This window comes from Giraffa tippelskirchi, chromosome Y (genome assembly GCF_054371585.1).
Source record: "Giraffa tippelskirchi isolate mGirTip1 chromosome Y, T2T-mGirTip1v1.2.pri, whole genome shotgun sequence".
In the NCBI taxonomy this organism is placed as follows: domain Eukaryota; kingdom Metazoa; phylum Chordata; class Mammalia; order Artiodactyla; family Giraffidae; genus Giraffa; species Giraffa tippelskirchi.
The window spans coordinates 8,915,337-8,968,213 of record NC_137290.1 but is presented as its reverse complement, the minus strand read 5'-3'; the positions used below and the strand labels follow the sequence as shown (position 1 = coordinate 8,968,213).

At 46.8% G+C, this 52,877-nt stretch overlaps 1 protein-coding gene, 1 non-coding gene and 1 pseudogene across 23 annotated transcripts; 2 read left to right on the top strand and 1 right to left on the bottom strand.

The window, feature by feature from the left end:
• Positions 1-24,939: 24,939 nt before the first annotated feature.
• LOC145537641 (ubiquitin-like modifier-activating enzyme 1) lies at positions 24,940-42,427 on the top strand. 22 transcript variants are annotated; one of them, XM_081568437.1, is made up of 26 exons: positions 24,940-25,022; positions 25,514-25,698; positions 27,456-27,514; positions 27,616-27,784; positions 27,878-28,012; positions 28,644-28,750; positions 28,961-29,051; positions 29,158-29,290; positions 31,608-31,705; positions 31,808-31,954; positions 32,083-32,259; positions 32,362-32,466; positions 32,557-32,637; positions 33,005-33,160; positions 35,000-35,165; positions 35,285-35,481; positions 37,082-37,146; positions 37,520-37,715; positions 38,639-38,713; positions 38,827-39,013; positions 40,675-40,763; positions 40,991-41,083; positions 41,209-41,400; positions 41,669-41,770; positions 41,877-41,977; positions 42,136-42,427. In XM_081568437.1, the coding sequence occupies exons 3-26, from the start codon at positions 27,459-27,461 to the stop codon at positions 42,269-42,271; spliced, it is 3,054 nt and encodes a 1,017-aa protein (XP_081424563.1). In that variant the 5' UTR covers positions 24,940-25,022; positions 25,514-25,698; positions 27,456-27,458; the 3' UTR covers positions 42,272-42,427. The 22 variants fall into 22 exon arrangements, with proteins under 22 accessions (XP_081424563.1, XP_081424561.1, XP_081424558.1 ...); XM_081568435.1 differs by having other exon boundaries at positions 24,940-25,063; XM_081568432.1 differs by having other exon boundaries at positions 24,940-25,063; positions 37,520-37,718.
• On the top strand, positions 31,174-31,246 carry TRNAW-CCA (transfer RNA tryptophan (anticodon CCA)). Its single transcript has one exon. It is a non-coding gene; the product is annotated as a tRNA-Trp (tRNA).
• Positions 42,428-45,792: 3,365 nt separating the features above from the next.
• Positions 45,793-47,962, bottom strand: LOC145537643 (testis-specific Y-encoded protein 1-like; annotated as a pseudogene).
• Positions 47,963-52,877: the final 4,915 nt, after the last annotated feature.

Sequence of the window (52,877 nt, the reverse complement as noted above, 5' to 3'; positions counted from 1 at the left end):
CCATCTTTCTGTGTGTGTGCTAGGGGCTGGTGTCTGTGTGTCTCCCTCTCTCTAAGTGGTGCTGTTGACCTCTGCCATGCTCTGGACACCAGCGCTCAGAAGAGACGCTTAACCTCAGCGTGAAGCCAAGCCCTTTTCCTCCTGAGTAAGTCGCACCCACGGGAGATCAGACTTGGTCAGTCCACACGGTCGGAGAGTGCTTTCTCAAACTTGAGAGCCAACAGCGGGTGGTCTCTGCTGAACCGCAGAAGGGGACGGCCGACCCTCCCTCCCTCGCTGGGCAGACGTGAACGCTGCACAGGAGTAAGGTGGGTTGGCCCCACTTTGGACAGAGGGAGAATCGGGACATGCTGTTGCTGGCATGAGGGAACTCCCTGAACCTTGTTCGAATGCCAGCCAGGGAGATGCTAAGGACACCTCCCCGTTACGTTCCACGACTCACCGGTGCAGGAGGCATGGACGTCTGCCCATTTACCCTACCGAGCCCCTTTCAAAGTGGTTCTGTTCCCCAGGTGAGGACACATCCCAGCCTACCCTGTCGCCCTATCCTAGGGGCCGGGAGCAGCGAGGAGATCAACCTATGCCATCCTTCCCATAGTCCCGATAGCCGATATACGCGTTCTGCAGAGTACAGAGAGATATTTCAAACTGGCAGGCTCTGCAGGTAGCGGGTGCTTATGCGACAGTGCTGGTCCATCTCTGAAAGCTTCCAAGAAAGGCAAGGGGTGCTCATGCTCCTGGCAAGGTCATGGAAAGAATGCCCCTGTGCCTGAGAAGGATGTAAAGGTCCTCGCAGCTGGGTGTCCAATGGTCTGTGGGGCCACCCACCCCGTCTTCTGTGCCAGGGAATGCAGCCTGTTCTGGGTCTCGGCTCCTTTGCATCCTCACTGATCGCCCCCAGGTGCTTTCCTCCTGCCTCTCTTTTCTGCCGGGGATCCTGGGTGCAGCACCGTGTTTCCACTTAGAGCTTGCTCTCTCAGTGAGATCACGGGGCTTGTTTCCCTGGCCCAGGGTCTATGCACCTTTCACTAGCTCCTTCACGTTTTTGCTGCCAATCCTTCCATCCCCCGGCTAGGCCTGTACTGACAGGTCACACTCAAGTGTCCTGGCAGGAGCTTACACACACATGTGTGCTCACCCCCACACACACACATGCACACAAGCGCACGAGCACGTACACACATCACTGAAACGAAACCTGCAGATATGCAGAAGTACAGGCTTTCTTCTCCAGGAAAATAAATTTTGGTAAGCACCCGTCTTTCTTTGTCCTGGTTATTTTCTTTCACTCGCTCATCAATCACGTCAGGTTGCACTTCTAATTCTGTGCCTTTGCCTCCAAGGTTACAAAATGTTGGCATTTGCTCGTGACGGGGACCGAGCTGCAGAGCAGCAGCCAGGGTTAGAAGTGCTCGCCGTGGACACCTGAGTGACATGCATATGTGTTCTGCATTCTCCCATCGCCTTGGACAGGTTCACACTTCCAGTCACGTTGGCTTGATTCCATTGCCTGTGCTTTGCTTCCAGGAACCAGAAAACCAAGGGCCTTTGGGCTCAGCTGAGTTGCAGCACCCCTTTCTCGGTGTGCACCTGTCTCGGTCATTCCTTGTTCATGTTGCAGCCCTGTTGTAAGCCTACCACCCCTTAGGGCCCACGAGCTACTGAGTGAGGGCCCACTGCTCTTCCTAACTGTAGCTTTCTGTGTGCACCTGTCTACCTCTGCCCCCAAGCGCTATCTCCCTGTAGCAGAAAAAGGCCAAAGAGACACCCGAGCCTCCAAGGGCCCCAGGAGAATGTGACAGGCCTGGATCTGATACAACGTTGTGGAGAAGGCGCACTTGGATCTACAGGACCTCTGCCGATACGAGGCATGGAACCTGAGGCCCAAAAGGAAAGGAGGCATCCTTACCCTTCAGCCCTTCCGTTTACTACTACCCAGACCCACGGAGCCCCCACATGGATGGTGCCCTGGGAAACCGGCCCTCTCTGGTGCCTTAGCTCATGCCTCCCTTGTGCAGAAAGCAGCATTTCTCCCCACATGTACCACGACGGCTTGATTCCACCCCAGGCCTCAATGATTTGCTAAATGCCAAGGCTCTCTTTCAGTTGCACTCAGTAGGCTGAGGTAGGATTCATTATAGTCGGGCATCCCTGCTAGCCTACACAGCCCATGCGCCAAGGAAGCCAGGCCCCGATTGGGCCCAGAGACAGCCAAGATGCTCACTTGGAATCCAGGATCCCTCTGAGTGTCGCCTATTGCCGATTCGCTACGACAACATCAGAGTTTCTGCTCCAGCGAGACTGTCAGAATCTTCCCTCAGGGGAAGACCCACACCTTTGCTCCTGTGGCCTCCACAGCCAGGGACGAGTCCCCAGAGAAAGGAAGGAATTCTCGTCAGGACTTTCAGCATGAGCAATGGGGTATTTTTGGCCGGATCGCTATGGCCTAGCCCCTGGAACCTGAAAACCAGCAGGCTCCGAACCGCCCCCCGGGGCATCCCTGTCTCCCACTGTCCCAAGGTTCCTTGCAACATGCAGCCAACCCACCACTCTTGCTTCCTCCCTTGTCCCTCCCAGTGTCAAAACAGAGCAACTGCAGGCAGGTGCTAATGTCTCTAGAGTATATGCTGTCGGCTTTACAGCAACAAAAAATGTCATGACAAAAGTTCTGAAGCTTTTCAAAGGTAAAGCCTGTATGTTTAGAAGATAGTTGTTGACTTCACCGCTTATGAGGTATTTATGACTGTTCTTTGGTGCTGGCTGATTTTAAGATTATCACCGGTTTCCAGCCCCCTGTTACTTAGGAAAGCACCCACTCACTTCTGAGAAGTCAAATGATCACCCATGAGCTTCAGCACTTCAACAATTTCGAAGACTAATGAGCGAGTTTTCTCTTTAAGATAATACATGCATTTCACAAGAATCCCAAGTTGTGACATGGTCTGTTCATTAAAACAAACAAACAAAAAAGCCTCTCTCTCTACCTTGTACTTTTGAAGTTTTAATTTTGCTGATATTTATAATCTGTTCAGCTTGAGAAATTTCTTTCAAAAATTTTGCTTTCAAAATCCAGATTCCAGGGGTACAAGCATATACATTCAGACTGATTAAAGGAAAAGCAGGAGAGTTGGTGAGGCAGTGAAACCCCTGGAACTCTTGTGCATTGCTACGGAAGTATGAATCAGTGCTGCTCTTTAGAAGAGAAAAGTGGTGGCTGGCATAACTGCACATATGCATGTCCAACCCCAACAACCACGTTCTTGGGTATATTCCCAGTAGAACTGTGTATTAAGCTAACAGAGGGCATGCAAAAAGATGTTTCATGACATCTCTTACACTGTTGGTGGGAATATAAACTGGTGCAGTCACAGTAGAGAATAGTGTGGAGGTTCCTTAGAAACTACAATAAAGCTATCATATGAGCCAGCAATCCCACACCCAGGCATATATCTGAAGAAAACTCTACTTGGAAAAGATCCATGCATCCCTATGTTCAGAGCAGCATTGTTTACAACAGCCAAGACATGGAAGCAACCACAGTGTCCATCAGCAGACGAACGGACAAAGAAGATGTGGTACATACACACAACGGAGTATCACTAAGCCATCAAAAAGAATGAAATGATGCCATTTGCAGCAACATGGATAGACCTAGAGATTATCATACTGAGTGAAGTCAGGCAGAGAAAGACAATTACCTTATGGTATAACTTATACATGGAATCTCATGCAAATGGACTTAGGAAACAGAAACAGACTCGCAGACATAGGAAACACACTTATGCTTACTGAAAGGGAAAGGGGTTGGGGAAGGGATAAATTAGGCCTTTGGGATTAGCAGATACAAACTGCTATATACAAAAATACATAAGGTCCTGCTGCATAGTCCAGGGAGCTCTATCTGATATCCTGTAATGAAAACCAATCTGAACATTCATACATCTTTCTATCCGAATCACTTTGCTGTGCACCAGAAACTAATACAACATCATAAATCCACTATACTTCTATAAAACAAAAACAAAAATGAACTCATATATATATATATATGTGCTGTTGCTTCAGTAGTGTCTGCTCTTTGTGACCCTATGGACTGCATCCTTCCAGTATATACAGGCTTCCCTCATGTCTCAGACAACAAAGAATCTGCCTGCAAAACTATAGGTTAACATATATATATCAGTTCACTCCAGTTGCTCAGTCGTGTCTCACTCTTCGCGACCCCATGGACTGCAGCACACCAGGCCTCCCTGTCCACCACCAACTCCCAGAGTTGACTCCAAGTCACGTCCATCCAGTTGGTGATGCCATCCAACCATCTCATCCTCTGTCATCCCGTTCTCATCCCACCTTTAATCTTTCCCAGCATCAGGGTCTTTTCAAATGCGTCAGTTCTTCACATCAGGTGGCCAAAGTATTGGAGTTTCAGCTTCAGCATCAGTGTTTCCAATGAATCATACATATATATATATATATATATATATGTGTGTGTGTGTGTGTGTGTATGTAAACCTTACATATATATGTAAACCTTACATATATACCTGCATATGTCTAAAGAATGTTCCTAACAGGTCCATTCATAATAGGCCCAAAATGCCAGCTACCCAAATGCCTACAGCATTTCTCAGCTTTTGTGCTGGGAGTCCATTTGATTAAGGTCTGACGAGAGTCCATCCTTAAGGGTAAGGACCATCCTTAATAGACAGGCCAGATGGGGTGTGTTTCGGCAAGTGTGTGTCCATTCCAAAAGAGTGTCAGTTGCCACCATCTAGGGGTTTTGTGAGTAGGCCATTGTGAGCAGCAATGAGTGTGTGGGTGTTTGGGAGAGGGGTGACCGCGTGCCTGGGGGTCACTGTGCATTTGGTGATTCTGCAGTGTGGGACCCCAGCCCCCGGCCCTCCCTACCCACACCCCCGGGCATCCAGGCCCTTGTGTCTCCACAGCTCAGCAGTATAACATGGTTTTCCCCTGTCAACCTCATGTCCGGTCTCCTGAAAGACCTGGGCCCGGGCGGGGAGTAGGTAGGGGTGGGGAGGGGTGAGGGTCGGGGCCCAGGTGGAACCCCCCGCCAGGGAGACAGTGATGCCAGGATGTTAAGCTCACAGAGGGGGTGTGAGGCCAGAATTTCCAGTCCTCCAACCCTGATAACCACAAACTTGTTTCAGGCAGTTTTAACTGCTCGATCTGAGCACCCGTGTAGAACGGGGGTGTGAAGGGGTTGTGAGCCGCTCCTTCCCCGCTTTTGTCCTGGTGGTCCCCAGGCACCTTTGAGGAAAAAGGTACCTTTTCCTAAAAGGTGCCCTTTTCCTAAATAATTGAAGCAGATGTACAATGCATAGAAAGGAGGCCAAAAAGATGCTATTTGAGTTAGTTCGAGTTTTCTCAGATTCATGTTCATTGAGTCGGAGATGCCATCCAACCATCTCATCCTCTGTTCTCCCCTTTTCCTCCTGCCCTCAATCTTTCCCAGCATCAGGGTCTTTTGAAATGAGTCAGTTCTTCGCATCAGGTGACCAAAGGATTGGAGCATCAGTCCTTCCAATGAATACTCAGGGTTGATTTCCTTTAGGAGGGACTGGTTTGGTCTCCTTGCTGTTCAGGGGACTCTCAGGAGTCTTCTTCAGCACCATGTATGAGACCTTGGCAAATTGTTTAACCTCTGTGCCTCAGTTTTTCTATCTGTGAAAGGGGGAATGATAAAATGGGTCCTGCCTCCTGGGGCAATTGGGAGAATTAAGTGTGTCATATGCAAAATAACTCACTCGGGTTGGTATCCGGCTTTCAAGAACCAATTGTTTATCTTTTAAAGATTTTTTACAGTGTGGACCATCTTTTAATTTTTTTATTGAATTTGTTTTACAATATTGGTTATGTTTTATGGTGTTTTGTTTTTTTTTTATCACAAGGCATGTGGGATTTTATCTCCCTGACCAGGGGTTGAACCTGCACCCCTGCACTGGAAGGCGAAGTCTTAGGAAACGATATTTAAATCCTCGTTATCATTCTGCCGATGCAGTATCAGGTTAACCCATGTATGAGCCGGAATGGCTTTCCTACATCTCAATATGTGAAAACTTCTTTATTTCCAAAAGCCACAAGGAAAATGTGAGGCCTGTGAGGGGACTTCAGCCTGTGAGGCTGACTTTCTGGATCCCTCCCCTGTCCTGGGCTACCCATGTGGCCCAGTGGTAAAGCATCTGCCTGCCAGTGCAGGAGATACAAGGTTGATCGCTGGGTCGGGAAGAATCCTGGAGGAGGAAATGGCAACCCACTCCAGTATTCTCGCCTGGAGAATCCCCTGGACAGGGGAGCCTGGTGGCTACAGTCCTCGAGGTCTCAAAAAGTCAGATGCCGCTGAGCATGCCCACACACACACACAGGAAGGAAACTGAAATCAGCCATCCTCTGTAACATAGACAGGACTTAATTAAAGATTAGTATGGCTAGGCACTTAAAAAACAAACAAAAAGAAACAGACAGACAAAACCACATATGCATGATTTGTTTTCCTTGGAAGTCTGAAAATCTAATATCTGCCGAGGCTGGGCAAATACATCCAGTGAATTATTAGTGAATTAGTGAATCCAACCAATTGATAGAATAGGGAGTGATGGGGACTCTGGAGAAACGGAATCTGTTGCAATGAGGTGGCCGCTCCAAGCTCCAGACAACTGGTGGTGGTGGACCAAGCCCTGCCAGATTCTCTGATATTTTCAAGAGAACCCAAATTCCAGGTTGTTATTTGAACTTCTTGACATGGCAGTTAACTCAACAATCAAGGGCTTCTCAGGTGGTGGTAAAAAACCTGTCCGCCAACGCGGGAAGACAAAAGAGACTCGCGTCCATTCCCTGGGTTGGGAAGATCCTAACCAACCAGAGGGAAGAAGAAAAGGAAATGGCACTGTGCATGTCAAATACCCACCTCCAAGGCTCAATCCTAGCCCAGCCACGAACCAGCTGTGTGATGTTAGGCAAGTTGCTTAACCTCTCTGTGCTTTGGTTTCTTTATCTGCAACATGTAGGAATAACAATGTCCCCTCACCCACCATAGAATTGTCATCCTGCTGCTGCTGCTAAGTCGCTCACTCGTGTCCAACTCATGGACCGCAGCCTACCAGGATCCCCCGTCCCTGGGATTCTCCAGGCAAGAACACTGGAGTGGGTTGCCGTTCACTTCTCCAATGCATGAAAGTGAAAAGTGAAAGTGAAGTCGCTCAGTCCTGCCCAACTCTTAGAGACCCTGAGGACTGCAGCCCACCAAGCTCCTCCGTCCATGGGATTTTCCAGGCAAGAGTACTGGAGTGGGGTGCCATTGCCTTATCTGAGAATCATCATGAGGATTAAGGAAAGTTAGTACAGGTGTAACTGTGAGAACCGTGCCTGGTATGTAAAGCCCTGTGTCTCTACTGCTTTCTCCAAATGGGTGAGTCTGTGTTTCTCAGAACTGTGTGGGACGGACTCTTCATGGATATAAATAACAATACTGCAAACATCACGATTGGAGACTTCCCTGGGGGTCCAGTGGTGAAGAATCCACCTGCCAATGCCAGGGGCCTGGGATCGACCCCTGGTCTGGGAAGATTCCACATGCTGCAGGGCAGTTGAGCCTGTGCACCAGCCACAACTGCTAAGGCTGTGTGCTGTAACTCCTGAAGCCTGTGGACCCTTGAGCCTGTGCTATGCAACAGAGAAGCTGCCGCCATGAGAACGCCACATATTGCAACCCCAGGATAGCCCCCATTCGCTGCAACTCGAGAAGGCACTTGTGCAGCAATGAAGACCCCGTGCAGCCAAAAGCAAACACATAACTTAAGAAGCATCATAATCTGAAGCAGTGGAGGGGAGCAGACACCCTGGGTTTGAGCCTTGGCCAACACGAGATGTCAGCTCAGCTGCTGAGTGGCATGGAAGCATCGCTTTGGGGGTAGGATGAGATTTTAGGAACTGCCTCTCCACGAGCACTGCCCGCAGTATTTCCATCCTGCCATCTCACAGCTCTGGCTTACATGCCTCCACTCATGGGGATCTCATGTAGAACAGTGCTTATTCAGACAAGGATGGCCATGCTCCCCTAAAAGGGATCTGTGGCACCATCTGGGGACACTTTTGGGTAGAGACAGGGGATATTGGTCAACCTCCTGCAGTGCACAGGACCACCCCCCAGCAAAGACGGATCCAGCTCCCATGCAACAGAAGCACCAAGCTGGCCGCTTTGACCCCTCAGTCTGGAATCCCTGATGCTGCATCAGCAGAGTGACAACGAGGATTTAAATATCCTTTCCTAAGAATTCCCCTTCCAATGTAGGGGGTGCAGGTTCAAGGCCTGGTCGGGGAGATAAAATCCCACACGCCTTGTGACCAAAAAAACTCCATAAAACAGAACCAATATTGTAAAAAAAAAAAAAAAAAAAAGCAATAAAAATGGCCAAGATTTAAAAAATCTTTAAAAAAATAAATAAATATTGCTTCCTGAGAGCCAGATACCAACCTGAGTTGAGTTCTTTTGCATATGATACACTTAATTCTCCCAATTGCCCCAGGAGGCAGGACCCATTTTATCATTCCCCCTTTCACAGATAGAAAAATGAGGCACAGAGGTTAAACAATTTGCCCAGGTCTCATACATGGTGCTGAAGAAGACTCCTGAGAGATCCCTGAACAGCAAGGAGACCAAACCAGTCCCTCCTAAAGGAAATCAACCCTGAATATTCATTGGAAGGACGGATGCTGAAGCTGACGCTGCAATACTTTGGCCACCTGATGCGAACAACTGACTCACTGGAAAAGACCGTCATGCTGGGAAAGATTGAGGGCAGGAGAAGAAGCGGAGAACAGAGGATGAGATGGTTGGATGGCATCACCGACTCAATGGACGTGAGTCTGAGCAACCTCGAACTAAAGAAAATAGCATCTTTTTGGCCTCCCTTCTATGCAATGTACATCTGCTTCAATTATTTACAAAAAGGGCACCTTGACCAGAAATAATGTCCATGTTAAAAATAAAGATTAAGGACCCTCCTTCTGGGTCACGAGTGCTTGTGCTTCTTTGATAATAAGACTCCCTTCCCAGCTGCCAGGTCCACACTGACTCAATATGTATGTGCTGGTCTCACTTTTAACACTGAAGAAATATAACCCCCCTTACTTGTTTGACTGTTCATGGGGTTCTCAAGGCAAGAATACTGAAGTGGTTTGCCATGCCCTTCTCCAGTGGACCACAATCTGTCAGACCTCTCCACCATGACCCATCTGTCTTGGGTGGCCCCACACGGCATGGCTTAGTTTCATTGAGATAGACAAGGCTGTGGTCCATGTGATCAGATTAGCTAGTTTTCTGTAATTCTAGTTTCAGTGTGTCTGCCCTCTGATGCCCTCTCGCAACACTTACCGCCTTACTTGGGTTTCTGTTACCTTGGGCCTTGGGTAATTCCTCTCGCTGCTGCCGCCGGCGCCCAGCCCCCAGCCTGGCCTAGTCCCTGTCGGCCGCCGCCCCCACCCCCGGGCCCCGACCCGACCTAGGCCCTGTCGGCCGCCGCCCCCGGCCCCTGGCCCCCGGCCCCTGGCCCCAGGCCAGTCCTAGCCCCTGTCCGCCGACCCCGGCCCCCGGCCCGGCCTAGCCCCTGTTGGCCGCCGCCCCCGGCCCCCGGCCCCCGGCCCCCGGCCCGGCCTAGCCCCTCTCGGCCGCCGCCCCCGGCCCCCGACCCGTCCTAGCCCCTGTTGGACGCCGCCCCCGGCCCCCGGCCCGGCCTAGCCCCTGTTGGCCGCTGCCCCCGGCCCCCGGGCCCCGGCCCGGCCTAGCCCCTCTCGTCCGCCGCCCCCGGCTCCCGGCCCCCGGCCCGGCCTAGCTCCTCAAGTATTTAACACTTGTCTTTTTCTGATATGGAGAAGGAAATGGCAGCCCACTCCAGTATTCTTGCCTAGAGAATCCCGGGGATAGAGGAGCCTGCTGGGCTGCTGTCTATGGATCAGCAGGTGCCCAATATACTAATGGAGATCAGTGGAGAAATAACTCCAGAAAGAATGATGGGATGGAGCCAAAGCAAAAACGATACCCAACTGTGGATGTGACTGGTGATAGACACAAAGTCCGATGCTGTGAAGAGCAATATTGTATAGGAACCTGGAATGTAGGTCCATGAATCAAGGCAAATTGGAAGTGGTCAAACAGGAGATGGCAAGAGTGAACGTTGACATTCTAGGAATCAGCGAACTAAGATGGACTGGAATGGGTGAATTTAACTCAGATGACCGTTATATCTACTACTGTGGGCAAGAATCCCTTAGAAGAAATGGAGTAGCCATCATGGTCAACAAAAGAGTCCAAAATGCAGTACTTGGATGCAATCTCAAAAATGATAGAATGATCTCTGTTCGTTTCCAAGGCAAACCATTCAATATCACGGTAATCCAAGTCTATGCCCTGATCAGTAACACTGAAGAAGCTGAAACTGAACGATTCTATGAAGACCTACAAGACCTTCTAGAACTAACACCCAAAAAAGATGTCCTTTCCATTATAGGGGACTGGAATGCAAAAGTAGGAAGTCGATAAACACCTGGCATAACAGGCAAGCTTGGCCTTGGAGTACAGAATGAAGCAGGGCAAAGGCTAATAGAGTTTTGCCACAAGAACACACTGGTAATAGCAAACACGCTATTCCAACAACACAAGAGAAGACTCTACACGTGGACATCACCAGATGGTCAATATAATCAGATTGATTATATTCTTTGCAGACAAAGATGGAGAAGCTCTATACAGTCAGCAAAAACAAGACCAGGAGCAGACTGTGGCTTGGATCATGAACTGCTTATTGCCAAATTCAGACTTAAATTGAAGAAAGTAGGGAAAACCACTAGACCATTCAGGTATGACCTAGACCAAATCCCCTATGAGTATACAGTGGAAGCGACAAATAGATTTAAGGGACTAGACCTGATAGACAGAGTGCCTGATGAACTATGGACAGAGGTTCGTGACATTGTACAGGAGAAAGGAATCAAGAAAATACCCATGGAAAAGAAATGCAAAAAAGCAAAATGGCTGTCTGAGGAGGCCTTACAGATAGCTGGGAAGAGAAGAGAAGTGAAAAGCAAAGGAGAAAAGGAAAGATATTCCCATCTGAATGCAGAGTTCCAAAGAATAGCAAGGAGAGATAAGAAAGCCTTCCTCAGTGATCAGTGCAAAGAAATAGAGGAAAACAACAGATTGGGAAAGACTAGAGATCTCTTCAAGAAAATAAGAGATACCAAAGGAATATTTCATGCAAGGATAGGCTCGATAAAGGACAGAAATGGTATGGACCTAACAGAAGCAGAAGATATTAAGAAGAGGTGGCAAGAATACACAGAATAACTGTACAAGAAAGATCTTCATGACCCAGATAATCACGATGGTGTGATCACTCACCTAGAGCCAGACATCCTGGAATGTGAAGTCAAGTGGGCCTTAGAAAGCATCACTACGAACAAAGCAAGTGGAGGTGATGGAATTCCAGTGGAGCTATTTCAAATCCTCAAAGGTGATGCTGTGAAAGTGCTGCACTTGACATGCCAGCAAATTTGCAAAACTCAGCAGTGGCCACAGGACTGGAAAAGGTCAGTTTTCATTCCAATCCCAAAGAAAGGCAATGCCAAAGAATGCTCAAGCTACCGCACAATTGCACTCATCTCACATGCTAGTAAAGTAATGCTCAAAATTCTCCAAGCCAGGCTTCAGCAATACATGAACTGTGAACTTCCAGATGTTCAAGCTGGTTTTAAAAAGGCAGAGGAACCAGAGATCAAGTTGCCAATATCTGCTGGATCATCGAAAAAGCAAGAGAGTTCCAGAAAAACATCTATTTCTGCTTTATTGACTATGCCAAAGCCTTTGACTGTGTGGATCACAATAAACTGTGGACAATTCTGAAAGAGATGGGAATACCAGACCATCTGATCTGTCTCTTGAGAAACCTGTATGCAGGTCAGGAAGCAACAGTTAGAACTGGACATGGAACAACAGACTGGTTCCAAATAGGAAAAGGAGTATGTCAAGGCTGTATATTGTCACCCTGCTTATTTAACTTATATGCAGAGTACATCATGAGTAACGCTGGGCTGGAAGAAACACAAGCTGGAATCAAGATTGCCGGGAGAAATATCAATAACTTCAGATATGCAGAGGATACCACCATTATTGCAGAAAGTGAAGAAGAACTAAAGAGCCTCTTGATGAAGGTGAAAGAGGAGAGGAAAATGTTGGCTTAAAGCTCAACGTTCAGAAAACTAAGATCATGGCATCTGGTCCCATCACTCCATGGGAAATAGATGGGGAAACAGTGTCAGACTTTACTTTTTTGGGCTCCAGAATCACTGCTGATGGTGACTGCAGCCATGAAATTAAAAGACACTTACTCCTTGGAAGGAAGGTTACGGCCAACCTAGATAGCATGGTTAAAAGCAGAGACATTACTTTGCCAACAAAAGTCCGTCTAGTCAAGACTATGGTTTTTCCAGTGGTCATGTATGGATGTGAAAGTTGGACGGTGAAGAAAGCTGAGCGCCGCAGAATTGATGCTTTTGAACTGTGGTGTTGGAGAAGACTCTTGAGAGTTTCTTGGACTGCAAGGAGATCCAATCAATCCATCCTAAAAGAGATCAAACCTGGGTGTTCATTGGAAGGTCTGATGTTGAAGCTGAAGCTCCAATACTTTGGCCACCTCATGCGAAGGGTTGACTCATTGGAAAAGACCCTAATGCTGGGTAGGATTGGGGGCGGGAGGAGAAGGGGACGACAGAGGATGAGATGGTTGGATGGCATCACCGACTCGATGGACATGGGTTTGGGTAGACTCCGGGAGTTGGTGATGGACAGAGAGGCCTGGCGTGCTGCAATTTATGGGGTCGCCGAGAGTCGGACACGACTGAGCGACTGAACTGAACTGAACTTGTGTGTGCGTCATCCACTGGGGTTTGCTTCTGAGGCTGCCTTGGAAGATTTGGGTCTGACCCAGTGAGGGCAAGGGGCAGAGGTGGTACAGCTGCTTGGATCACAGGGCTTCTGGCAGCAACAGGTATTCAGAGGAGTTGGCAGATAGGGCAGCAGGCAATACCGTGCTCTAGAAGGGTATGGTAACCACACTCCAGTATTGGCTAACACACTCCAGTATTCTTGCCTGGAGAACCCCCCTGACGGAGAAGCCAGGCAGGCCTCAGTCCACATGATCACAAAGAGTTGGACACGACCTAAACGACCCCACGTGCATTGATGAAAGACATTTTTTTTTTTTTTTTTGCCTGTGGCAGTTCTACCCCAGTGAGGGATGAGCATGAAGGTGGTGCAGCTGCTTGGGTCACAGGGACCCTGGTAGTGCCAAGTGTGCAGGAACATGGACTGCCTCAGCTGCAGGAGTTATGACCATATCAGAGTCTGTTTTTGAGCCTCTGGTAGCTGCTGATCAGAATGCCTCTTTGGCTAGTCTTTCTTCATAGCCCCACCCATTCAGCCACTTAGAGAGCTCCCTTGCCTGGTGTCCTTCCCTGTTGTTAGCACATCAGGCACGTAGAGGGGACTCCCTGGCTCGGGTCCTACTCTGTAGTTTGGCACATCAGTCACTTAAAGGAGCACCCTGGGTAGGGTCTACTCTGTATTTAAGTGTGTCAGGTCCTTGATGGGCCACAGTCTTTATTATTCAGCTGCCTACACTGGCATGTGGGGAGAGAGAGGCTAAAGTGATGGCTCCACCCCCTACACAAGACTCAGTAGTATTGCCTTGCTTCCATGCTTGCCTGCTTTTCCTCCACAGGCATTTCCAACCACGATCTCCTGCCTCACATCCCTGCAGTCCATCTCTCCACAGTTAATAACAGCTAATCCCTCACCCTGGGATGGCTTCACAACCCCTAAGCTCAGGCTCCCAGCTATGTGCCTTCTAGGGCATCTGCATCCATGTCTGGGGTATGTATGGCTGCAGCAAGGACTATCTGTTTCTCATTTCATTTAGGCTGCCACAGATCAGTTGTTTCACTCTCAGACTTGAACACTTCTCAGTTACACCACCCTCTGAGGGCAGGTTCATTCCTAGTAACACTCCTGTGTTTCCCCCTAGTTCCCTTGTCCTACTGAGTTTTGGTGGTTCTAGTTATTCTGTTCTGCGGGTCAGGTACTCCTGTCCACTCTCAGCTGGTGTTCTGAATGCACTTATGTGTCTGCAGGTGTATCCCTGATGTATTCATGAAGAGAGATGTACTCCACATCCATGTACTCCTCTGCCATCTTTTTCTCTCATCATTGTAGATTTGATTTGAATTTCTCTAATAATGAGTGAGGCTGAGCATCTTTTCATGTGTTTATAAGCCATATATGTGTCTTCTCACCCTGCTTACTTAACTTATATGCAGAGTACATCATGAGAAATGCTGGGCTGGAAGAAACACAAGCTGGAATCAAGATTGCCGGGAGAAATATCAATAACCTCAGATATGCAGATGACACCACCCTTATGGCAGAAAGCGAAGAAGAACTAAAGAGCCTCTTGATGAAAGTGAAAGAAGAGAGTGAAAATGTTGGAGAGCTCAGAGAATCAGCTGGTGCTTAGGCCTGCATTTCAGGCCCCAACTTCTTATCCAAGACCCACTGAGTTGCAGGAGAACATGGCAACCTATGTCCTGGAGGAAAGAAAATGTGGAGGAGAATCTGGATCATTTTGCCTACTCTCTGCCACCACCATCTTCTCCACAGTGGGCCACAGAGTGGAGCTAACCTGACAATACACAGTGATCATCCGGAAGACAAAGTTATTCTGCAAGAGTCATGTGATCCTAGAGAAATTCTTGTGACTGTGCTGTTCTCCCATGATTCTGGGTAACGTGTAGAACAAGCTCTTTTGAGGCCTGTTTCCAGATAAACTGTGTTCTCTGCCCCTTTTCTACTCAAACTTGTTCTGTCAGTCTTCCTCCCTGACATTCAAATTGATTATGCAGCTAAGCAAGTCTTCATCTTGGTCACTGACCCTGTCGAACACCATGGGGTGGTTCATTCTGCTTTAGGTCAAGGAGTTTTGGGAATCTGAGAGTGAAAACCTAGATGCAGAAAGAGTATGTCTGGGAAGTCACTATGCTGTGAGGTAGGTTGTCTCCCAGATCTCTGCATTTGCACAGTCTTTGACCCCACAATTCCAGGCCTTCACCAAGGGCTGTCTTAGAGCCCGTGAGATTTTATATACAGATTTAGTGGGATGGGGTGAATGTGTTTCCTGATGCATTCTTATCTCCGCCAGCTAAAAGCTGTCACTGGCCACCTGCCTCTACAAGGACTATGTCCCTGGTGAGTGCAACTAAACTGCTGCTTAAACACATCCAAAAGGCATTCAGGGTGGAGATCAAGTATGAGGAACTCTGTGCTCTGGGAAGAACTGGCAGAACCAGCCTTTAGATGGTGACATACTTTCAGAAAAAAGTTTTATTTCCCTCCCCTCTGATGAAGCCACTTGCTTATCAAAAATTCATCCTGATTTACATTTCTCTGAAGATGAATGTTTACAAGATGTCCTAAGCAGTCTCTGGGCCACACAGATAACTGAAGTTGAAGTAGGGTTGTGACTGCGGACAGAACCTGTGTGCATAACCTGGAAAAATAATAAGCCATTTACATCAGTAGCTCAGTCAATAGCCTCTCTCTAGAGATGCAGAGGGATGAATTAACCTTACGATAGAGCTTCTCTCACAGCAGATATACTAGGGTGTACTTCCCCACCCTGTAACACTGCTGTCTTGTCAGTAGAGAGAGAAGGATAATTTGATTAATACAGCAATCTAATCAGATCTATCAAATTGTACAAGACCAAAGGCCACAAACTGTTTGCCAACTCCTCCTCACCCTTTTGACCTTAGCCTAGAAATTTTAGCTTCCCTTGGGCTCAGCTGGTAAAGAATCTGCCTGTAGTACAGGACACCTGGGTTTGACTCCTAGGTTGGGAAGATCCCCTGGAGAAGGGAAAAGCTACCCACTCCAGTAGTCCAGTGAGGAGAATTCCATGGACTGTACAGTCCAGGAGGTCACAAACAGTTGGACATGACTGAGTGACTCATTTTCTTTTCTCAGCAAGGTTATGAGTTCTCCTCAAAATTCTGTCAAGTTCTCAAGGCCACTATACACCCTGTAGCATTCACCCTGGGCTCCATGCTTACCTAGTGGGTTGATGCCCTTTTACTTGGAGCTAAACTAATCAGGTTGTGCTTATACCCTCCCTCATTCTCTTAAGAATACATGTATGAGGCCAGGTAGCCCCAAGATCTAAGCTTCAATATGTGCAAACAACTGTTACTTGCCTGAGACGTGAGATGTCAGAGAATGTTCAGAGAGTCACCCGTACTATCAGCTGGTATCTGTCCATAGTACTTCGTCTCCTCCAATACTAATAGTCTTTTTACAACCCATTGGTACTCTTATTAACTTTGACTTTTTCAATACAAAGAGTACAATCCAAACTGTTAACTTATGCCAGGTTACCACTGCCTGACAAAATTGGTCTGACTGATAGTCATGCTGGCCTCTAGACACTGGCTAAAGAACCTGGAGTATTCTTTGTTCCTACAGATGTGAACATTTGATGGTCTAAATATGGGAGATGAATGAAGAAGTTATGGAACCCACAGCTAAGAAAATGTTCCTGTGATTCTTTTTCTGCTGAGTTGATGGATCTTGGATAACCTCTGTGGAAGTTCAAGAACTGTCCCTTGTACAAATGAAAACGGTCCCTTTACTGTGAAAACAAACTTGATACTAGGCCTATCCCTAGTGACACCCCAGGACCGTGGTACACTTAAGAGTGTACCACAAATGGCACTTCAAATCTTTGAAAAGGACTGTAAGTGACTGCAGTAGGCTATATATAAACTGCATCTGGGTGAAACAGTGCAAAAAGTTAGACGCACTTGGCCACAGAGCTGGCAATGGCAGAGTTCAGACCTCCTATACCAACTCTTTTGCAACCCATTCTGCTCTCACGGGAGCACATGGACAATGGAGGCATAGGGATGCTTGCATTAACAATGACAAAGATCAAGGAATACACCAGACCCTGGAGATAACAGGTTCCATTCTATCCTTGTCTACCAACCACACTGGTCTTTTTCAGCTGGGGTCAATGATGTATATAGAGTGTCCCTCTGAATGGTCAGGACCATGGGGACTTGGGTAACTGAGTCCTTCTGCCACCCTAAATTCCAGTCAAATTAGAAAACCTGGCTCCTTTGCTCATGTATCTCTGCCCCATAAATGTCTCAGCGGGGAAATCATAGACAGTCCACACTATATCAGAACTCTTAATTTCCTTTCAGTTTTCAGGATCTTATTCCCCGTCTTTGGAGACTGTAAATTAGAAAAGCCATCTTCTCTCTCTCCATATTAGTGGAAGAAGAGTTCAGTTCTTTTTCCCTATGCAAACTTTGAAAAAGCTTCAGCCACAAGTTAACAGCCTAGCCTCAGTCATCCTCGAATAGACTTGCTTTGAGCATCCTGACTCCTCATCCTAGAAAAGCTTGTGAATCGTTTCACTAAAACTGCTGCTTCTATGTAAATCAAATGAGGAAAATGATGCACAACTTATGGAAAGTGAAGAAAACACTTTTGTCAGGTAAAGCAAAGCCGTTTTATTGGACTCACGTACCCCCAGGAATGCAGAGCTGTTTCAATAGGGTTTGCGAAGGTGTACTTTGACTTGACTTGTTCTTTTCAGTTCCTTCATCTTCATTCTAGCCTACATTCTTGTCTCTCTCTGCAGATCTCTGAACACTGAGCTACTGACCCAGTTTTGCTCTCCACAGCCTCCAACTTAGCTTTGAGTTTGCGAAACTGCCAGGGAAGTTGCAGAGGTGGACACTCTTGGGGCTCATAGCAGGCTTCTCAAGACATACCTTACTGGCATGTTGACTGTTTTGAATAAAGCCAGCCTGGGAAATGGTCAATGAGGTAAAATGATTAAAAAGAAAAATAAAAATATTACAGCCCCCTGCCTCCCTCTGCATGTGGGAAATGAATTCATATGATGTTACCATCCCTATGGCACGAGCCTAGAAATGATCCTTGTCCCCAGCCCGGCTTAGCCCCTCTCGGCCGCCGCCCCCGGCTCCCGGCCCCCGGCCCGGCCTAGCTCCTCTCGGCCATGCTTCTGCGCCGAGACGTCGCAGCCGCCTCGCTTCTGGTTAGATAAACAAAGTCCTTGTCCCCAGAGTTAGGGAATTCAAGGGTAAGAAAGCTACATAAACAAACTCTTATAGTTGTCTATGAATGTACTTTTCCAAGCACACGCTTCTTTGTTTGTGAAAACTGCAAATAAATATCTGTCCAAAAATCATACAGAGTCCTCTTTCATCTTGCCTAGGGGTTAGATATTTTTTTTTTTTCCCAGTTTCTGGAGAAGACATTAGTTTCTTCTCATGATTGGAGAGCTGTATATTTTATCTTTATTAAAGATAAAATCATATAGATTGAGCATGCTTTGGTCACTTCAGGCATCCCGTTTCCTTGAGACCTCTGTGTGCATGAATTAAATTCGTTGATTTTTCCTGTCTCCATGCAAGGTTACGTGAGTGGGTTGCCATTGCCATTGGAGGAGGATCCCACAGACAAGGGAGCCTGGTGGTCTATCTTCCAAGTGGTCACAAAGAGTCATACATGACTGAAGCGACTTAGCACACAAAATATCACTTTAACTGATGGCTAATATATATTGTACACCTGTGCTTTTCATATTTGCCCATTTACATGCACAGAAAACCATTGGGTACAGTACACCTTAAAAAATATCTGGTTCTATGCTTTTATTTATGGAAAATAGGATTACTAATTCATCTGCTTTGTTGTTAAGTCCACTCAGATTTTCCCATTTTTTAAATTGTTTCAGCCAGTCTGTTCTTATAGCAATTTGACTGTGTCACACAACTTAACTTCTCTTAGCATAAATATTTGTCCAAAGTACCTAACAATCTTCTTTATTTAGTATGATTTCATAGCAAGACCATCTTATTTGTTCTCCTTTCAGTAACTGATTCTCTTCCCCTTCTGTTTGTTCAGTTTACCTACTTTTCCCCCCATTCTTATTAACTTTGTTTTTTCAACTTTTGTTCTCTTCTTTCTCTGTTTATTTTATTGCATTTCAATTCTAAACTTGATTACTTTCTTCTTTCACCTTTCTTTGGGGTTAGATTCCAGGCCCAAAGTTTCTCAAGGAGATATTAGCTTCTTCTCTTGATTGGAGAGCTATATATATTTATCTTTATTAAACAGAAATGCACTGGGTTCTTATTGTGTATTGAGAAGTTCATTAAAGGATGGTGCCTCGGATGACACTGTGTTTTACTGAGTTCATTGTAGTAAAATAAGAAATCACATTGGTAACATCAGCATTTTGCTACTGAAGCTCAGTCTGGACAGGTATTTTACAGCCTTATTATAAAATCATGTTCTCAAATGGAGGTTTCTCTGGTACCTGGGTATATCATAATCCATAACTAATTTTATATGACTATGGAAAAGAGGCAGTAAATTCAGATGGTGAAGTATCCACCTGAAGTAAGGGACCTGACTTCCATCACTAGGTCAGGAAGATCCCCTGGAGTAGGGCATGGCAACCCATTCCCATATTATCGTCTGGAGAATCCCATCAACAGAGGAGGCTGGTGGGTTACAGTCCATAGGGTTGCAAAGAGTCGGAGACAATAGGGAGTAATTCTTTTAGTTTCATGGAAAAGGTGTATTAATAAATTTTATAGTAATCTTTAAACTTAACAGTGTTTACTCCTAGAGAACACTAACTTTTCTGTAGCAAGTTTTTACACAATACTGACTACATAATATATCTTATTTCTATACACCTAGTATTTCAAATTTCATAACTGACTGAACATATGAGCGTGCTGCTGTCATCATAGTTGTATAAAAAGAGGTCAGTGAGGCATTCGTCCATAGCGAAGTATTCAGTTCAAGAGTGAGGAACGGAAATCAGCCAGCTGAAGCCACAGACGTGAAATTTTAGGCTGTTATAGTATGTCCTCTAGTCTTTTCCATTCTATGGTTCTCCTCTATTTCTTTGCACTGGTCACTGAGGAAGGCTCTCTTATCCCTCCTTACTCTTCTTCGGAACACCACATTCAAATGGGCATATCTTTCCTTTTCGCCTTTGCCTTTTGCTTCTCCTCTTTTCTCAGCTATTTGTAAGGTCTCCTCAGACAACCATGTTGACTTTTTTGCATTTATTTTTCTTGGGGGTAGTCTCAATCACTGCCTCCTGTACCATGTGATGAATCTCCGTCCATAGTTCTTCAGGCACTCTGTCTATCAGTGAATCTGTTTTGTCACTTTGACTGTATAATCATAACAGATTTGATTTAGGTCATACCTGAATGGTCTAGTGGTTTTCTCTACTTTCTTCAATTTCAGTCTGAATTTTCAAATAAGGAGTTAATAATCCGAATGAGAATCAACTCCAGGTCTTGTTTTTGCTGACTGTCTAGAGCTTCTCCATCATCAGCTGCACAGGATACAATCAGTCCGATTTTGGAATTGACCATCTGGTGATGTTCGTGTGTAGAGTCATCACTTGTGTTGTTGGGGGAGGGTGTTTTCTATGACCAGTGTGTTCTCTTGGCAAAACTCATGTTAGCATTTGCCTGTTCCATTTTGTACTCCAAGGCCAAAATTTCCTGTTGCTCCAGATATCTCTTCACTTCCTACTTTGGCATTCCAGTCCTCTATGATGAAAAGGACATTTTTCTTTTAGTTTCTTTTTCGGTCAACTTCAGCTTCTTCAGCTTTACTGGTTGAGGGATAGACCTGGATTACCATGATGATGAACAGTTTGCCTTGGAAATGAACAGAGATCATTCTGTCATTTTTGAGACTGCACCCAAGTACTGCATTTCAGATTCTTTTGTTGACTAGGAGGGCTACTCCATTTCTTCTATGGGGATTATGGCCCACAGTAGTAGATACAATGGTCATCTATATTAAATTCGCCCATCCCAGTCCATTTCACTTCACTGATTCCTAACGAGACGATGTTCACTCTTGCCATCTCGCTTGACAGCTTTCAATTTACCTTGATTCATGGACCTAACATTGCAGGTTCCTAGGCAATATTGTTCTGTACAGAATCGGACTTCATTTCTCTCACCAGTCACATTTACAGCTGGATGTTGCTTTCCCTTTGGCTCCATCTCTTCGTTCTTTCTGGATGTATTGCTCCACTCTTTTCCAGTAGCATATTGGTCACCCTATGACCTGGGGAGTTATTCTTTCAGTATCCCACGTTTTTGCCTTTTCATACTGTTCATGGGGTTCTCAAGGCAAGAATGCTGAAGTGGTTTGTCCTTCCCTTCTCCAGTGGGCCACATTTTTTCAGAACTCTCCACCGAGACCCGACTATCTTGGATGGCCCTACACAGACGGCATGGCTCATAGTTTCATTAGTTGCACAAGGCTGTGGTCCACGTAATCAGTTTGGTTAGTATGCTGTGATTATGGTTTTAATTCTGTCTGCCCTCTGATGGTGAAGGATAAGAAGCTTATGAAAGCTTCTTGATGGGAGATACTGACTTTGGGGGAAACTGGGTCTTGTCCTGTTGGGTGGGTCAGGCTCAGTAAACCTTTAATCCAATTTTCTGTTGATGAGCAGAGCTGTTATCCAAACTGTGGTAGGGGTAAAGAAGATAGCATCCTCCTTCAAAAGGGCTTTTGCCGGCACTCTTGTATTCAGTGCCCCTGACCATTCAGGAGGACACTGTTCACCCACGCCTCCACCAGAGACTCCAGGACACTCACAGGGGAATGCAGCTCAGTCTCTTGTGGGGACACTGTTCCTTTCCCCTGGCTCCCAGTGCACACAGTGTTTTGTTTGTGCCCTCCAAGAGTCTATTTCCCCAGTCCTGTGGAAGATCTGTAATCAACTTCCACTGGCCTCCAAAGTCAAAGGGTTTCTCAGTTCCTTTGTCAGATCTCCAGGTAGGGAAATCTGTTATGGGTCCTAGAACTTTCTTAACAGTGTGATAATTTCTTTGGTATACTTGTTCTTCAGTTTATGGGTCATCTGCTCAGTGACTCAATGGGGGATAATGGATACCTCCTCCAAGAGGGCTTATGCTACATGTTCCGTGAACCTGGTCTGCTGCACCCAGAGCCCCTGCCCCCGCAGCAGGCCACTGCTGATCCAGTCCTAAAAGGAGGCCCTCAAACACTCAAAGTCAGGACTGGCTCATTCTCTGTGGGGTCTCTGGCTTTTGGTGCACACAAAGTTTGTTTGAACCCTCTGAGCATCTCTAGTGGGCATGGGATTTGATTCTAAAGGCAATTCTGTCCCCCCTACCAACTTGCTGGGGCGTGTCTTTTGCCCTTGGATGTGTGGTATCTATTTTTGATGGGATCCAACATTCTCCTCCGATGGTTATTCAGCAGAGTTGTTATTTTGGAGTTCTCACAGGAGAAGATGAGTATAGGTCCTTCTACTCTGCCCTCTTGAGAGAATAGTACTGCCCTTAAGCAATGTCCTAGGCATGGTCATTGATAAAGAATCCAATACACAGCAGAAAATCAAGAAGACAATTCAGGAGACAGTTTCACTCACATCCCAGATCAAATTCAAGGGAAGCTGAGAAGCTCACTGTCCTTGTGGTAGCCCACATTTATGGAGAAGCACTGTGGGTAGTGTCGACTAGTAGCCACCATGTGTTGGGTCCTCTGGATGACCTTCAGTAACAAGTCTTCACTCAGTGCCCTAATGCCGCTGGGGTGCCAGAGACCCACACGCCAGGTCTTTCCTATGGGAAAGACTAGTGGTCTCTTCAGGAAAACTAGAGATGCCAAGGGGAGATTTCATGCAAAGTTGGGCACAAAAAAAAGACAGAAGTGGTTTGGACCTAACAGAATCAGAAGATATTAAGGAGAGATGGCAAGAATATGCAGAAAAACTACACAAAAAAGATCTTAATGGCCCAGATAACCACGAGGGTGTGATCACTCACTTAGAGCCAGACATCCTGGAGTGTGAAGTCAAGTGAGCCTTAAGAAGCATCACTATGAGCAAAGCTAGTGGAGGCAATGGAATTCCCCAGCTGAGCTATTTCAAATCCTGGCTATGATGCTGTAATAATACTGTACTCAATATGCCAGAAAATTTGGAAAACTCAGCAGAGGACTGCAAAAGGTCAGTTTTCATTCCAATCTCAAAGAAAGGCAATGCCAAAGAATGTTGAAACTACTGCACAATTGCACTCACCTCACACACTAGCAAAGTACTGCTCAAAAATCTCCAAGCCAGCCTTCAACAGTATGGAGACCAAGACTTCCAGATATTCAAGCTGGATATTTAAAAAGGCAGAGGAACAAGAGATCAATCACCACCATCCGTTGGATCATACACAAAGAAAGAGAGTCTCAGAAATCATCTATTTCTGCTTTATTGCCTATCTCAAAGCTTTTGATTGTGCAGATCATGACAAACTGTGGAAAATTCTTACAGGGATGGAAATACTAGTCCACTGTACCTGCCTCCTGAGAAATCTGCGTGCAGGTCAGGGTGCAACACTTACAACTGGACATGAAACAGTGGACTGGTTCCAAAGTGGGAAAGGAGAACGTCAGAGCTGTATATTGTCACCCTGCTTATTTAACCTTCACGCCGAGTACATCACGGAAAAGCCAGGCTGGATGATGCACATGCTAGAGTCAAGATGGCCATGAGAAATTTCAACAACCTAGGTATGCAGATGGCATCATCCTTATGGCAGAAAGTGAAGAGGAACTGAAGAGCCTCCTGATGAGAGTGAAAGAAGAGACTGAAAAAAGCTGGCTTAAAACTCAACACAACAAATTAAGATCATGACACCCAGTCTCATCTCTTCTTGACAAATAGTTGGGGAAACAAGAGGTACAGTGGGAGACTTTATCTTCTTGGACTCCAAAATCACTGCAGATGGTGACTGCAACCATGAAATTAAAATACACGTGCTCTTTGGAAGAACAGCTATGACCAACCTAGACAGCATATTAAAAGGAGACATTATTTGGGGAGGAAGGTCTACTCAGAACTACGGTTTCTCCGGTAGTCATGAACAGATGTGAGCACTAGACCAGAGAAAGCTGAGAATCCAAGAATTGATGCTTTTAAACTGCGGTGTTGAAGAAGACTCTTGAGAGTTCCTTGGACTGCAAGGAGCTCAAACCAGTCAATCCTGAAGGAAATCAGTCCTGAATTTTCATTCGAAGAACTGATGTTGAAGCTTAATCTCCAATACTTTGGCCACCTGAGTTAACAACTGCCTCATTGGAAAAGACCGTGATGTTGGGAAAGACTGAAGGCAGGAGACAAAGAGGAGGATAGAGGATGAGATGGTTGTATGGCATCACTGACTGGATGGCCATAAGTTTGCCAGAACTGGGGGAGTTGCTGATGGACAGGGAAGCCTGGCATGCTGCAGTCCACAGGGTATCAAGGAGCCTAACACGACTGGGAATGAACTGAACTGAAAGTATGTGTTGCTAGAAGAAGAAGAAGAAGAAGAAGAAGAAGAAGAAGAAGAAGAAAAGCAGCTATGGGAAAGGTTACTTCTTTAAGATTTCTGTTTCCACCCAAATACACTGAACTCCCGGGTTCCTGAACTTTCTCTATTTCTTGCTTTGATAGGCCAACACTTTACCACTGAACTACGAAGGAAGCCCACAAAAACGATGTAACTATTGTATTTTACCTTGTACCAATTTTAAAATGGCAAACCACTCCAATATTATTTCCAGGAGAATTCCATGGACAGAGCAGCCTGTGGGACTACAAGCTCTGGAGTCACAAAGAGGAGGAAACGACTGAGCTATCAACACTAGTGCATGCAGCCACCAGAGGGAGCTATCTTCCCCTTTCCTGCAGCATACGTAATGACGTGTCTAATGCGGCTGACGTCAGCCGTGATTCACCAGTTGGCGAGACAGAGAGGAAGAGCAAGCTTTCCGCGATAAGCCTAGTGGCCACCATTTTGTCTCTGCGTTGGAGGTAAAAAGGTGTATCAGTGAAAGGGGCAGCAGGGAGAGCAGGTAAGGCTGAGGCTGCAGCAACTATCTGTTAGTTAGTCGGCGGGGAAGGAAGAGTAAAAAGAGTGCTTTGGCTGGGTTTGGCTTCTGCTACACGTGGAGTAGCCGGCGGAGCCACGTGGCGAGCTGGCATTGGTAACAGATGGCTTTTGTCTGCTGCTCTCCTCTGGTAGCACTTTCGGGCAGCGATTTTTAGCCAGCTTTTTTCGGAAGGGTTTTGGGGAGCTCTTGGGATTCAGGAGAAGAAGGGGACGACAGAGGATGAGGTGGTTGGATGGCATCACCGACTCAGTGGAAATGGCTTCGGGTGGACTCCGGGAGTTGGTGATGGACAGGGAGGCGTGGCGTGCTGCGGTTGATGGGGTAGGAAGGAGTCGGACACGACTGAGCGACCGGACTGAACTGCTGCTGCTGCGTCGCTTCAGTCGTGTCCGACTCTGTGCGACCCCATAGACGGCAGCCCACCAGGCTCCGCCGTCCGTGGGATTCTCTAGGCAAGAACACTGGAGTGGGTCGCCATTTCCTTCTCCAATGCGTGAAAGTGAAAAGTGAAAGTGAAGTCGCTCAGTCGTGTCCGACTCTTCGCGACCCCACTGGACTGCAGCCCAGCAGGCTCTTCTGTCCATGGGATTTTCCAGGCAAGAGTACTGGAGTGGGGTGCCATTGCCTTCTCCCGAACTGAACTGGGATACCCTAAACTGAGTTTAAGGGGCCGTGTAAGTGCTGGTGCAAGGGCATAACAGCCAAGTGCAGGGTGGATGTTACCCTTTCTTCCCTTGGGTTCCAAAATCGCACCTCAGGGCTCCAGAGGCCCCGATTTCTGCCTTTAGAGGCTCAGGTCCACATGTCTAGTCAAAAATCTCACTGCCTAGTATCTTACAGCACCAGGCTCAGAATTGCTAGGCATATATTCCTATGAAGACCTTAAATCAAAATTAGTACCTTCACAGCTTCCAGGAGGAACCCAAGCCTGGGCCCGGTGTGTTTACCCTTCAGTTCCCTCAAAGAGACTTTTCTCGAACATCTTTGCTGACACACCATTTCACTCACTCGTTTTCTCCTCCTAGCAACCTTGCAGAGATTAAAACAAAGTACAAGACCAGTGAATACTACTGACCCTAACTAACCCCTGCTGAGAGACCCCGTCCACACAGCTCACCTTCATTGTAATCTCTTATCACAGAGATCACTCTGGACCCAGTATTTCCAGTTAAAATACAATCTTTTTTTAGCATGTCAGTTTAAAGACCTTTCATTTCTACATCTCCTTTAAGCAATGTTCCTAAGGCCAAGATTTCTGCTTAGCGGCCCAGCTCCACAAACTCCACTTTAGCATTTCCATAAGGAAACACCTCTGAATCCAATATTGTTGTTCACTAATATGCTTTACTCCTAAGCCATTATCTGCTGTTGGAGAATACCCAGGTTTTTCATTGTGGCACAGTTCTTTTCAAATAATCCCAGGTATCATCCCTCAGAACCCCCTAAGAGATAAGACACCAGGCAGAAATTCTTTGGATATATACTCCTTCAGACATCCTTCCCCAGTTCTTCCCCAATTCCCCCCATTTCTGTGGCAGCATCTGATAACACCCTTGCAGATTTTGGTCCTAATCATCCCTGGTAGAGGATCATCTTCCCAGTCTTGCTGGTGCTCTATCTGTGCATTCGAAAAATAGCTAATTTTCTAGCTTTTTAAAAAATCCTGTTACTCCACATCTTACCTTATACTACACCCTGAGGGCCTTGGGAGGCCCCCAGCATCCTCATTCAGAAGCTGCAAGTCTTCACTTGTGGTCTCATTGGCCCATAGAGCATTATCATATCCCCTACTCCAACAGCCTTACATCAGCCTGCATCCCCTGCTCAGCATCTATTCAGCCTGCCTGAAACCCAGGCAGACGTTGTGATCTAGCCGGGGTGTGGTCCTGAGTCTTCAGTCTGTTACTTCCTGAAACTCTTTTCTCTTCCTAGGGAATGTCAGCTGTCTGAGCTCGGCTTTCTGTTTCCTTCCTCTCAGTGGCTTTAGTACCTAGCATGTTTTCATTCTTCTTTTCTTAAAATGAGATTATTAGTACTAAACCCCTTCTCTCCCTTAGAGTTACCATTAACAAAAAGAAAAGTCTGCCAACATCTGGCTCATCTCTGACCCTTTTTCTAAAGATGCCCAGCTTGCCACTGTCGAAACAATGCATGTCTGGACCTGATTCAAAACCAAGTCCTGATTTCTCCTCTGCTTGTTCTGTGATGTCCACAGAGCCATCAGGATCAGCCAGTGTCTCTAACATAAATCTTGGAGGTGGGATGGTGTTGTAGTTGGTGGTTGAGTAGCAGTATCTCTGTTATTTAAGCCCTTATTTTATCTTGCTGAAACTTTTTTTCCCTCCATTCCTAGGAAATGCCAAAGAAGTGCAGTGAAACAGACACTGATGAGGGTCTTTACTCTCGACAGTTGTAAGTGTGCCTAAACCTGGGTATATGAAGCAGCAGAGGGACATAGAAGACAAAGGAGGGTGGGCCAAGCCCTGACCCAGAGTCTTCTTCAAACCTGGCAGATATGTCCTCGGCCACGAGGCTATGAAGCATCTCCAAGCATCCAGTGTGCTGGTATCAGGCCTTCGGGGCCTAGGGGTGGAGATTGCCAAGAATATCATCCTCGGTGGTGTCAAAGCTGTCACCCTGCATGATCAGGGCACTGCTCAGTGGGCTGACCTCTCGTCCCAGGTACCCCTTCCTGACTCCCTTTCCTTGCACAGGCACCTAACTGCTTGATCTCTGCATTCACTTCACTTTGTTCCTTTCTGTACCTTCTTCTAGTTCTGCCTGCGAGAGGAGGACATTGGTAAGAACCGGGCTGAAGCCTCACAGTCCCGCCTTGCTGAACTCAACCGCTATGTGCTAGTCAGCACCTACTCTGGGGCCCTTGTTGAAGACTTCCTTAGTGATTTCCAGGTATCTGCAGCATCAACCTGCCTCACTTTTCTCAGATCCATTTTCTAGTTTGTTCACTATTTTTTTTTTCAATGGATTGGGCCTGTGGGTGCTGATACACTGCCTGGGGTTTCCCAGAGAACTTGGGTACTGGGTACCCATCTACCCTTGTTGTAGTGGTAGAAACGTACCCTTGTGATTAGGGAGGAACATTTGGACAATGATTCTTTCCACATCATTGCTGAACAGGGTTAGCTTTGTCCTATTTTGTTTAGTCTGAAAATGGAAACTAATGAAAGCGTAGGATTGGGGGTGAAATGCCAACTTTTACAGAGTATGTAAAAGGGCACGCATGGTTGTAGGAAGGTAGGAGTGGGTGTTTGCTTTTCAAAAAAGTGAATTAGTTGGTCTTCACATTCTGTCCCACTACTACCTCTTTACTTTTCTTGTCATAGTCTGGGAATTCATATTCATCTTGAGATTTCGCCCTCACTGAGTGTGATACGTGTATTTTATATTTGTAGAACAGGTCAGAACTAGTAAGCCTGAGCCCTGAACATCTGGCAGTTCCTGACCTGCCTTTCTCCTTTATTTTCTTACTCCCCTTCCTCAGTGCCAGTCCTTTTTGCAGTGAGCTTCTTTCTTGTTACAGGTGGTGGTCCTTACCAACTCTCCTTTGGAGGACCAGCTGCAGGTGGGTGAGTTCTGTCACAGACACGGAATCAAGCTGGTGGTAGCAGACACTCGAGGTCTTTTTGGGTGAGTGCCTGCTTCTCCCTTTATCCTAACTCCTTCCTAGCCCAGGCCCAAACCCTCTGGCTCTCAGTGCCCTAATGATTCTCTTAAGGAAACCAGGTGTGCAGGTCTGCATGTCCACCTCTGCCCATACAGCGTAAGCACTGTCTGATTACCAGCATGATGCCTCAATACCCAGGTTCCTGGTCTCAGTCTTGTTTTCTCCTTTTACAGGCAATTGTTCTGTGACTTTGGAGAGGAAATGATCCTCACAGATTCCAATGGGGAACAGCCTCTCAGTGCTATGGTTTCTATGGTTACCAAGGTATGGAGTCTGGCCCCAGGATGGTATGTTTGTAGCCGTGGTCCTTGTGTATGCTCCTGGTACCCTGATCTACATATGAGGTTTTCTTTACTTCTCTTCCAACCAGGGCAACCCTGGTGTTGTCACTTGCCTGGATGAAGCCCGACATGGATTTGAGAGCGGTGACTTTGTCTCCTTTACAGAAATTCAGGGCATGAATGAACTCAACGGCATCTGTCCACTAGAGATCAAAGTGCTGGGTATGCTAAGCCTGGGGTCAAGAAGTGATTACCTAGAGCAAAAGGAGAATTGTCCCTGTGGTCATACAGACGTGTGCTGAATTATATATACCACACGCCAAGGGGAGATAAGTCTCTAATCTCTCACCTGGGATTTATAATACAGGTATCCAAGTAGCCTTAGTTGAGAACTGTGAACTGAACCTAGAAGCAGAATAGATTAATACCACTAGCGTTTGATTCCATCTGGCTCATTGATTGCACCTCTCTTTTTTTTTTTCTTTAACTTTCAGACTGTATAAAAGTAAGTTCTGCATTGACTTTTCCAAGTAATACTTCATCACTGCACACACACAACAAAATATTTGCAATTTCATACATGTCATAAAGTTCTTCAAGCATGAAAAAGCTCGAAGAGCATTTTTATTTTATAATGCTCAAATTAAAATTATTTGATTCTGTTTGACAGTTACATGTTCTCTAGGTTTACATGTGCATCCAGTGTCGTTTTGCTTCCGCCCAAGCGCTTTATCTTATGTTGTATTTTAGTGGTGACTCTTCTTGCTTTTTGATGTTTGAAATTGTCTTTCTTTCAGAATGCTTGATTTTGAAAAACAATTTTTTGCAGAGTGTAGCATTCTAAAAATGTGGTTCTGTTCTTTCTTGCCTGTTTTCCCTGCAAAGTCTCCTGTTCTTTTCGTTGTTCCTTTGTCTTTAATGTGCTTATATTTTCTGTCACTGATCTTCAGCAATGTATTGATTATGATACACCTGAATGTAATTTTGCACTTATGATAGACCTTTGTGTAATTTTCTCCATGTTTCCTTTGTGATTTATCAAATTTATATTAACTCTGAGTTCATAGCTTTATCAGATTTGGAAAATTTCTGTGTCCTCCCCACCCCTGTTTCCTTGGTCAAAATACTACTTTCTCAGCTCACTCCCCACTCCATCATCTTGTTGCAGATCTCCAATTGCACGTATTTTAAGCCACATTACTTTTTTGGTTTTTCTACCCCCCTCTTTGTTGTATTGCGGATAATTTCTCCTACCGTGTCAAATCTACTACTTGTTTCTTGTGTGTTAATTTGGCAAACATACCAAGTATATAAAGTCAGTGCACACACGCATGCATGCATGCACGCTAAGTCACTGAAGTTGTGTCCAAGTCTTTGCCTCGCTACAGACCATAGTCTGCCAGGTTCCTTTGTCCATGGGATTCTGCAGGCAAGAACACTGGAGTGGGATAGCCTTTCCTTCTCCAGGGGATCTTCCCAACCCAGGGATCCAACCTGGAACTCTTTTAACATCTTCTGCATTAGCAGGCAGGTTCTTTACAACAACAACCCCTGTCAAGTCATAAAAACATTTCATACGTCAGTGGAGTTCTCAGTAATCATAAATTAAGTAAAGAGTGATTTGGAAGATAGAAAAAAACACAAGCTGCTTCAAGTGAAAAAAAATACATGGAATTTAATGAATCCCAACAAAGGCATGAGCAGAAAAATGTTTTTTAAAGATATAATGCTTCACAGTTTACAGACTTGATGAAAACTAAAGCCAGAGACCCATAATCTGGAAATTTTTGATGGAAGCAACATAATTGTGGATTTTAGAGTTGTCAAGCTACATTTTCTTGTTTTCATAAGTTTTGAGCTTATCTCGTTGATGTTGGATCCTGTAAGAGCTCGCTGCTTTTTCTTCAGAGTGACAATTTAGACATCGAGTAGCTATGGTATTGAAGAAGTCAGGATTGTGGAGTTTTTTGTTTGTTAGTTTTTAATGAAAGTATTTTTAATTGAAGTGCAGTTGACTTAGCATCTTTTGTGTTGGTTTCTGTTTTATAGGAAAGTGATTTAGTTGTATATATATTCTTTTATGTATTCTTTTCCATTATAGTGCTTCCCTGGTGGCTCAGAGGTTAAAGCGTCTGCCTCCAATGTAGGAGACCCGGGTTCGATCCCTGGGTCAGGGAAGATCCCCTGGAGAAGGAAATGGCAAACCACTCCAGTATTCTTGCCTGGAGAATCCCACAGACGGAGAAGCCTGGTGGGCTACAGTCCACGGGGTCGCAAAGAGTCGGACACGACTGAGCGACTTCCCTTTCTTTTCTTTCTTTCTTTCTTTCTTTCCATTATAGTTTATCACAGGGTATTGAATATGGTTTATCTCTCCTGGGTATAATAGTTTGCATCTGCTAATCCCATTTCCAATCCAAGGTAGAGGTAGGTGGCGAAGAGTGAGAGTGGGAGGTTTTGCCATTCTGGTTTTGATAGACCTGTTGATCTTGGGATGGTGTGAATTGACAGATAAGCCTTCATGCTTTTTATCCTCTAGGTCCCTACACCTTTAGTATCTGTGATACTTCAAATTTCTCTGATTATATCCGTGGAGGCATTGTCAGTCAGGTCAAAATACCTAAGAAGATAAGCTTTGTGAGTATGTATGGGAGGGTATACTGTAGGGTTCCAGGTATGTTTTCTTTTGTTTCATTTTGCTTTTCTAGTTCTGATGTGCTATTCTCTGTTCTCCACCAGAAATCCTTGCTCAACTCACTGGCAGAGCCAGACTTTGTGATAACAGATATTGCCGAGTATTCTCGCTCTGCTCAACTGCACATTGGTTTCCAGGCCTTGCACCAGTTCTGTGCTCGGCATGGCCGGCCCCCTCGGCCCCACAGTGAGGTAGGTGGGTGATCAAGCCAGCCTGGGTCCTTGCACCAAAGCTCCGCCATTACTTCTTCCATCTCTTTACTTTTTCTCCCTCTCCCCACAGTGGCATGACTGAGCCTTTGTTTCTTGTGTCCTACCAGGAGGATGCAACAGAACTGGTGGTCCTAGCAGAGGCTGTGAGTGCTCAAGCCCCGCCAGCAGTGCAGCAAGACAGTTTGCGTGAAGACCTCATCAGGAAGCTGGCTTACGTGGCTGCTGGGGATCTAGCACCCATGAACGCCTTCATTGGGGGCCTGGCTGCTCAGGAGGTTATGAAGGTAGGTGTGGTGGGAGTGGGCCAGGTTTCTTCCTGACTCTGCTACTTGCTGTCAGGCTATGATTAGCCAGGGATCACTTCCCCTTTCTTACCTCCTCTTCAGGCCTGCTCTGGAAAGTTCATGCCTATTATGCAGTGGCTGTACTTTGATGCCCTTGAGTGTCTCCCTGAGGACCAAGAGGCTCTCACAGAGGACAAATGCCTTCCAGTACGTGATGGGGGCCCACAGAGAAGGTATTACTTTTGTCCTCTCTAATGGACCTTTTCTCTAATCCTCTCCTCCCTTCACATGACGCAGTGCCAGAACCGTTACGATGGGCAAGTGGCTGTATTTGGCTCCAGCCTGCAAGAGAAGCTGGGAAAGCAGAGATACTTCTTGGTGAGAATGCCTGTTGGGCAAAAGCTACTTTTATTTATTCTAGCTCTGGCCACCTCTTCTGGAGTCTCCCCTTGCCTTAGAAGGGAGGGTGTTTGATTGTACTATCATCTCTTCTGTTTACTGTTGTTGTGTTTTTGTTTTGTTTTGTTTTGTTTTGTTTTGTTTTCATACCATGTCCTTGATTCCTGGTCTTCTGCCTTTTTCCTGATGAGCATGCATTTTTATGCTCCTGGGCCTTAAATATGCAGTCTTAGATTCTGTTAACCAACCTCTCTTACAGTCTCCAGGAAGAATAAGGACTGAGGGGTGGCTTTGTTACCCAAGGCCCCCTAACCATTACCTCTCTCTCTTCTTGACTGCCTTTCAGGTGGGTGCAGGGGGCATTGGCTGTGAGCTGCTCAAGAACTTTGCCATGATTGGCCTCGGCTGTGGGGATGGTGGGTCAATCACAGTTACAGACATGGACGTCGTTGAGAAGTCAAATCTGAACCGACAGTTTCTGTTCCGTCCTTGGGATGTCACGGTGAGTGAGATGGACAGGGTTAAGTTGTTGAGTTTTTCTCCTTTTTCTTGTTATCCATCATACTGACTTAGGTCTTTTGTGTTTCCCCCTTTCCTTCAGCTCTTCCCTTAATTTTTCTCTACAGTTCAGTTTTTCAGCAGGTATTCACTGAGTACTTATATCTTGCATTTGCCATTTTACATCTCTCCCTACTCTTTTTTTCCTTTGATTTTTAGTTACTGCTTATGTGAGATTACAGAAGCTAGGTTATAGAGGAAAGTCTTTTGTTAAAGTCAGGGTTATTTTTTGCCTGCTCGGTGTCTGCCTTTCATTTTATCATGCAGGTGCTAGGCTCTACTTTGATAGTTGAGATATATAAGAAAGTAGAGAAGTTTCTGCTCTTCTCTGATGTGATGACATAACATTGAGAGAGTCTCAAAGTTCGGTGGAGGTAGACAGCGCTCTTTCCTCAAGTCCACAGCTGTTTTAAGACTTACGGGGATATTATTTTCTTCTTATTCTCATCTCACCAGTGGGATGGGGAACCTTCCTCTCTGCTTTTGAAAGCTGTCTGAAAAGGACACAGTGTTTTCCACATGACTAGATCAATGTATGATGGTACAGAATTGTGCATTAAAGGAGATCCTTTCAAAATGCAGTGAAAACCAGTGGATGTTGCTATGGATTCCACATTTCACCTTGCAACTACATTTGTAAACACTTGTCTACTTTTATGTATTTTTTTAAATATCACCTGAAAACTGTTACTGGAACTTTTTTTGGCAAGGCTGAATACCCCTTATGTTCTTTTAAGCAACATATACAATGCATTGACTGCAGTACTCGTGAAAATTCATCTGTCTTCTAAAACAGCTTAAGACAAATTTGCAAAACTGTTAATACAGTTGATTCCTGTCTAATATTAAAGTTTCATGTTGCAATGTTTTTCTTAACATTTGTGTTATGTAATGGAATTATCTGATTTTTAAACAGACTTATATAATTTAAACATTTCTCTGTTTAAATGTCTAATGTAGGGAATCTTGATGGCTTTGCATCACATTAAAAAAACCTTTCTAAGAGCTCTGCTTTTGCCAAGTGCTAGAGTGGATAAATAACAATAGCACAATGTATAGTTCAAACATGGGGTGAAAAATAATGTTTTGGGCTAAGGATGAAAAGCAAGATAAAGAACAAGTACCATGAGAGGATAGTTTGCAGTGTGGTAAAGAAAGTTCTCATTGGAAAGGTGGCATTTCCACAGAGAATTAAAGATAATACAGGTGAAGTGGAAGAAATCTCAGGAAAGAGTATACCACATAAAGATAGCAGCATGAGGAAAATCTCAAGGTTGAAATATTGTTTCTGTGGTTGAGAGACAGAGACAGTGGGAGATCATGGGAATAAAGAAACTCGTAAAAGTAATAGGGGCCACCTCATCTTATCCTTAGTTGAAAGTGGGAACCGATAGAAGGTTTTGAACAGACCACGAACTTGCGCTGACACGGGGTTTCAGAGGATTGTGCTTTCGGTAAACCAGAGGATCTTGGTTTTCTCGCAGTGAATGCACACCATGTGCATTCTGGGTGCTGGCAACTAAAAATAACAATGCATATTGGGTAGATAGAAGAAACAGGGGCTCGACCCATTGTCTCCTATCGTATTACTATTTTCTTTTTCAGCCCTGTTCCCAATTTGTTTCAGCCTCAGGTCTGTGGCACTTGTCATATGCCACAGGGCCCCCTGAACTAACAGTGTTGGTCTTGAGCATCATTACTTAATCAGTTTTCAGAAGAGGTCTGCACAGGTGTGTTGGGTGATTTTATACATGACAATTCTGTTTCCCCTGCCCCTAACCAGAAATTGAAGTCTGATACAGCCGCTGCAGCTGTGAGCCAGATAAATCCACACATCCGGATTATAAGCCATCAGAACCGTGTGGGCCCTGAGACAGAGCATGTATATGATGATGACTTCTTCCAAAACCTGGATGGTGTGGCCAATGCCCTGGACAATGTGGACGCCCGTAAGTGCGCTGGATGGGTGAGAACAAGGCCAGAGCCGTGTTTGTGTTTTCGGGAGGGAGTGTCATCTTCTCCTCTACTGATGTTTACCTCCCCTTCATCTGTTGACTCTTTCCCACAGGCATATACATGGACCGCCGCTGTGTTTACTACCATAAGCCACTTCTGGAGTCAGGTACACTGGGAACCAAGGGTAATGTACAAGTGGTTATCCCCTTCCTGACAGAGTCATACAGCTCCAGCCAGGACCCTCCTGAGAAGCCCATCCCCATCTGCACCCTGAAGAACTTCCCGAATGCCATCGAGCACACTTTGCAGGTGATCAGCTGTGGGGGTAGAAAGAGGTGGAACAAGACAGGCCTCTAGACAGTGCCAAGCTCTTTTTATTCCAATGATGCAAGCCTCAGTGTATATAAAATGTGCCCTCCCTTCAAATCTCCTCCCTTCACTTTAAACCTAGTACCCTAAACTTTTTGGAATGCTTTTTCTTAACATGGGAATTTTATTTTGGTAACATACAGGAAAGTATTATGTATACTATATAAAACATTTTACATAAGAAGTGTATATCTAAAAAGTGAAGATGTCTTTCTTTAGATACAGAATACAGTTTTCTTGCTAAAGAAAATCAACTTCTTAATATCAGCTCTGCTGGTTATTTAAACCTGTCTCTACTGCGTACATATTTACGACTGATGTTCTGATTTTTTGTCCAAAATACATTTAGCAACTTGTTTGTCAGACTAATTCTGTTTATGTAACGTGCATATATAAATGTATGAACATATTTGTCATCAAGATTGACAATGTAAAAGCCTCCCTTTAACTGGAACTCAGAAGCTAGCCCTAATTCCTGTCTCCTTTTCGGTCCCAAAATAACCATCATTTTACCCAAATAATTCCTAATGCAGTTTTTGAGGATGTGTCGGAAGTATGAGATTAGTCAGAAAATGAGAAGAAACAGTTGAATCTGTCACTTTTCCTTTCAGGATGAGTTTATACTTATGGACTCAGTACACAGTGTGTCTCTCTGCCTGTCCATGCCTCCCATGTCTGTGTGTGTATGTATATATTTATAGTCAGAGACAGACGGAGGGAGAGGTAGAAAGATGTGTTGGTGTGTATGTGTCTGTTTCTCTCAATATGTAAAACCTATGCAAGGTTATGTTTCCGTTACTCTGTTTCTTTCTACTAACATATAGAGAGGCCAATAAAAGAGCTTTGTGAAATGGAAATTTTACATTGAGAGTTACTCACAGGACTTTTGCAAAGCATTTACATTGGTATGTCCTTGTGACATTCAAAATAAGTTTTAAATACACACCTGTGTGCTTATTCTTTGATATTCACTCCTTGAGGTATAGACAGTAGTGATACAGACTTGTGAAAGGAGGATACAAAAGTCAAGATGTACATGAAGGTCACAAAAGTGTGGCAGAGCTGGCATTTGAATCTGGATCTCCACCAACAGGATGCCTCATATCACTGTGCCTGGGACTGTATTTATTGATCTCTTTAATTCTCAGGGGCAAAGTGCTGTTATTATTTCTCCCAAGTCCCCAGAAGATCATTGTGGAGAGATAATGCATGTTTCCTTGTTGGGGTGAACTTTTTTTTATAATTTAGGCATGACATACCTAGGGTAACGTGTTCAACCTCAGAATAAGTTTACCACAAACTTCGGCTTGTGTAGTAATCTCTGCCCAGATTAACATCATTGATTTTTAAATAGAATGGGGGTTGGGGCTTCAAAAGTTTGAGGTGTCCCATTGGGATGGCTTCATGCCTGTTTTCCCATAGCAGCCATGCTCTTCCTGTTTGCTTTATTTCCCTGATGGTCTCTCTTATGCCTGCAGAAACTTTTTGTTATCTCATTCGTTTCCTGTACCTCACGTAATGTTTTCTGCCCTGTCTGCAGTGGGCTCGGGATGAGTTTGAACGTCTCTTCAAGAAGCCAGCAGAAAATGTCAACCAATACCTTACGTGAGCACTTTGGTCCAAATGCCTCCTCACCCTGTCTCTGGCCCATCAAAGCACTCTGTAACTTCTTAACAGTTAGGAGCTACTGTACTTTTTTTTTTTTTTTTTTTTTTTTTAGGGGGCTTGGGGGACACACCAAGAATCACACAGTAGTACGTGGACACTTAGTTCCCCAGTCAGGGATTGAATCCATACCCTCTGTGGTGGAAGCACAGTTAGAGGACCACCAGGGAATTCCCTGGTCTACTTTCTGAATAAATTAATGGTTGCTTGGGCCTTATACCTTTGGAAGTCAGGACTGACTTTCCACAGACATAAGCTTACTCCTGGGATCACTGTGTAATTCTGCATTGGTTTCCCCTCTGATTCTTGATAGAGACCCCAAGTTTGTGGAACGAACGCTGCGCCTGACAGGCACCCAACCTCTGGAGGTGCTGAAGGATGTGCAGCGCAGCTTAGTGCTGCAACGGCCACAATCATGGGCTGACTGTGTGACCTGGGCGTACTACCACTGGCATACCCAGTACTCCAACAGCATCAGACAGCTGCTGCACAACTTTCCTCCTAACCAGGTAGTAACACAGTTGCAGGGACCATTTGTCAACAGGTTTACCGGAAACAGTCTGCCCCAGCGTTTTATAATTTTTTTAAATTTATTTTTAAATGGATGATAGTTGCTTTACACTATTGTGTTGGCTTCCGCTATGCTTTTGACATGATTCATTCCAGTTAATCCCGCTGTGGCAAGCTCAGCAAGGCTTTGAGAGCTCTTAGAATGATTAAGCAAGTGATTTTTGAGGTCAAAGACTCCCACCCTTCTTCTCTAATCCACAGTCACTCTTTCCTCTAGCCGTCAGATACTTGGTTATCAGTTTCCCTTAGACATAGGATGTGTCATTGCAGAAATACCAGTCAAGACTGTCAAAAGTGTAGAAGAAAAAAGTCAGGGTAAATGGCATAGAATCTAGCTGTGTTCTCTTGGAACAAGTTATGCAGTTCCTCTCTTCACCTCGGTATCCTCATCATGGAATTAGGCATAGTGATTCCTAATTTCATGAGAGTTTTATGAAGGTTAATTGCTATTTAATAGTAAATTGTTAGTACACTGCCCAGTGGGCTTCCCTGGTGGCTCAGTGGTAAAGAATCTGCCTGCAGTGCAGGAGACTCTGGCTTCAATCCCTGCGTCGGGAAGATCCCCTGGAGAAGGGAATGGCTACTCATGCCAGTATTCTTGTCTGGAAACTCCCATGGACAGAGGAGCCTGGCATGCTGCAGTCCATGGGGTCACAAAGAGTTGGACATGACGTAGTGTCTGAACAGTAAGAACAAAGTGGCTGGCTGTCCATAAAAGGTTCATAAATATCTCTCTATCTGGCAGAAAGTGAGTGTCAAAGGATAGTGAGTTGGGCCTTCCAGGACTGAAAATGAGGAGTCACGGTTATGAGAGAGGCTTCTTGTGGCAGGTTCTGCTCCCCCAAATCTTTCTGTTTTCTAGCTCAAAGGTTCAGGAGCCCCTTTCTGGTCGGGGCCTAAACGCTGCCCACACCCGCTTATCTTTGATGTCAACAATGTAAGTCTACTCTCCTGGGTCTTCTGTGGTTGGGTGCAAAGTCGCTGAAGGAGGCTGAGCCTCTGTAGGGGAGTACTGATGTTCTTACCCCTCCTTACCTTGCTTTCTCTTAGCCCCTGCACCTGGACTACGTGATAGCTGCTGCCAACCTGTTTGCCCAGACCTATGGGATGGTGGGCTCTCAGGACCGGACTGCTATCACCATACTCATTCAGTCTGTGCAGTTGCCTGAGTTCACCCCAAAGTCTGGCATCAGGATCCAGGTTTCTGACCAGGCGCTGCAAACCGGTTCCTCCACTGGTGAGAGCACATTTGTTGGGCTGGAGCCACCACACCACTTCAGCCCATGTCCATGCAAGCCTCCTGTGCACTGATGTTTTGCCCCTGGCTCTTCTCTGTCATCTCCAGTCTGAGATTTATCCAGTGCCCTTTTTCCTTGCTTCTTCTGTTTCCAGTAGGGTTTGATTGAGACAAATTCTCTCTTGCACTACTTCTTTCTTCTCCTTCTCTCAGGTGGACCATGTCTTTTTTTGTGTTTTTTCTTTGTTTTGTTCTATTTTCCTCCACTACTTTTTGTGTTCTTCTGAGGTAGAAATGGATGTGATTTCTACCACTAGTCTCTCTCTGCCTGATTTCTTCCCTGGTTCGTCTTGACAGATCTCCTCATCTACATCCCTGCTTCTCTTTGATATGTATCTGTAACCTGTTATTAATCGCTGGGTATCTTTCCTCACCTCTCTCTCAAGATATTCCTCATCTCCCCATCTGTAACTGTCCCCCAACTTAAAATTCCATGTCTCCCCTACCCGTCTCGTGATCTATAAGCCCCTGTCTACATTTTATCTTCTTTGTATGTATCCCTCAATTTCTTCCCTTGTATATCTCTCCCCTCCTCATATATCTCTTGCAGTTTCGGTCGAAATAGCTACTCTCACCGACTCCTCTTTAAATTTCTCTTTATGCATCTCCCTACCTGTCTCCCCTTCAGATACTTTCTACTGTCTTCTTTCCTATACATTTTTTTTTTCAATCTGCACTGTTATTCTCCTCCTTCCTTCTCAGATGTGTCCTGTTTATCCCATTTCATACTACTCTCTTCTTTCCTATTGGTGCATTTCCCGGCAATATCCCTTTCTGTATCTTTTATCCCCTGGTCTCCTGTTTGCCTTTGTGGTTTCTTTCTTATCTCCACTTGGCTCTGTCTTTCTTCTTTAAAATGTCTTATATTTATGTCCTCATTGACATCCTGTGTTTTTCTTTTTTATTGTGGTAAAAAACACAAGAGATTTACCGTCTTAATCATTTTTAAATAGACTCTTAAGTAGTATTAAATACAGTTATATGGTGCAGCAGATTTCTAGAACTTAACTTGCAAATCTTCAACTCTATACCCATTAAACAGTAACACCCCAGACCTCTTCCCCTCTGCCTCTGGCAAACAATACTGTATATTCCATCTCTATGATTTTGATTTTTAGGTACCTTATGCAATATTTGCCTTTCAATCTCCGGCTAAGCATGTAGTTCTGAGTGCATTTATGCTGGTAAACTGCCAGGATTGCAAATGTTCCTTTTTTTTAGGAGGCTTAATGTTTCACTGACTGGATAGACCACATCTTTGCATCCACTCATTCATCAGTGAGCAAGTTGGGCTGCTTCCCTCGTTATTACAAATAGTATCGCTGTCTAAACCTTTCTTAGCCTCAGTCTTTTTCCCTCAGTGTCTCTAGATGTACTCAATTTTCATGACCCACACACCTGTCTACTTCTTTTTTCTTTGGGGTGTTTCTGCCTTACCTTTCCCGCTTTGTTTTACTCTTTTCCAAGGTGTCTTCCCTTTTTAAATCCTTTATCTGTGTGAACTTTCTCTGCCTTACTTTGGACTCCTGCTTTCACCTCAGACCGTGGCATGGAATCGAATATGTATCTGAGGATTGACATGTACTATCTGCTCTCTGCAGATGATAACAGCTTACAGGAGCTCAAGGCCATGCTGCCGAACCCAGAGAGACTTTCTGGGTTCAAGATGTACCCCATCAACTTTGAGAAGGTGATTAGGAGGAGGTGACTCTCAGCAGGAGAACAGGACGGGCTGAGCCATCTTTAGCTTTTGTGAGGTTTACATGCCTACCATATGGCCCAGTTATTTTGTGGTCTGGACATCTTTGGCTGGACTGGCAGGTGATGGAGGAGAATAGATGTCAGTCCATACTAGCTGAAAACCTTTTGTTCCTAATCTGCTTCCTCTATTCTTCCTCTGTCTCCACTCAACAATAGGATGATGACACGAACTTTCACATGGATTTCATTGTGGCTGCATCCAATCTCCGGGCAGAGAACTACAACATTCCCCCCGCAGACCGGCAAAAGGTAACTAAAAATTTGGATCTAACCTGGAACCCTTTCCAAATTTGAATCTGCCACATAACGACCTTTTCAGTGGCCCCTCAGCCTCTCATAACAACCACCTCTGCTCATCACATTCTGTGTCCTAGAGTAAGCTGATTGCAGGGAAGATCATCCCAGCCATTGCTACAACCACAGCAGCTATAGTTGGCCTTGTATGTCTGGAGTTGTACAAAGTGGTACAGGGACACCGACAGCTTAAGTCCTATAAGAATAGCTTCATCAACTTGGCCCTGCCCTTTTTCTGCTTCTCTGGGCCCCTTGCCCCACCCCGTCACCAGGTAAACTCTTGTTTTTATGGAAACTTTTGGTATTACGCATCAGTGAGTGATACTATATGTGTATATGAGTAGGTGGTATATGTATCTTACCCTTGGAGAACTGGCTCTAGTTTTCATCATTCTGGAGGGTTGCTTTAATTTTGTGCATCCTGTGTTCATTGTTTGAACCCGTGCACTGTGGAAGTGAAACTGGCATATTTGTGATTGAAAGAGGAGAGTAAAACCTGGGCTTCTCCTCCGATTTACCCTACTGTGCTTTATCCCACAGTTTTATAACCAAGAGTGGACACTATGGGATCGCTTTGAGGTGCAGGGGCCGCAGCCTAATGGTAAAGAGATGACCCTCAAGCAGTTCCTTGACCACTTTAAGGTAAGGCCCCCTTCTTCACTTACTACATGTAGGGTAGTGCTTGCCCTGGTTCCTGGTTTTGTCCATCCTAGTGACATGGTTGTCCCTCCTTTTTAACTATCTTCAGACAGAGCACAAATTGGAGATCACCATGCTGTCCCACGGTGTATCCACGCTCTACGCCCTTTACATGCCATCCAGCAAGCTGAAAGAACGGATGGATCAATCGTGAGTTGGGCTCCCTGGGCAGGGAGAAAGAGGTCCTGTCTGGGCTAGGAAGTAGCAGCTCTCTATGCAACTCATATTTACTGTTTTCCTTAGTTATTTGCCCCTATATGTCCTTTTCTCTTTTTCTACTTACCTGACCCTGTTATTCCTCATACTAGGGTGACAGAAATTGTGAGCCAAGTATCAAAGCGAAAGCTGGGACACCACGTGCAAACATTGGCGCTTGAGCTGTGGTGCAATAATGAGGATGGCAAAGATGTGGAGGTTCCTTATGTACGATACACCATTCGCTAATTCCTTTATGCTCCTCTTCCAAGTTTTCAGTCAACTCAGTGTTTCCATTTTCCCTATATTTCTGGCAAAAGCTGAGCCTCAAGTCCTTTGGAGAACTTGTTGTTGTGGCTTCCTGTGTTTAGTGTTGGAATTCTTAATAAAGAGGTGTTAATCCAAGTGTGCCGTATCCTTCCTTTTGCAAAGGCCTGAACCTAGTTGCCTTTGGAAGGAGCAAGTTCACATATTAATCCAAAAGGCTCCGCACTGCGCCAGCATGGAATTTGTCTTAAATCCAGGGTTATCAGATAAGATTAAATCCAGTTGTTTTGCCAGAGCTTGCTTTGCTCCATTTTCCTCCTGTCCTCTGCTTACAGACAAATAGAGACACTTGTAGGTTGGATGTAGAGCATATCTAGCCTTACCGCATGCATTATATCTGATTCAAGTTCTACTCTCTTGCAATAACAGTTTGCAAGGTGGTAGAATTTGGGTCTGGATTATGGGTCTGAATCTTGCCAGTGTGAATATTCTTTGTTTCATCTCTTGAGTGATCAGATAAAGAGTTGTTTGCAAGAAGAAAAAGATTTAATTAATACCTATAAGTGTTGCAAGTAGTACTGCACATGATACTATTTTTTTTTTTTTTGAGAATATACTTTAGCTTCTCTGTGTCCTAGAGCTTGGTCCTCTTCTAGCTTACTTGCACTCGGATGGTTTATAACCGTGCCTTTTTGCTGTGCGGGATCCTCATCTTAAGCTCTGCTCAACTGAGGTTTCATGGCCTTAAGATGTACACTTATGAAGAAATTACTGACCGGAGAAGAAAAGTCCTTGTCTGCTGTACCCTGATGCCCTCATCCCTGGGTCTCCCTGTTTCCTTCTTCGATATCAGCAGACTGGGAAAACTTAAAAGGGTTTTATCTCATAGATGAACAGTGAGAGTACACACAACCACTGCAGAGCACAGAGCACAGCAGGCACACTGACCAGACGGCTGAAGGAACGAGTGTGTTCAGCTGCCACTGTATTTCTTCCTTACCCTCTGGTACCAGCTTGGGTGCTTAAAGGTAACTACTCAAACCCTCGGTATGTCACCCAGATATGTAAGACCCTTGTTCTTACACAGCAGTTAGAAACAGCCCTCATTCCTAACTCAAACCTGGATATTGGAACTAGCTAAGCCAGTCCATGAACCAGGCAGGCCTGTCAACATCCAGGCTACTGTCTGGGCCAGCTGCAGGCCAGACACTGTGTATGTCCTTGACTCTTCATCACCACAGTATTAATCTTCCAGGTGACCTCAGTTCTTCCATAGGTTCTTTTTGTTCCCAGAAAAGCCATGGACACAATGAGCAGATTTTCTTTACCTCTGGTATCTTACTGAATGGTGGTGCTAGTTGTCGAGTTTAAATGGAGAAGTTTCTCCAGGATTGGCACTTGGGCATCCTCATTGCTCTACAGCACTGAAGACACTAACATTTATCCATGGTTTCCATCATCCTAGTGTTCGAAGGCTGCCTAGAAACTGTATTCTTCTACCTCTTTTCTCCACTCTCATAGGTCCAGATCCTCAAGCATGGCATTACGGGACTGTCTGGGCAAACAGTGCTCAGCACTACAACCCTTAAACCTCATGGGGCTGTTTAGCACTTGAAATGAGGCTACTGCTACTGATTAACTTAATGCTTCATTTTTTTGTAACTTGAAATACATACATGTAGAAAGGGGCTATTGCAATGAACAGCAAAACGTCCCTGCTCCTTGGCCTTCATCTCCCATCAACTTCTGAATCACTCAGGAGACAAACAAATTGCCAAGGACAAGACCCCAGACAAAGCAAAGAATTCACGTGAGGACTTTAAGGCCGAGGAATGGAGCATCTTCAGAAGGACCGCTATTGCCTAGTCCCTGGAACTGGATGACAGCAGGCTCTGAACTGACCCCCAGGGAGCTGACATGCCAACGCGTCTCTCACAATCCCAAGGACTCTGCAGGCAACCAGCCCACCACCCTTGCTTTCTCCTTGGTCCCTCCCTCACAGGCACACCCTGCAGAGGGGCACACACGTACACCCTACTCCTGCACCTTCCTCGCCTTTCTGCACTGCCAGGGAGGCTGGAAGTGCCTGGTGGCATGCCACACACACAGCCCGTCTCTCCTAGGATGACTATGTTTTCGCACAGACATCCTCCCTCAGCACGTCTCGCATTCCGTCTCGCATTGTGCCAGGGTGTGCCACCCTCGGGGAGGCAGGGTGCTGGCTGATGGGCTGATCCTAGGCAGCCCTGCCCAGTACCTTCCCCAGTCTCCTCCTCACGTGTGTGGAACAAATCTCCAGTGAACCTGGCTCTCTGTGCCTCTTCCTCCTTTGGGTCTCAGCCCTTGTCCGCGGGACCTTAGCCTCCTCACCATCCTGGGTCTGTCGTAGGCATGGCCAGCATTTCCGCAGGCCGGCTCACATCCCCAGAAACGGAGGGGTCCACAGGCATGGGTTTCAAAGCCCCAAGCCGCATGATTTGCTCTGGGTGACTCCTCAGACCCTCCACCCCTCTTCCCGGTCCAAACACAACAAAACAACTCGGCAGAAATGCTGAGCGTGTTTTTGCCTTTTGGTCTAATTGCATATTTCTGGAGTCACGGTCCTGAGTTATCACTCACCATCCTTTCCTTGTTCCCGTCCTGGACAGGGTCACTGCGGAGATACGTCGACCAACCACCGTCAGTCTGGGGACGCCTCATGCCTCCTCTTCTGGTTGCTCCACGCCTCCTCTCCTGTCACCTTCATCTCTGAGTCTGCCCTGGGCCAGACACACAGGCACAGACCCACACAAACACAGGTCAGACAAGCACACGTGTATATACACACACATGCACGGCATGGGGCCACAAACCCAAAGAGGGAACGCAGGTGTGTCACTAGCTGAAGACACCTGTGTCCAGCAATGTAGGAGATGGCGTCAGTAGGCACCATGTCCTTCCCTTGGGGCTCCTTGTCCACCTCCTCTCCCAGCTCTTCCGTATTTTCCCCAGCGAGCCTGAAGCTGTTTCCAGGGCTGCCTGTGTGGTGGTGGTGAGAGGCCGAGTGGTGGATGTGGAAATTCACAGAAGACCCCAAAGTCAGCACACAAGTGCACTGCGAACCTGGAGAGGACACCCTTCCAATGATAGGCCTTCAAAGGAGGAGGCGCAGGAAGGAAGGGACCAGGCAATCTCAAACTCAGTGAGCAGCAGGAGGCCGGGGTTTGGCAGGACCCGGGGGAGGATGATTCTGACAAAGATCGTTAATTCATCCTGCCTCTAGCAGAATCACCTAGGACTCTCGCGCTGCAACCACAGCTGCTTTGAGGGAGACTTGCTTCCCTCACACACACATCGACTCCCCAAGCCTCCAGTCTCAGCAGGTCACCTGCCAAACGTATGACCCGAATCTAGGCTCCGCAGCCAGCTTGCATGAAGGCATTTGGGAAAGGAGAGTGTCCCAGCCTCTACATGGCTGACCCATCAGGGCCCACCACCTGACCCCCTCACAACCCGTGTTTCTGTCAGTTACCTCTCATGGCAGGACCTTCCTCCCTGGGGTAGGACTGCAGGGGATCCTCCCACATGTCTTTGCCAATGATCTGCTGGCAACATGAGCAAGGTCAGCCCAGGGCTGACCAGTCCCTGTACCCTCCCGTGAGCAGCCAAGAACTCCAACATCAATCGCCACCTGTGCGCGGGCCCAAAGCAACCCCACCTCAGCAATCCTGTTCAATTCTGGGCAGTTGTGGTCTGACAACCAGTCGAGAAAGTTAAGACTCCTGGCATCCAGCCTGCGGCTGGGTGCTCCCCGTTCAAAATCCCAGAACCACCGGACCGGAGTGGAATGATGCGCCCTATACCCTGGAGGAAGACAGGGGAGACAGGGGAGGGTCCCGCGGGTGGAGAATCCACACACTTGCGCACCCACCCACACCAGCCCAGGAGCCTTGCCGTACCAGTGATGTCAAGTTAATACTCCTTAATGATCGCCATGTCCCCGAAGTAGGGGTTGTCCTGAAAGGAAAATATCAGCTTGCAGTGGGACCGTGGATGGCTCAGCACCTGCACCTGCCAGGACAGGGAGGAGGAAAAAGGTGCAAGCTTCTTGGGGCCTCAGCTTGCCTCCCAGGCGGGCATTAAATGCTTCTGTGATGCCTCTCCAAGGACTCACAGCACAGGCACACGGATAACAGGATCCATCAACTCCCCGCCCAGGGCCCCCACCCACCCGTCGTCAGCCTCACTGACCTTCAAGTCCATCATGTAGCTAAGAAAGTCTTCATCTTGGTCACCGATCATGACGGACACCTGGGGGTGGTTCATAATCTGCTTTAGGTCAAGGAGCCAGTCAGACCACATGCTGGGCCAAGAAGAACCACGAGCAACAGCCCTAGTCTGGGGCAGAAGGATGACACTACGACAGGCATCTGTGAGGATTCTGGGCACTTCCGCTTGCCCAGCCACCACTGACTCCTCAGGCCCTGCAATACCACCAGACAGGCTCATGGCTCTGGGTTCCCTGCAGTGTTCTGCATCCGAGGTGGTCTGCATCCCCCAAGCAGGGTCTCTTTCTGACCGCTCCTGTCCTCCTGGCCTGTGTGCGCTGGGTAGCGGCATGTCACTGCTAACATGGTCCAGATTTGCAGTTCCTGTGCAAACAGCGTCTGAAAGCTATGTGGGGGGCAGTGTGTGTGTGTGTGTGTGTGTGTGTGTGTGTGTGTGTGTGTGTGTTACAAGGGGTGTTATGTTTGTGTGTGTGTGTGTGTCTCCCACTGTCTCAGCTATTTGCTGTGTTCATCCACATTTGCAACAATAACTCTTTGGGGTTGCTGCTCTCTTCTCCTGTCTCTAGTCATTCCTGACCACGAGGTTTCGACTACTACTCCTGCTCAGAGGTAGGCCTAATGGAGACACCCAAAGTCCTGGCTGGGACACTTACAGGTGTGGCACTGTGCCTTGGGAGCTCACCACTCCCCGGCCCCCAGTTCCTTCAGGGGCCTCCGTCATCCTCCCCCTGCCCTTGCCGCCTCACCCCTCCTGCACCTGCTCCTGCCCCTAGGGCCTCCTCCTCCTCCTTGGCCGCGGACGAAGATGCAGCAGTAAGGATATGCTTTGGCCTAGAAGCCAGGGATGCCCGGGATGATGGCGCTTCTCTGAGCCAAGTGACACTTCCTCCTCCGACGGTTCCTGTGCAGTAGGCCCAGCGGTTTTTCTCATTATCAGAGCTCAGTTCCACCTGCAGGGCGTTTACTTCCGGCCGCTCACTCGGGCCTCCGGGCCTTTCCTGGCCCTGCTCCTCCTCCATCTTCCCCTCTCGCTCCTGGGTGGACCCCTGGATCTGCTCCTCGTCCGCCACAACCTCCACCTCCTCCATGAGGTCGTCCGCCAGCAGAGGGAACTCCCGTCCAACCCCGGAAACCTCTCCTTTCCCCAGGCCACGCCTCCCTCCACCGCCTCCAGCCTGAAGAGGGTGGCCTCTCCCCCTGGCGTGCCACCTGGTGCCTGCAAGTTCCCAGCCGCGCACAGCATCGCGACGGCAGGCTGCGTGGACCCCACGCCCTGAGCACCCGGGCTCCCAACTAAGAAGGTCCAGAGTCCCGGGACTCTCCCGCCTTCTTCGGGCCGCCTCTGACGCTCCTCTCAGCCCTGACCGTGACCCCGAGCTGGGGCCGATGCGAAGGGGCCAGACATGATAGCAGAGCAAGTGGTGGGCACCGGCGGCCCAGGCTGCAGTCACCCTGCCGCGACCACTGGCTCTTTGGGGGCGGGGAGTGGGGGAGATGGTCGCAGGGCGGGGGCTGCTGTGTGCGGGGGTGGGGTGGGGCCTGAGGCTGAAGAACGGGGTGCCGGATGTCCTGGGGCAAGGCGCCCTGGCCCTGGGAGATGGGCCCAGCACGCAGGATACCCCGGCTGTGAGCCAGGCTGGACCCATATCTAGTCCAATGGCAGAGAGGGTGGTGGGCGGCACCCTCGATGGACACGCCCCTAGACCAGAGGCATCGTCCCAGGCTCCTGGGCTCCAGCGCCCCCACGTGGCCCAACTCTGCTCCCGGGCGGCGGCGGGTTTTGCATCTTGCGCTTCCCCCCTCTGACGTTGACTTGGCCTCTGGAATTTCTATCCACATCTTTCCGCTGCACAATCCGAACAGCACACTCCGGTGTCCCACGGGACCTTCATCCCTGGGAGCTCTCCCGGAGTGTCCAAGGAAAGGCAGGGACGCAAAGTGGCTGGATAGTTTTCTCCGTGGGACAGAGAGCCTGTTGCTGTCCGGATGGTAGGGGAGTGGGTTCAAAGCCTAGCGTTTGCTACAGTCGAGCTCCACCGTTCAGGGGCACCAGAGACGTAGGATACAGAGCTCTCTCCGTGTCTCTTTGTCTTTGCTTCTGGCACAGCACTGTTTTCTCTGGCCATCTTTCTGTGTGTGTGCTAGGGGCTGGTGTCTGTGTGTCTCCCTCTCTCTAAGTGGTGCTGTTGACCTCTGCCATGCTCTGGACACCAGCGCTCAGAAGAGACGCTTAACCTCAGCGTGAAGCCAAGCCCTTTTCCTCCTGAGTAAGTCGCACCCACGGGAGATCAGACTTGGTCAGTCCACACGGTCGGAGAGTGCTTTCTCAAACTTGAGAGCCAACAGCGGGTGGTCTCTGCTGAACCGCAGAAGGGGACGGCCGACCCTCCCTCCCTCGCTGGGCAGACGTGAACGCTGCACAGGAGTAAGGTGGGTTGGCCCCACTTTGGACAGAGGGAGAATCGGGACATGCTGTTGCTGGCATGAGGGAACTCCCTGAACCTTGTTCGAATGCCAGCCAGGGAGATGCTAAGGACACCTCCCCGTTACGTTCCACGACTCACCGGTGCAGGAGGCATGGACGTCTGCCCATTTACCCTACCGAGCCCCTTTCAAAGTGGTTCTGTTCCCCAGGTGAGGACACATCCCAGCCTACCCTGTCGCCCTATCCTAGGGGCCGGGAGCAGCGAGGAGATCAACCTATGCCATCCTTCCCATAGTCCCGATAGCCGATATACGCGTTCTGCAGAGTACAGAGAGATATTTCAAACTGGCAGGCTCTGCAGGTAGCGGGTGCTTATGCGACAGTGCTGGTCCATCTCTGAAAGCTTCCAAGAAAGGCAAGGGGTGCTCATGCTCCTGGCAAGGTCATGGAAAGAATGCCCCTGTGCCTGAGAAGGATGTAAAGGTCCTCGCAGCTGGGTGTCCAATGGTCTGTGGGGCCACCCACCCCGTCTTCTGTGCCAGGGAATGCAGCCTGTTCTGGGTCTCGGCTCCTTTGCATCCTCACTGATCGCCCCCAGGTGCTTTCCTCCTGCCTCTCTTTTCTGCCGGGGATCCTGGGTGCAGCACCGTGTTTCCACTTAGAGCTTGCTCTCTCAGTGAGATCACGGGGCTTGTTTCCCTGGCCCAGGGTCTATGCACCTTTCACTAGCTCCTTCACGTTTTTGCTGCCAATCCTTCCATCCCCCGGCTAGGCCTGTACTGACAGGTCACACTCAAGTGTCCTGGCAGGAGCTTACACACACATGTGTGCTCACCCCCACACACACACATGCACACAAGCGCACGAGCACGTACACACATCACTGAAACGAAACCTGCAGATATGCAGAAGTACAGGCTTTCTTCTCCAGGAAAATAAATTTTGGTAAGCACCCGTCTTTCTTTGTCCTGGTTATTTTCTTTCACTCGCTCATCAATCACGTCAGGTTGCACTTCTAATTCTGTGCCTTTGCCTCCAAGGTTACAAAATGTTGGCATTTGCTCGTGACGGGGACCGAGCTGCAGAGCAGCAGCCAGGGTTAGAAGTGCTCGCCGTGGACACCTGAGTGACATGCATATGTGTTCTGCATTCTCCCATCGCCTTGGACAGGTTCACACTTCCAGTCACGTTGGCTTGATTCCATTGCCTGTGCTTTGCTTCCAGGAACCAGAAAACCAAGGGCCTTTGGGCTCAGCTGAGTTGCAGCACCCCTTTCTCGGTGTGCACCTGTCTCGGTCATTCCTTGTTCATGTTGCAGCCCTGTTGTAAGCCTACCACCCCTTAGGGCCCACGAGCTACTGAGTGAGGGCCCACTGCTCTTCCTAACTGTAGCTTTCTGTGTGCACCTGTCTACCTCTGCCCCCAAGCGCTATCTCCCTGTAGCAGAAAAAGGCCAAAGAGACACCCAAGCCTCCAAGGGCCCCAGGAGAATGTGACAGGCCTGGATCTGATACAACGTTGTGGAGAAGGCGCACTTGGATCTACAGGACCTCTGCCGATACGAGGCATGGAACCTGAGGCCCAAAAGGAAAGGAGGCATCCTTACCCTTCAGCCCTTCCGTTTACTACTACCCAGACCCACGGAGCCCCCACATGGATGGTGCCCTGGGAAACCGGCCCTCTCTGGTGCCTTAGCTCATGCCTCCCTTGTGCAGAAAGCAGCATTTCTCCCCACATGTACCACGACGGCTTGATTCCACCCCAGGCCTCAATGATTTGCTAAATGCCAAGGCTCTCTTTCAGTTGCACTCAGTAGGCTGAGGTAGGATTCATTATAGTCGGGCATCCCTGCTAGCCTACACAGCCCATGCGCCAAGGAAGCCAGGCCCCGATTGGGCCCAGAGACAGCCAAGATGCTCACTTGGAATCCAGGATCCCTCTGAGTGTCGCCTATTGCCGATTCGCTACGACAACATCAGAGTTTCTGCTCCAGCGAGACTGTCAGAATCTTCCCTCAGGGGAAGACCCACACCTTTGCTCCTGTGGCCTCCACAGCCAGGGACGAGTCCCCAGAGAAAGGAAGGAATTCTCGTCAGGACTTTCAGCATGAGCAATGGGGTATTTTTGGCCGGATCGCTATGGCCTAGCCCCTGGAACCTGAAAACCAGCAGGCTCCGAACCGCCCCCCGGGGCATCCCTGTCTCCCACTGTCCCAAGGTTCCTTGCAACATGCAGCCAACCCACCACTCTTGCTTCCTCCCTTGTCCCTCCCAGTGTCAAAACAGAGCAACTGCAGGCAGGTGCTAATGTCTCTAGAGTATATGCTGTCGGCTTTACAGCAACAAAAAATGTCATGACAAAAGTTCTGAAGCTTTTCAAAGGTAAAGCCTGTATGTTTAGAAGATAGTTGTTGACTTCACCGCTTATGAGGTATTTATGACTGTTCTTTGGTGCTGGCTGATTTTAAGATTATCACCGGTTTCCAGCCCCCTGTTACTTAGGAAAGCACCCACTCACTTCTGAGAAGTCAAATGATCACCCATGAGCTTCAGCACTTCAACAATTTCGAAGACTAATGAGCGAGTTTTCTCTTTAAGATAATACATGCATTTCACAAGAATCCCAAGTTGTGACATGGTCTGTTCATTAAAACAAACAAACAAAAAAGCCTCTCTCTCTACCTTGTACTTTTGAAGTTTTAATTTTGCTGATATTTATAATCTGTTCAGCTTGAGAAATTTCTTTCAAAAATTTTGCTTTCAAAATCCAGATTCCAGGGGTACAAGCATATACATTCAGACTGATTAAAGGAAAAGCAGGAGAGTTGGTGAGGCAGTGAAACCCCTGGAACTCTTGTGCATTGCTACGGAAGTATGAATCAGTGCTGCTCTTTAGAAGAGAAAAGTGGTGGCTGGCATAACTGCACATATGCATGTCCAACCCCAACAACCACGTTCTTGGGTATATTCCCAGTAGAACTGTGTATTAAGCTAACAGAGGGCATGCAAAAAGATGTTTCATGACATCTCTTACACTGTTGGTGGGAATATAAACTGGTGCAGTCACAGTAGAGAATAGTGTGGAGGTTCCTTAGAAACTACAATAAAGCTATCATATGAGCCAGCAATCCCACACCCAGGCATATATCTGAAGAAAACTCTACTTGGAAAAGATCCATGCATCCCTATGTTCAGAGCAGCATTGTTTACAACAGCCAAGACATGGAAGCAACCACAGTGTCCATCAGCAGACGAACGGACAAAGAAGATGTGGTACATACACACAACGGAGTATCACTAAGCCATCAAAAAGAATGAAATGATGCCATTTGCAGCAACATGGATAGACCTAGAGATTATCATACTGAGTGAAGTCAGGCAGAGAAAGACAATTACCTTATGGTATAACTTATACATGGAATCTCATGCAAATGGACTTAGGAAACAGAAACAGACTCGCAGACATAGGAAACACACTTATGCTTACTGAAAGGGAAAGGGGTTGGGGAAGGGATAAATTAGGCCTTTGGGATTAGCAGATACAAACTGCTACATACAAAAATACATAAGGTCCTGCTGCATAGTCCAGGGAGCTCTATCTGATATCCTGTAATGAAAACCAATCTGAACATTCATACATCTTTCTATCCGAATCACTTTGCTGTGCACCAGAAACTAATACAACATCATAAATCCACTATACTTCTATAAAACAAAAACAAAAATGAACTCATATATATATATATATGTGCTGTTGCTTCAGTAGTGTCTGCTCTTTGTGACCCTATGGACTGCATCCTTCCAGTATATACAGGCTTCCCTCATGTCTCAGACAACAAAGAATCTGCCTGCAAAACTATAGGTTAACATATATATATCAGTTCACTCCAGTTGCT

Coding starts and splice junctions, on each gene's coding strand:
- LOC145537641 (XM_081568429.1), top strand. CDS start 27,224: ATGCCCAGCTTGCCACTGTCGAAACAATGCATGTCTGGACCTGATTCA. Junction 31,706..31,807: donor TACCTAAGAAGATAAGCTTT/GTGAGTATGTAT, acceptor GTTCTCCACCAG/AAATCCTTGCTCAACTCACT. Junction 37,716..38,638: donor ACAACTTTCCTCCTAACCAG/GTAGTAACACAG, acceptor TCTGTTTTCTAG/CTCAAAGGTTCAGGAGCCCC.